The 72,089-nt window shown below is 30.4% G+C and overlaps 6 protein-coding genes and 1 pseudogene across 16 annotated transcripts; 3 read left to right on the top strand and 4 right to left on the bottom strand.

The window, feature by feature from the left end:
• Window positions 1-5,520: 5,520 nt before the first annotated feature.
• Window positions 5,521-7,819, top strand: LOC114174990 (bidirectional sugar transporter SWEET14-like). The gene is made up of 6 exons (XM_028059734.2): window positions 5,521-5,779; window positions 5,956-5,992; window positions 6,098-6,311; window positions 6,408-6,569; window positions 6,681-6,800; window positions 7,205-7,819. Exons 1-6 carry the CDS (start codon window positions 5,734-5,736, stop codon window positions 7,400-7,402), a joined length of 777 nt encoding a protein of 258 aa, XP_027915535.1. The 5' UTR covers window positions 5,521-5,733; the 3' UTR covers window positions 7,403-7,819.
• Window positions 7,820-24,307: 16,488 nt separating this feature from the next.
• Window positions 24,308-27,417, top strand: LOC114178521 (membrane-anchored ubiquitin-fold protein 3-like). 8 transcript variants are annotated; one of them, XR_014994052.1, is made up of 6 exons: window positions 24,308-24,485; window positions 24,600-24,796; window positions 25,223-25,393; window positions 25,492-25,605; window positions 27,028-27,092; window positions 27,264-27,417. XR_014994052.1 is itself a non-coding variant. In XM_085671608.1 (5 exons), the coding sequence occupies exons 2-4, from the start codon at window positions 24,667-24,669 to the stop codon at window positions 25,557-25,559; spliced, it is 357 nt and encodes a 118-aa protein (XP_085527734.1). In that variant the 5' UTR covers window positions 24,308-24,485; window positions 24,600-24,666; the 3' UTR covers window positions 25,560-25,605; window positions 27,028-27,417. The 8 variants fall into 8 exon arrangements, 6 of the variants coding, with proteins under 6 accessions (XP_085527734.1, XP_027920281.1, XP_027920280.1 ...); XR_014994051.1 differs by having other exon boundaries at window positions 25,492-27,092; XM_085671608.1 differs by having other exon boundaries at window positions 25,504-25,605; window positions 27,028-27,417.
• A 3,463-nt stretch (window positions 27,418-30,880) lies between these two features.
• LOC114176773 (membrane-anchored ubiquitin-fold protein 3) lies at window positions 30,881-40,945 on the top strand. Of its 4 annotated transcripts, none has more exons than XM_028061930.1 (4): window positions 30,881-31,090; window positions 31,205-31,395; window positions 33,764-33,934; window positions 39,964-40,023. In XM_028061930.1, the coding sequence occupies exons 2-4, from the start codon at window positions 31,266-31,268 to the stop codon at window positions 40,020-40,022; spliced, it is 360 nt and encodes a 119-aa protein (XP_027917731.1). In that variant the 5' UTR covers window positions 30,881-31,090; window positions 31,205-31,265; the 3' UTR covers window position 40,023. The 4 variants fall into 4 exon arrangements, with proteins under 4 accessions (XP_027917731.1, XP_085527787.1, XP_027917733.1 ...); XM_028061932.2 differs by lacking the exon at window positions 39,964-40,023 and adding an exon at window positions 40,646-40,945 and having other exon boundaries at window positions 30,882-31,090; XM_085671661.1 differs by having other exon boundaries at window positions 33,764-40,023.
• Window positions 40,946-43,811: 2,866 nt separating this feature from the next.
• Window positions 43,812-45,731, bottom strand: ROC2 (rotamase cyclophilin 2). Its single transcript, XM_028061929.2, has 2 exons — window positions 45,593-45,731; window positions 43,812-44,490 (listed from the first exon to the last, which is right to left on the bottom strand). The coding sequence occupies exon 2, from the start codon at window positions 44,445-44,447 to the stop codon at window positions 43,920-43,922; it is 528 nt and encodes a 175-aa protein (XP_027917730.1). The 5' UTR covers window positions 44,448-44,490; window positions 45,593-45,731; the 3' UTR covers window positions 43,812-43,919.
• Window positions 45,732-47,142: 1,411 nt separating this feature from the next.
• Window positions 47,143-47,634, bottom strand: LOC114178343 (TPD1 protein homolog 1 pseudogene; annotated as a pseudogene).
• A 3,833-nt stretch (window positions 47,635-51,467) lies between these two features.
• LOC114178332 (fasciclin-like arabinogalactan protein 21) lies at window positions 51,468-53,110 on the bottom strand. Its single transcript, XM_085670536.1, has 2 exons — window positions 51,818-53,110; window positions 51,468-51,648 (listed from the first exon to the last, which is right to left on the bottom strand). The coding sequence occupies exons 1-2, from the start codon at window positions 53,021-53,023 to the stop codon at window positions 51,580-51,582; spliced, it is 1,275 nt and encodes a 424-aa protein (XP_085526662.1). The 5' UTR covers window positions 53,024-53,110; the 3' UTR covers window positions 51,468-51,579.
• Window positions 53,111-54,471: 1,361 nt separating this feature from the next.
• Window positions 54,472-68,305, bottom strand: LOC114179006 (Histidine kinase-, DNA gyrase B-, and HSP90-like ATPase family protein). Its single transcript, XM_028065187.2, has 20 exons — window positions 67,617-68,305; window positions 65,702-65,776; window positions 65,526-65,560; window positions 65,368-65,446; window positions 63,922-64,014; window positions 63,751-63,835; window positions 62,610-62,685; window positions 61,963-62,091; window positions 61,716-61,814; window positions 61,515-61,616; window positions 60,995-61,159; window positions 60,832-60,927; window positions 60,133-60,184; window positions 59,932-60,043; window positions 59,762-59,835; window positions 59,237-59,646; window positions 58,416-58,510; window positions 58,242-58,326; window positions 55,033-55,155; window positions 54,472-54,815 (listed from the first exon to the last, which is right to left on the bottom strand). Exons 1-20 carry the CDS (start codon window positions 68,041-68,043, stop codon window positions 54,732-54,734), a joined length of 2,496 nt encoding a protein of 831 aa, XP_027920988.1. The 5' UTR covers window positions 68,044-68,305; the 3' UTR covers window positions 54,472-54,731.
• Between the last annotated feature and the right edge of the window lie 3,784 nt (window positions 68,306-72,089).

Here is a 72,089-nt window from a genome sequence, read left to right as displayed (position 1 = left end):
GTATTCCAAGCTTTTTTGCGAAGGTGGAGAATATATAAAATGGGTGATATGGATAAGAGAGTGGAGCTTTTGCAAACAATATAATACTATTTTTTTTATCTATTATGTAAATACAAATAAATAAAATAAAATTCATGAAATGCGTGTGTTATCTATTTTGTAAATTGAATTTTATCTATTGTTTTTACAAGGTTGTAACTATATATAGCGTAAAATATGTATAATATGGATTGAGACAAGTTCAATATAATATAGTCAAAGTAGTTAATCACTTCAAACAATTTAGTAGTTTAGAGCTTAATTAGTATCTAAGGTAATATAATGTGGAAATGCATGTAGATAAGTGTTTGGATATTAAAAATAAAATTATCTTTAAAACTGACAGTGAAAATACAAAAGAAATATTCTGTTTGGCTCAAATTAAAGCTTGGGTCTAGTTATTATTACATGAATTCAACAAGACACATTTTTTGTATCATGAATGACATCTTTGTCTCTTTTCTGTATAAGATCAGTAGGGTAAAAGTTTGTCAATAGTGTACAAGTATGAAAATTGTGATGGGCTGTTCTCTTACAATCTTTAGACAAAGATAAAAATAATACATACGTTGGACGGATGAAAATAATTCGTCGTAGAAAGTCTCACATCACTTAGAACAAGGAAAGTTTTTTTTTTTTATCAGCAAAGTAAGGAAATGTATAGACCCAATTAAAAACACTCGAACTTTGTATTTGACTTTTCTTATACTTTTGTGATAGAGTGTTGTGAGGTTTGAGTTAAATTTTTACTTTAAGGGTGTGAGTGTACTTGAGGTGGACATGGAAGAGTAGTTTATGTGTAGTGCAAATTTTGACGGTGTTATTTCACATTATATTCTTATGTTTCTTTGTATTAATCTTATTTATTTGTTAGTAGAGTGATTCTTAGAAGGTAAAGACAATATGTTTTTCATTGATGGTGTGTTTTTTCCCAACAATAGACCGAAACAAGATGATGATAGATAAAATTGTAGAAGGTATCCTAATTAGAGATGGGTTGACAATGTAGTGTACTACTTTTAGAGGTTTATCCAATTGGGTTGTAACTTATGTATGGGTCAGGAGAGATTCCAAGTGTCCTATTTTATTTATTTAATTATTTTTGGTGTATAAAAAAAGAATTGAGAAAATGAGAAGTAGTAGTGAACATTGGTGGTGATACCTATGTGAAGAATGAAAGAGATTTCTTGTTTAAGTAAGACAGCATATTCTCCATAACGAAGGTGAGGTTATTTATGGACCGTTGAAGTGTGTTCTTTATGTGAAAGGAGTGAAGATCTGAAGTGTGATTACACATCAAAAAGAAGAAGATGCCCTATGGCTGGCTAGTTAGGTAGTGCGCGCGATTCAAGATATTATGCGAATGGGAAGAGTATCTCTCAAACTTCACCAGAATCCTTGAAAAACAAGGGGACATGCAAGTGGCTTCACTCTACATATATAGTGCATACTTTCCTACAGTGCATTACAGTGCACCATCACAATTTTCCATCTCTATCTACCCTCTCAACTAATTCCCCATTTCTATTATTCCTTTAATCTATATATAAAATGTAAAATATTCACCTTCTTTCTGCCATCGAACCTTCAATTTTTAGTTTAGTTATTATTATTATTATTATTATTATCAAAAAGAGAAATTCTTGCAGTGAAACATGATCGTGTAGTTATCTAAATTAGCAAGAGGAAGGCAAAAGAGTTTTGAAAGGGAAGAGAGAGATCGAGATATTTGTTAGAATTACAAAGAAATTCATTCAGAAATTATGTTGGAAGTGCTGAGGAATTTCTTTTTGAAATTGACGTGCCATTATTTAGTAATAGTGTCTTAGTGAGGTCATTGAACTATTAATTACACTATTGTTTTAGTTCATTTGATCCCTAAAAGTCAAATCTTTATGCTAGAAAGTTATGTAATGGTCATCAATTAGATTCATATACAGTGGTGGATCTTGTCTAACAAGTTTGGGGAGTCAAAATAATATACTCAAAATTTATATTTTTAATTATTGTCACTGATATAATAAAAATTAATACATAATTTAGTATAACTATAACTACAAAACACATCAAACATATCTAAAGTATTATTTTTTCAGATTATTGAACTCATCAATAATTAAATCAAAATTAAAATTTTCAGCTGTATTTTTTTCAATATAAATATGAAAACCTTTCTAAAAAATTAAGATTGAGAGTTCCTAAAAAAGATTAAAATTAAAAAATAGTTATCACAATCTAATTAAAAAATGAGAGTTACTAAAGAAAATCTATGATAATGAAAGCACAATTAAAAATCAGTTATGGAAAAACATATCATACATTTCTTTTACTTCTATATTCATAAAAAATAAACATAAGACTCATTAGATAAAAAATAATACTAACTATTAAATAAATATTTCAGAATGAAGAAAATTACCTTTATTTTTCTTCAATATAGTGAAAGAGAATAAATGAAATGAAAGAAAAAATAATAATTAATTTGTGTCTAACTGTTTTCCTTTTTCAAAAAAAAAAAGTGAAAGTAAGAGATGAGTCTAATATGTAAGAACTCAAAAAAAAAACAATACAAATATATATTTTAATAAATATTTTTAATTTTTATTATATTTGATTTTATGTTTTATTATTTATTTTTATTAAATGTTATGTTTTATTAATAATCATCAATTTTTAATATAAATTCTATATAAATTAAAATTGTTGAAAAAAGATTGAAAATTATTAAATTACATATTATATAAAAAAATTAAATGGCCACCCCCTGAAAAACTCCTCCACTGTTCATATAATAAATTCAATAAGAAAAGAAGACCTCGTCTGCAAAAATAAAATTGCTTATATCCATTACAAACATAAAATTGCTATGTCGAAATCTTTAGACAAAATTACTATCTAAACATATTAACCACAAAAAAATATAAACCAAAGTAAGGAAAAAATATAAAAAAAAAAGAAGAAGAGAAGAAGTTATGAATATAAATAAAATAAAATAATAATGTATAAGTGAAAATTTTAATCCAATTTCTCATATATAAAATTGAACATTTGGAATATAGGATTAAGAATAACATGGGGTGACATAAAACTCAATGCCTTGTTAAAATATGTTTTAAATAATTTTGATACTATTTTAAGAAAATAAAATTTAAGTTTAATTTAATCGTAAAAAATCAATAAGGTGAAAATTTTCCAGTCACCTATATACTATATATCTAATTTGAACATATTTTTAGCTGATGTTTTAATGAATAAATAAGATATAACTTAATATGTTCATAGTTTTAGTTTCTTTGAGTTTTTTGTTGGTGTTTCAAAAGATGATCATTAGAGAGATACAACACCAGTAAGATATGAGTTCAATTCACACATAAGGGATTGACATCATCTCTAACCAGACAACAAAACATTGAGTTGATGAGTCTTTATCTTTATATAATGTTCAACTTTCTTATTTTTATTCGATGTGGAACTTATCCTCACATTTAAATTCCGACATTTTTAAATATATTTTCTCACATCTACAACGTTGATAAACAACATTAAACATTAAAACTTATGTTAAAAATTTTATATCAAATAAAAATATAACAAAATTACAATATATAAATAAATGTAAATCTTTTACTTTATTAAATATTATAATAAATTTTATGAAATTAAGTTAAATTTAAATTTAATTAGTTTAATAAGATAAAAAGTAGAAAGACAGCTTAAAATTTGATTGGCATGCATGCCACACCTGTGGGGTCAAATACCATACTCTTTGGTGTGGCACCTCCTTCCAAGCAATTTCTCTTCTTTAGTGTGCACCACACTTGGTGCTGTAGCGTTCTAGTTTCTATTTTCCTTTATTTGCCAGTTTTGCTAATTGTGACGCTTCCCACACCTTGGGTCTCAACTTTATCTTCATCCCAATCTCCATTTCTTCATCATTCAATCTCCAAAGCAAAACCACTCCCACAAATTTACTTTCCTCAAACTATAAATACACAACAAGTAAATTTTCCCAAAACAGAAGAAAAAAATAAAATAAAATTATAATAGCAAAATTATTCATGTAGTTGATGTATGAGATTCTTCCATCTATTACTTTCACTCTTGTTAGTATCTTGGATCTTACTAAATTGTTGTAAAAAATTGAAATATGTTAAACGATACGTGAAGACGCAGAAGAGTGAGGTTTTAGTAACCTTTTTTCAATAAGAAAAATTATAATTCGATGACTGGATATTATACTTAGTAATGAAAGAAATGTTTTTAGTAATAAAAATACATACCGAGTGGATATACTCAACTACTATAAGGAAGGGCAATATTTTAATGATAAAAATATATAATGATGGAATTTCAATGACGAAAAACTACAAAAGTCATTTTCTTTTCAATTAAAAAGTTACAATTCCAAAGTGATTTTACATATAACAATATCTTTAGTCATACTCTCGATTGTTTAATAATTTATTCACAACACTTTTCACGTAATCATTAGCACCAAATTGTTGTTTTACCAATTAAAAAGTATTATTTTTTCGAAAAAGGACCTCAAAAGAAAGAAAATTATAAGGAAGGTGGCGTGGAGGACCAGAAGCAGACCAATTGTGGGATAGTGCTAAGAATTCCAAACTTTTTAAATCAAAGTTAATTAACGAAAATAAATACTAATAGTTGGGTATATATCCTTGTGTGTGATTTCTCATTTACTTCTCCTCCCAAAATTTTCGTTTTGGTTACAACTTTAAATACATATTACATTAAACAACCAAGTATACTAATCATGAGAATCATGAATATTGGTTAATTAATTAATTAATCCACCATTTAAGATACCATTTAATTAAGATAGGTAACGTCGTGGTTAGAGAACATGGAAGAAAATTAAGTGGACGGAAGAAACATAACATAGCATGATAATAATAATAAAAATAATAATAATTGGTATTGATTATTACATCATGTTTGAAGCTTTTTGGTGGCTGGCTGCCCAATAATTGAAAAGAAAAAATAAAGAGAGAGAAGCACGTTTATTATTATTATTATTATTAATATCCGCATAAAAGAGTAGTGCAAATTGAATTGGCTGTCGCTATAAGTATAGTTCACAAGATGGACCCGGCATCATCATGCAAAATACTGCCAAAGACGGTGAAATTCATCACCGTAACATTTTCATGGTAAATTGTATCTGATTCGTAGAGATAAACCCTGCCCTAGGAAGAAGAAGAAGAAGAAGTATATGAACCAAGATTCCAAAGTATGAATGAGTTGTAAGGCTTTAAGCCATTTGGTGGGTGACACATCAGAAAGAGGCATGGTGGGGCAGGGGAATTTCGTGTATGTACCAGTAATAGTACTGTGTTACATGATTTACCTCGTGTGAGGGTTCATGTGTGGGAGGTTTTTAAACAAAAGAGGTTAAGAGAGTGCAATAAGGTAAGAAAGGTGTTTGGATAGTGCTAAAGCAAATACGGTGTTTGGGAGGAGCAACTGGAAAGTATGTTAAAGCTAAATTCATGTTTTGCATTCCCTCTCTGCAAGTTGACCACCTCCTCTTGCTTTTGCTTTCTATAAATACCCACCCTAAATCTTCATACACACAAATACACAGAGAGAACCAAAACTTTTACTTTCAACCCCACACATATCTAGAGAGACAACTATTCCAAAACCTCTGTTAGATTCATTTCAATACACATGGCCATGCATCGCGAATCTTGGGCTTTTGTGTTCGGTCTTCTGGGTATATACACTACATCCCTATTCTCTCTCACTTTATATTATTGCATGCGTATTCAGTGCAGTTAGGAACATGCAAATGTGTTCGTAGGATGAGCTGAACAAAAGTTGTTGTTTTGATATCTATACCAGTTTTTCATCGTACTAATGCCTGTTTTCTTTACCGGTTTGGTTTTATAGGCAACATCATCTCCTTTGGAGTGTTTCTTGCTCCATTGTAAGTGGATCCTGTTTTATTTTTCTCTTTTGGCATGTGTAATCTTTGTGATTAATCTTTAGTCATGCTGTGAAGTAATTTTAATTTCATCAACTTAACTTGCAGGCCAACCTTTTACCAAATCTACAAGAAGAAATCCACTGAAGGGTTTCAGTCACTTCCTTACGTTGTTGCACTGTTCAGTGCAATGCTTTGGATTTACTATGCATTCGTCAAAAGAGAATCTGCTCTTCTCCTCATCACCATTAACACTTTTGGAATTGTTGTGGAATCAATTTACCTTACAATCTTCTTAATTTACGCTCCAAGGAAGCCTAGGGTATTTATCTTATATATAGATATATAGTTTTTTCTTAATTTATTTTCTTTATATATAAACTTTGAACTAAAATTAAATGTTCGGATTTATTTTTAGCTTACGACCATCAAGCTTCTTCTGTTGCTGAATGTGTTTGGGTTCGGAGCCATGCTTCTGTCAACTCTCTACCTGTCGAAGGGAGCAAAGCGTCTTGCCATCATAGGATGGATTTGCCTTGTTTTCAACATCAGTGTCTTTGCTGCACCTCTCTTCATCATTGTGAGCCTTTAATGAAACCTAATCAATGTTTTGTTTTTACAAAATTTCAATCTTTTCAAAAGTAATACACATGAGCAACCATTAATTCAAGTGTTATGATCAATCATGCAGAAGCGAGTGATTAAGACAAGGAGCGTGGAATACATGCCATTTACCTTGTCCATGTTTTTGACCATCAATGCTGTTATGTGGTTCTTCTACGGTCTTCTTCTCAGGGATTATTACGTTGCTGTAAGTTCAATGCTGTAATTAATTAATACTCCTACGTACGACTACGAGGATATATATTCATGTTTTTGAACTATTGCTGCATTATTATTGATACAAAGGTGTCTACGTGTCTTGCTAACTTTGTCCATTAATTCCCTTTTTGGGCAAGCCCCTTTAGTTTTTCGTTTTGCTTTAAAGGTGATAATGTCGAATCAATAATAGTACAAAAAATTACATGTTTGCGTGCTCCATTAACTTGGAGCTCCCATGAATAAATCCAAGTGCAACATGGACACCCCACATTCCAAAGTGCATCATTGTTTAATCAGATAAACCTTTTATGTGTAGGACAGTGCAATTTTATTTGATTCTTTCTCTTCTTTTTGGATAAAGACATCAATGTTTGCATTTTTGTGACGATGCAGCTCCCAAACACACTCGGGTTTCTGTTCGGGATAATTCAGATGGTGATGTATTTGATGTACAGAAACGCCACCCCAGTGGCACTAGATGAGCCGGTGAAGGTTCAAGAAGCGAATGGGCACATAATTGGAGCTGTGAAGATGGGAACAATGGAACCCAACCATGCAGGTGCTGGTCTTGGTGCTGTTGGCAAAGTCTGATTTCACCATTGAAGTTATATGAAACAAGGGAATGACCCCAAAAAAAAAAAAAAAAGTTTAAAAGAGAAAATAACCCAAACTTTCAATTACTTTACCGAGTGAGGTCACATCTAAGATCACTCATATCTACAATGCAAGAATAGTACGTAGCCTTTGGTATAAGTGTTTGGTTTGATTTATGTAAAGGTGTGGTTTAAATTTGCCTGTTCTGGTAGCTGTAACTGTTGGGCACTCATGTAAGAAAAGAAAAAAAAGAAGAAGCTTAATTAGCTCTTTAGCCACTCTTATATATAATATATATTGTACCACCACTACGTGTAACGTAGTGTATCAGTCAAACTCATTTCAATTCTCTTTTCCCATGTATACGTAATTAAATGTTTAATGTTCCAGTAATGAAAATTAATTATTTTAGTAGCTCTTCGTCTCTATATGTGACTTTGCAATATCTTCGTCAATCGTTATCTCCTAACTGTGTCAAATTATTGCTTTGGTAATTGTCAGATATCGCGATTAATTAAATGTTTATCATAAGTTGTATTAAAGCGATGGAGAAGTGGGTTCTCTTTTCTTTTCATGTGTCATGGTAGGGGGCAGATAAGTGTCGTAAAAGTTTATTTTAAAAAAAACATTGTATATCTTGATGACAGCATTGTTCCTAGTTAAGGACAAAAATGCCAGACATTATGCATGATTATAGGATACTAATCTAATCAGGCTCGGTCGATTCCATCTTAAAAGGAAAGTGTTGAAATAAAGCAATTCCAATATTTAGAACATTGCAAAAAAAGTTCGGATTAGAACGCCATAGCTCTATTGACTCTTAATTAATTAAAATTTACTTAGGACCGTTCTCGAAGTATATTAACCTACGATACATAGGACAAAGTCAAACAGAAAACAAAAAGTGCCATGATGAATCGTAAAAGTTAATAAGGCCAAGGAAAAACACCCATATCTATTTTCTTTCATTTATAAGTCAGTTTAATGTTTTTAGTCTAGAATATCTATCAGTTTTGTAGATAATAATTTTTCCATCGAAAATTTAATTAGTTTTATTATTAATTCATTTTCATTTTAAAATCTTCACAAATTACTTTCAATAAAACAAAATTCTCCTTTTAACGTTGTTTTTTTTTTTCATTTATAAGGATTGATGTTTTTTAGTTATTCAATGCGTCGAAAATGATAACTTATAGTAAAGGTGTAACTTTTCTAATTTGTTTTCTCTCTTAATAATTATCTAACAAAATTTGAAACAACATAAGAGTTGGATTATAATTTTTCTGGTTATAATTCGTTTTTTTTCTTTTTTGCTATGTCGCAAATTCTTTTATTAATTTATTGGGTCTAGAGTATGTCACTGACTATATTTTATAATATTGTATTACGTTTCTCTTTGTTTGGGTTGAACCTTCTTCTTTTGCATTCTTTTAAGGAGATAAAAACATTTTGCGTCTTTTTTTTTTCACTGTTGTCTGGTGTTACCGGTTAACTAACTACTTGTTCTCACTGAAATAGTAACTAGTTGGGAAAGTGACTTGAGTTGAGTTGAAGGTTTGAGGAAGTGTACGGATCTTAGGTTAATGAAGTGCATGTGCATGGCATGGGAAATATCATTGTTGCACTTTTTTTAAACAAAAAAACAAAAAAATGTTAAATTTTCGTAGAGAATCTGATATTTTGAATGAAATGATAGAAAACTGGGTGATTTATAATGCCCCACCACCCCATGTTTGGTGGTAACCTCTCTTGCAAGGTAGACACTGGCCGTCTCACAATTAAAGACCATACCTTTTTTCTTCATAGGCAGAGGAAATCATGTTATAGTGACAAGGACAACCTTGTAGCGTAAGATATTCGATCTCAAGATTATAAAGTACTAAAATTATACATATTCAATTTTTAAATAATATCCATGTTTCAAAATATTAAATAATTAATAATATTTAATTAAGTGTCATGGATTAATTAAATTTATAAATAAGTGATATTGTACAATCACATAATACTCTTTTTTTTCTGATAAAATAGGAAAATTTCTTCACCACACCAAACCTTATCAAAAACGATACTCGCCACTACCTAAAAAGCAACAACATTGAAAAAAAAAACTATAATCAAAATAAATGATTAAGAGAATATACTATATAAGAAATTTTTTGAATAATAATTAATTTTAATGACTAAAAATAATTAGTCAAGACTAACTTAGATATGAATTTATAAATTAAAAATTACTAGTAACTAAAATAGTTTTTATTATAAATAAAAAATTATAAATTTTTAAATTGATAAATAAAATAGTTTCTATTATGAATTGATATCTAAATTGGTCACTAATATTAGCTATCAAAATTTTAACTACCACAAAATTGATCTCTAAATTGATCTATAATTAAGAAATTAATCTCTAAATTGATCTCTAATTAAAAAATTGGTCTCTAAACATTTTCTTTGTTATTAAAATTGATCATTAATTAGAATTTTTTATAATTTTATACACACACTTTTCATTCATTATTTTTAATGAACAAAATACTCCTAAAAGTGGGTTATTAATTGGTAGAAATGGTGTCAAAAAACATTTTCCTTTGGTAATTAAGACCTCACTTATATTATTTTATCCATAATTTTAGAAGTAAAAATGTATATTGAGAAGCCAAATCTAGCACACACCAAAAATATTAATGCGTCCATGGTACAATAAAGCACCTAATTCTGTGAGAAGCCTGAGACCAAATCTTAGGATCACAAACTACTAGAAACCAGCATAATTCTTTGTGTAGTAACAAGTCAAAACAAAATCACCATTTTTAACTATGCATCTCTCTACCCCCTCCAATAAATCACCATTTCGAACGCCAAATTTCCTTCTAATGTAGACTTTTACTTGCAAAATCACCCTTAAACCCTTATGTGCCTTTTACCCACCTTTGTTTACTGTTCAACAATTACTTTATTCCACAGATGGTAGCAAAGTTGTGATTTGTATTTTCTTTTTTTCAACTTTGTGTCAGTTTCTCCATAGGAAAAGCTTAAACCTTTTTGAGTATGTGTCGTTAATTGGTGTATGCTTTTAATCAAGTGTCGCGTTCTGATCTGGGGAAGAAAACTACGAAGGATTTGTTTCAAATGATTAATTGAAGTTTGGCAATTTGGAGAGTGGGGGATAAACACAACGCAATTAAAGGGAAACGGTACGTATAGGAAGAGAAAAATGCACTAAGTAAACGTGAAACGAAAAGAATGGGCCAAAGAGTGTGTGTGTGTGTGTGAGAGAGAAAGAGTGAGAGAGAGAGAGAGAGATAACGCACGAAAGGATGTTGATGAGTATGCGTCTGAAGATAAGCATTTGAAGGCTTTACGCAAATAAGTGAGGGAAGGTGTTGCACTAAAAGTAGCCCATGATTGTGTTGAAAGATATAATTGCCATGCACAATACTTGGTTGCCCTATTCCCGAATGCATAGATCGATAAGGGTGTGATGCAATACACCACTTGTTGGGTATCTTTAAAGACCCTCAAACCCCATTACAATATTTGTCAACCATCAAACCCTACCTTCTTCTCTTTCTTTATCTTCCTTTTATTCCTCCTAACCCAATCAAATCATCTCCACCACCCATCTCACCTCATTTTTTACTGCAACCCAAAGTCTCCTAAACCAAGTTTCTCTCGGTCATAAAAATCAGTAAGAAGTAAATTTTAAGTTTAACTTAATTTTACAAAACTAACTTGTATATAAAATAAAAATTACACCCACTTATATCTTATATATTTTAAATATAACTTATTTTGAAACTTTCTACATATTCTTTCACGCTACTGAAACATATACATCTTGTATGTGTTTCTAACTAAACATTAAGAAAATTATGATTGGTTTTGAATTTTCGTTCTATCAGGTGGCTGTAACCTCATGTATTAGCCAATGATTGCCTCATAATGTTGTTGTAGATATATATGTATATAGATTTACATGATGTGTGATTTGGTTTTGGGTGTTTTGATTTATGAGTGACTGGACCTGTACCATGTGTCATGCATAAACTTTGTGGTGGACCTCGCTTAGCTCATACTTTAATTCAATCATATCTCACTCTTCCTACCTTTTCTTCTTTAATTCCTCTTTTCCCTGTTTAAACGTTTCAATCAGTTCAGTTACGGTGGCCGAACATTTATCTCAATGTACGTGTTCCATTCGGCCCTGTCATCGTGTGCCACATGACCCTTTTCAGATTTTATGTCTTCTCTCCAATGAATCTATGCATCTCACACAAACAAGATATATATGTTCTGATTCTGTCACATGCTCCATTGTTTCTGTCTGTCTCGTGCAGTTTTCTCAAATATTGTTTTCTGCTAAACATCTTCTTCTATCGTATCAACTAATTAAACTGTTTTAGATTTGGACGCAGTTCAATCGTGCATGAACTGTACTGATTAACGTTGATGTATATATATCCTTAATGACTCATGCACAACTACACTTTTTTTTTAAAATTATCATCTTTTCTTAATTTGGTCAAGTTTAATAATCAAAAACTTTAACAAACTTCCTTGTTCCAACGCCCCTCTCCCAATAAATAGAAGAAAAAAAATCATGGCAACTTACAAATTTATTATCACTGATATTTTTCTAAATGCGTGAAATAATCAAAAGTAGTTGGTGTTAAAAGAGTTAAAAGAGTGGTTTAAATTTTATTTATTTATTTGGAGAAAAGGTGGCAGAGAGTTACTTTTGCCTTGTCATCGTACGAATCTTTGAAAAACGAAAAAAACTACTTTGTAAATTATAAGGTTAATTAATGATTGATTAACTCTAGTGGTTATCATTGAAGCCGGCAACTTTAAAACACTTTCTGTTCTGACCGTAGAAAGAAACTTTTGCGGGCTAATAATATTATACAATTCAATCATTTTCAATTTTTACAGTTACTGTTAGTGAAAATCAAAAACACAAATAAAAAGCAGTTCTACACGTTGCAGAATTTAAGCCAAACTTTTTATGTAAATAAAGGAGAGATTCTTTGCTTGTGGATTCAGTTCGACCAAAATTCATGGACTCTAATGAGAAAAAGAAAGAAAAAAAAAAGGATGTGTTCTTTGGTCTATATACTTCCTAAAGTGGACCTCACATAAATTCTTTCTCCTTCATTATTCAAAATATAGATCTAAAAATTATTTGGTCCACATCTTTTATATATCTAAACATTTTTTGGGTACACTCCTTTTTGTGTAGATTACATGCACACAAAAAGTTTCTCTAAAAAGAACAGGTCCCTTTCCTTCATGAGAAAAAAAAAAAGCCCAACAGCAACAAAAAAAATCATCTTTTAATACAAATATATATATATATATATATATATATATATATATATATATATATATATATATTTTATATTGTTAACTTTCACGGATTGTTTTCTGAAGTTTTAGTGAAACACAGCACAACCATTTAGAAAGGTTATATATATATATATATATTTCTTTTCAATTTTCACTAAAAAAAATTCATATTTCATGTCAATTTTGTTTTGAAATTTTTTTCGTAAAAAATACTTACAAATTTTGTTGTGAGAAAAAAATTTGTAAGAAATTGTTACCAATTTTCTTGCAAAATATTATGTATAAAACACTTTTCGCAACAAATTTTGTAGGAAATACTTACAAATTTTATAATTTTGTAAGAAATAATTATCCATGAAGAAATTATCTACCAATTAAAATTCTTAAAAGAAAGACAAAAAAAAGTCTTGTAAATTTTAATTTGCAAGAAAAATTTAATGTAATATGATAATTTCTAATAGTGTTTAACTAATTAAAGAAACGTATAAACAATATATGTTTATTATTTTTATTCGAGTAACTTTTATGTCATAGGTTAATGGAAGAAAAAAAAACATGTAAAATATCTATAATATTAAATCGTTTATCTTTGAAGTATGGGTAAGATGAAGGTGAAAATAGACATATTATATATCTGACATATTTGTATGATATAAGTTTATTTTAAATATTTCATGTAACCTTAATAATTTATATAACATGCAGAGTTTTTTTTTTTTTTTCTTTGTTTTTTTTTACTTCGACCTATATCTCTATATCAAGATCTTAGTAAAAGATTGTGGCTAAAACTCCAGCATATTATTAGACATTATGGATTTTAGTAAGAATATTTTAAGTAATTTTACAATAAAGAATTGGTATTTATCTAAGCATCTTGTCATTGATTAAAAAGTATTTCAGACATGAATTTTGAAGTGATTATTACAAAATTCGCATAATTTTATTGTACATATAAATATGTCATTAGATGATGATAATATAAACAATTTATATAATCCTTCATTATGGTTAGTTTTTTATATTTTATTTTTATCTCTTATATTCTCTCCTTGGAATGAGAAAAACTAATAACATGCCAATATTTTTGTATTAAAAATATTTTAATGACTTTCTTAATTTTTATTCGTATTTTAAGATATTTATTTTAAATCCTGAAGTATAACATAAAATTTAATTTTAAATTACTATTTATAATAAATGTAGGTCTAAAATACGATTTTAGGGTCAATTAATTTTTTTGTTGTCAAATACATAGTTGTGTGATTTTAACTTTTTAGGTATTTTAATTACATAATTTTAATTTTAATTATTTTTCTATTAAATATTTTAAATAAATTATTGACGACGAATAACGTGACAACTGACCTGTTTATTTTTGGCATATATGTCACTTATTTACACTTTTAATTTATGAAAAAAGGGATTAAAGATATATGCTATATATGTTAGTAGATATTACGTCAATTCTCATGTCATTGTCTAATGTGATATTAGTAAAATATGGCAAACATTGAATAGAATATTAATATGATCCAAAATCACATATTACTTACATAACTCAATTTGTTTGATTAGAACTTGTTACATTAAAATCACATAATTCTAATATCTATTATAGTCACCCAAACTTTATTTAATACCTAGAAAGGGACAGAGAGTAGAGAAATAAAATAAAAATTTAATATTTTTCTTTTGCTTTTATAATTTTCTACAAATGAATTGTATTTAATATCTGCATGATAAAAATAAACGCAGGTTTGATTTTATTATAGTGTACTAATATTAAAAAAACTTTTTCATCCTATTTTCACCAGAGATGATATATTATATGGTGATTATCTTCTATTAAACATTATTTTAAAATTATGTATAAAATATATATTTTATCAATTGACAGTTGTTCATATTATCAATGTATTACAATTATATTCTTATAGGTTTTCATGGAACACATCCTATAAAATATTTCACAATAAATAATACAATTGTCTTCAAAATGTTAACACAATCAATAAGTAAATTAATTTGGCAAATTTACTTTATTTATGAAATTGTTTGAAAAACTGTACACTGATATCTTTTTACAAATTATATTTTACAAAACATTGTACAATCTTCTCTTATCAAAGAGGTTAAACGTAAAGAAGTATTAAAAAATTTCTTCAATTTTAGAGAACTCTAGAAGATGGTAATTACTCTTTTATAAAATGCATGGAAGGAATGGTTGTGTTAGTGATATTATTATCAGCCAAATTTAATTAATACATATTTGAATTACTATAAATCGAAGATTAACCTGTGATATATTAAAAAATACATAAATCATTTTTTTACCTATTTATCTAACTTAATATTTTAGGCTTTAATTTATTTTTTTTTAAATTTACTTACTTTGCTTTTATCGCATGCATCACCAGCAAAAAGATAGAAACAATAAATACTCAAATAAAAAGAAAGATTAAAGGTGAAAATAGCAACTTTTGTTATTCTTCTCTCCATTCAGATTTTTTATTTTTTTTATGTCCTTCTATTTTTAAAATATATTTAAATAGGTATTTTAAAAATCTTTTTAATATATTTCAAAACATCAAAAAATCAATGTATATTATTAAAGAAATAGTAGAGGAATAGCCCATAAAAATTCACCAAAAAAAAAATCAAAATTTCTATTTTGTTATACATTACTCCATTTTTAGGGCTCTATTGTATAGCATAAAACAAAGTGACATGAAATTGTTACAGAAATATGATTTTTGGTTTTCTTTTGAAGTTTTAAGGATGGTCCCTTAGTGGATGTAGTGAAGACATGTGTGTTGGAAGTAACATTCCTTGTTAAACTTGTCTTCCACCAACATAGTGTCGGCAAATGCAAAGCATTTAACGTTAAATCAGAAGATGAATTTGGTTTGACTGGGAAAAGTGTACGCATATCTATATTTGTTGTATATACAACATGCTATTATATGTATAGAAGTAGTCATCTTCAATTTGAAAACCTATCTTTTCCTCCTTCAAAAAGCAACCCTAAAAACCAAATCAAGAACCCTGAAAACAACACATATTCATTAATTATTCAACATTTGAACACCAGAAATCATTCAACAAATGGAGTTGGTTCAGATGGCATTAATGGATCAAAAGCTGCTTTCAGTTTTCGTTGTGTTGTGCAACTATCATTGCGACATGTCATGGCTACTTAACAAATATCCAACCCCCACAACCAAAATCTTATGTTCTAGACAACCATTTTCAAAACAATCTCTTTCAACACTAATCAAGTAATTATAATATAAATGAAATCATTCTGCTTTTTCTTTTCTATTATTTATATTTCTTATGTATGATTCAACTCTAGTTTTTCTTATTATCTAAACTTTTACATGTAGCATATAGAAAAGCTTTCTACCAGAACTCTTCTTTTTAGACATAACAAATTTCTCTTTTTTATTGGAGTAATATATAGAGATGAGTATGATATCATAACTGCGAATTTATTATGATTAAGAAAGTATTTAAAAATAGTTCAATTGCTATATTCATGTAATATATATATATATATATATATATATATATATATATATATATATATATTATAAATACAGTTTAAATTTAATTTAATCTTATAAAATTGATTGAGTTATAAGATAAAATTTATACTCATTTTTATAAATTATAAATTGGTATTTTTGAAGTATGACTTCCAACCATATGATTAGAAAATATTTAGTTAGAAGAAAGCAAATTCTTTCTTTTTGAACTTCTCTTTTGTATTTTTCTGTATGGGAACAATATTGTTCCTTTTTATATATTTGTTTTTACTCATAAAAAGAAATACAGACAAATTAACTATTTATTTGATTTCTGTGGTAGATTTCTAAATAAAGCTTTGTTTGGAATTTTCGCACACTGAGCATACAATAATATATAATTGTCTAGTTGAAAAGGGAAAGAAAAATGATAATCTTAAAATGGAGCAGTCACTCACAGCAAATACTCAATAGTGATAAAGAGGGGTAAGGTTATTATTTGTTGGGTTTTTTTAGAGATGAGGTTCACTGGGGAATTTAACCCCGAGTATCCCTTACTGTACTGCCGTTTATCTTAACGGGACAGGATTACCTGAAACTCTTACTAAAAAGACTTTCGATACAAGAATATGTTCTCGTCTGAGCCAGTTTTAAACTATCGACTCTGATATTACTTGTTGGGTTTTTTCGAAGGAGGAGGTTCATTGGGAAGACACAGCACCAATGAGACCTGAGTCCAATCACATAAGGCATTGACAACACTCTTAACCCAAAATCTTAAAATAATATGTTTATGAGTCTTCATCCTTATATGATTCTTTAATTTCTCACATTTTGTCAATGTAAAACTTAAACTTACATTTGAATTCTTAATCTTCTCTAAAGTGTAATTGCATATTTGTTCAAGGAATGACACTTTGAGAATACAAGGTGTGTAGATTAGTTTGAATCTGTCCAATTAGATATGGACACTGATAAGTTCAACAGGGTCATGCAATTTTTAAATGCCTTTAGAAAAAAAGATATACTTTGGCCCATTATAAAATTTGGGTAAGTGATGATTGCTGAATGCTCCCTGGCCATAGATTTTTTGCCCTTAATGACTGTCATTACAAAATCAGTAGAAATGAAATTTCATCGATTTCATGATAGAAATATGAGAAAGTTATAGTAGATGATTGCTATTGAAAATGGACAAACCATGTTCTTACTTTTCACAATAACTGGAAAAAAAAAGTATTAATATAAAACTCATAAACTTTAGCAAACTGTCTTGTAATGATCAATCTAGTTCCCCAAAATAATCATTAAATATTTTCTTTTGAAACAAGGTAGCATCAAGAAAGTCGATGTATCCATGCAGACATAGCTTTTTGTAAACATCAACTTCAACACCAAAAACATAAACACTGATACATAGTATTTTTGTTTGTGTGTAGCATTCAATCATTTATATATATGATCCTTCTCTCCTTTTCTTTCTCGACTTATGATGTTGTGGTACATGTATTATCTGACAATCAAACTTTATATGATGTTCTTGCTACTACAGACATCAAAGGCCAAGAACATAACTAAAAGGGACTCTTGCAAAGGGAAAAAGGAAAAAAGAAGCCATGTTTCCATCACTATATTAACGTTGTAAAATTAGAAACAGATACTTCAATGGCTTGTACAAAAGCTCTGAGAGCTAATTTTTAACACCAGTTTTCATCACTTAGAACTTTTGCATGAAAACATATATATAATGTCAGATCCTGATTTGACAGTAGATGTGCCTGCAACTGACCCTATGTTAGGTCCATCAATGTACCACATGTGATTGCACCAGAATGAAGTCTTCATCAACATTGTAGATAACAATATGAGTAAAAGCCAAAAAAAACTCTGCATATGATGGCATTTGGCTTTGTACTTAATTCGAGATTTTCATTTGCATGTGTGGTTCTTATGGCATTTCCTTTATTTACATCTCTTTCGTGAGTTTTATAAACAGGACTGTGACAACTAAATGATTTCCTACAATATACTTAGTTACGTGTCTATAGAATACACAGCATGGCTAGTATGTGGCCTGCATCAAAAGGTAAGGACCCATTACTACTGACTCAGATGCGTATGTGGCACTGAGTTATCCATACCATATTTGCATATATAATGACAACAGTTCTTAAGATAATTGCAATATGATGCACTAATGTACACTAAATTCACAGCTCTAACAGTTAGCACATATATATTTCAAACTAATCACCGAGAAAAATTCCTTAGGTGATAACTATCGAGTAGATAACCAGTGCCGAACCTTTTAAGATTTCTTTCGGTAGAAGTAGTTGTTAGATCGAACATTTATTATTGTATCAACTATAATTGTATCTAAGATATGATTATTTCTATCGTAATAGTTTAAGTGTCACGATTTGACTCTGACTCATTTCGATAAACATCCATCAATCTAGGCATTAACATCTTTAATTAATTTTCACCAAACTCTTATAAGCATATGTCAGGAATAATAATTTCAGTCTTGTATGTGAGACATATTTTAATTACATTTTATCAAAACTCTTGTTCTTTTCTACTTTACATATTTTTTGCTTACCTGAATATCTCAGACATATATTACTCAGATGTAAAAAGAAAAAAATTACATCATGTTAGTTAAGAAAAATACGAAATACTATTTATTTTATTGATCTCATTTTGAATATATTTTTCCTAAACTGTCTTTTTCATGAGAACTTGATATAAAAAATAAATAAAATAAAATATTAACTAAATGAAAGATATTCGCTAAATGATAACATTAAATATGTTAAAATGAATTAACATTATTAATATTTTATATTAGTTGACTCATCCGTAAAAGTAATGCAAGGAATTATTAGCAATATTGCTAACCAGGTCTTGTACTGGGCTGTTTGTTTCTTCCTGCACTTCCACAATTTCATCCTCATCTTCTTACACGAGAAAATTTCAATCTTACCTTTTAATTTGGGGTTTTTCATTTTGAGTTTCGAAATGCATAATCTAAAAGCTTTCTGAATATATAATTTGGAATACAAAATTTATATTTTAAAATATATAATTTAAAATACAAAATTTTTTATTTTAAATTATATATTTTAAAGTATAAAATGAAAAGTATATTTTAGAATAAATATATTTCAGAATACATATTTTATATTCTGAAATACATAATCTTAAATAAGGATTTTATATTTAGAATGAACAGTTCAAAATATATTTTAGATTTTAGATTTGACGAAGGAAAAAAGAAAAGAATAAATCAATCATTTAACAAGTTTATAGAAATGCTGAATGAAAGGTATGGGCTGCTCAGGATTCCTTGTATTCGTAAACCCAATTCAGGTGAAGAAAAGCTTACTATTGGGCCAGAATAAACCCAAATCCACATTTATCACTAGAATTCATAAAAAGAAACACGCCTAGTATGTCTAGATTTGAACGGAGTTTTAAACCTTGTACATTTGAACGGGTTAGGATATTAAGCAATTCAACTATTAATAGTTTTATAAATTTATTATCTAAACTTTCTTTATATTTTTCATTATCATATTTAAAAAAAAAAACTTAACAAAGTTTTGAGTTTCTCATAAATTTAAAAACATTTAATTGAGTATTTATGAAAGAATATAAAAAACAACTTATAAAGCAGTAATGATTTTAAAATAATTCTACTATGATATTTTAATATTAAAAGGTTCAAATTATAAAATAGACTTCTAATAATTTGAGTTGAATATTATAAAACCATTATCTCTTTAAAAACTAAAATGTGCATGTAGCTCAAGAGAGTTATTGATGAATCTTTGTTGCTCTACGATCTAGATATACGTATTTAATTGGGGCTTGATGTCAAATTAGGTCTGCCTTTGTGAATTGAGCTCTAGAGAATCCCTTTGAGAGTAAAGACTATTTAATCAAGATAAGGGAAATTTATTTTAATTTCTTGAAATACGAATTGTGTTTTGACTGCTCGGTATTATGTAAATTGATTTTGATTGTTAAATCACTTTGGTGTAATTGGCTTGGTGTATGTAATATGTTTAAATATGAATTCTTGGATAGGTGTAGAACTTGGTGGTGGGATGCACAATATTGATTAATCTGTGAAATTGGTATATCAATTTGATATTGAGTTGAATGGATTAAATTTGGTATGTTGGTGTGTTGAATGAAGCATGAGATGAATTATATGAGTGTTTAACACTGTTTGAAATGCATATCTATGTGTCTGCATTATGTCAAGTCATTGGGTGAGTCATTTTCTCGTTGAGTAATGGTCAAAATCGAGTTTGACAAAGAGTTAGGGGAGATTTGCTAGTCAGGCGAGCATACTCTCGCTAAGCGACAACCAAATTTGAGATTGGCATAGTCATGACATAAGGCCTCGTTGGGCGAGTCTACTATCGTTGGACGAATATCTTTGTATTTTGGTTCTAGTGCTCCACTCATTGAGCGAGGGTTCTTTCAAAGGAACTCATTAAGCGAGTGTCAATTTTTCTAGGGTAATTTTGGTCATCTTGAAATATAAGAATCTTATAGAAAAGTTGGTTTATGAAATAGAGAGTGAATTTGTGAGCATGAAAGAGATACGATGGAATAGAGATTGTGCAATGTTTGAATGGTATGTATTGGGGTCTTGGCTTTTAAGGAAGAAGTTTAATTCCTCACTAGTTTAGTGTTATACAGTAACTAGGGATATGCGTTAGTTAGAAGTTATCCTTTACTCTACAAGACTACAAATTCACATAGAATGTCATAGTTTAGGTGGTGAAAAGTTGAAAGAGGCTCCATAGTGGGAACTAATGTGAGATTCCTTTTTAGGCGAAGCCATAAGTTAACTTACCCTAATCATGAGAGGTTGAGTCCATGCAGTTTGATATGGCTAATGCACAAATTCAGATATTGAGTTTATATTTAGTATATCTTATATGAAGATTGATTGAGTTATGATTATATAATGCATGGTTTTATAAAGTGATTAGTATTGTAGTATGTTGTAGTTTTAAAATTTATAATATGTTTAATTTTAAATTAGCTTATCGTTTTTCTTGTTTGTGTCTTTCTTTTTTTAGTGATCACTATGATGGTGTAAGTAGAGGAGTTTACATGTGGTGATGAAGTTAGATTGTAGAAGTATGGTTGGTAGTTGAGTCTTTTGGCTAAATAGGATAATGCATGGAAACTTTTATATTGTGTGGTTAGTTCCATTATTAATAGTACTTTATATCATAACCACACCTTTTGGTAAACATTTTGATGGATTGTAATTTATACATTATGAAGGTGTTTTGTCTATTGTATTCATATGGTCAAGTATGCTAAATAATGTGGATTGTAGGAAATCTATTAATGGATTAACTCTATTTTTAAGATTATTATATTTATGGCATCAAAGACTATCTGGTGAGGCAGAACACTAGAACAGAAAAGAAAGGGGAACCCATTATAAAATTATAAAATTATAGAACTATAGATCTATAGTATAAAGCTATAGAACTATAAATCTATAGTTCTATAGAATTATAGAGTTAAAGAATTATAAAGTTAGAGAGTTACAAAGTTACATAGTTACAAAATTAGAGAATTATAGAATTATTTATTAGATTATCAAACTATAAGATCATATAAGATTATAAAATTATAAATTTATAAAATTACATAGGCGAAAATTAAGCAATATTATAAGAGAAGATAAATGTCACATCAGTATCACTTAACATTCACATGATTTAGTTAACATAAAATTTTACACATAAGGATTCAATTGAAAAATTTTATATTTTTTAAGTTTTAACAGACCTTAAGTCAAGTGAAATTTTCAAACAAAAATTTATGATGGATTCAAAATTTAGTTAAGCCCTTTTAAAAAGAATTATTGTTCTTATTTTTCAAAGTGAATTTATGTTTTTTTTTATTATGATGTCCACATGAAAAATATAGCATAAAAGTGTTGAAATTCAAGCAAGACATATATGTGTGTGAATATGTGCCATGTTGTATGTGACAAATGCCTCACACGTAGTTCATTAAATTATTAGACCATGTCTGGTATATATGTGATGGTTAAAATTATTGTTCTGTTGTCTCAATAGTCGACTAGAATACTAATCTAGTCGATTAGATGTGTTCTGGAACATGAATTTGAGTTTTGTTATAACCTAGTCGACTAGCCAAACAATCTAGTCATCTAGGTACTTCCAAATAACAGCTGATCCATATAACCAGATCACTGCACCCATTGAAAGAAGACATTTTTCAAACAAAAGAAAGAAGAAAGTGGGTTGAATATTTTCTTGGAGCAGTCTTTGAAGATCTTTTTGAAGTTCATCAAGATATATCAAGATTGGTCTCTACTACATGGATCTTGGCTTGGCAAGTTGAAGGAAACTCAAAATTGGACAAAAGTGTATTCAATTTGATTTCTAAGCTGCATTTTTGTATTCTGTTATAGTTTGAAATTTACTGTATAACTGATTGTGTTTGAAGCAAGTGTGTGGTATATAGCCTTGCTTGTATGATTTTCTTGTCTTAGAGTTAAGATTTGCTAAGTGTCTTTATAAATCTTGTAAATCTTTGAGATATAGTGAAAGAATTTCTCTAATTGTGGTTTGCTAGAAGAATTTGGATGTAGATTCTAACGAATCGAACCAGTATAAATTTCTTGTGTTGGCTTTATCTCTTCTCTTTATTTTTTACATGGTGTAAATAATCAAAACTTTAAGCATCGAATCACATTGTTTCAATTGTTTTAACAAGCCAAGGTTTTTCAAAACAATTTTGAAATTGCTAAAATTGGGTAAAGATTGTCGAAGCCAATTCATCCCCTTATTGGTTGTGAAATATTGGTGCATCAAAACTAACAATTTTGACAAATGTAGTTGATATATAAAAATATACAAGATGTCCTTAACATTGTGTTTGAATGTGTGGATATATTATTATTTGGAATTAATGACAATGTCCAGAATACTATGTTTGAATGTGTGGATGTACTATTATTAGAAATTAATGACAATGATTAGGGGTGGCAAAACGGGCCAGCCCAACCCGTTTTGGCCTGGCCCGTCTATGACCCATAAAAAACGGGTTGAGTCGGGCTGACCCGTCAAATAGAAACGGGCCAACAATCACAACTCGTCTCATATAGGACGGGCTAACGGGCTGGGCCGAGCTAGTCCGTCCACTTTTTTTTCTTTTTCTTTTTAATTTTTTTAAAACTTTTTTAATTTGTTTTTAATTTTTTAATTTTTAAAATTTGTTTATATTTACATATAAATTATTATTATTATTAAAGATATATTTAATCAAATAAAATATTTTTAAAATTTTTAATTGATTAGGTGAGGTTTTTAATTACATAAATTAAAATGATTATTAAATTTACATATTAAATTATTCAATTATAACCGATAATTGAAACTTAATTTGTAGGTGTTAATGATTTAAATTATAATACTATTATATATTTACATATTTAAAAAATATAATATAAAAAAATAATCTTTTTAATTACTTTTATTTTATTTTAAATTTTTTTAAATGGCCAACGGACCAGGACGAGTTGACCCGTACTTTAACTCGTCAAGTTGACGGGCTGGATAGAATGGACCAAAACGGACTGACGGATTGAAATTTTCAACCCAACTTGTCCATTTTAACACGGGCTGGCGAACTGGCCCGTTGGACTCAACCCGTTTTGCTATTCCTAACAATGACATGTCATGTAACATTACAAATATCACCTAACACGATGATAACCTAACATGTAATGGCAAAAAAATATATAAAAAATTGAAAATATTACACAAATGACTCATAACATGTTTTACTAAGATGAATCTATTAATAAGATCTAATTAGATATTTTTCAACACCGGAGGATTAATTTCACAAAAATAAGAATATAAATTTTTTAAAATTTCCAAATAAATTAGAAGACAATAGTAAAATACGTGAAAAAAATTTGATGTTAAAGTTAGAAAAAGAAACTTTGAACAGTAAGATGCAGGAGTACGGATTCATTTAACCTCTTCCCCATAATTGTTTTTCTAATTTAATGGTTGAGTTGTTGTTTAGTGAGTTCAGCGTTCACCAACAGAAGCACAGAAGCAAAAGATTACTGCACGGATAAAGTCAAAAGTCGGAATGGTTTTTCCTCTGATCAATCTGTGAAGGTAGTGTTCAATTTCTCTTTCATCGCTATAGATAATTCAATTGCAGATCTCGAAAGATTCGATTTTGTGTGTGATAACGGAATCAGATAGAATCAATCTTCATTGAAATTTTAGGAATCGAGGAAGGAAGGGTGAGGGTTAGGGTAAGGGTAAGGGCTGAGCATAGAAAAAGTCAATTCAAATGCCGGAAGAGGATTTGGTTGACATCAAGTTTAGGTTGTACGATGGCTCCGATATCGGACCCTTCAGGTACTCATCCGCCGCTACTGTCGATATGCTTAAGCAGAGGATTGTCTCGGATTGGCCCAAAGGTCTCTGTCTTTCTCTCTCTTCACTTGCTTCCACTGTAATCTTAAGATCATTCCAGATTCTTATTTTATTTACCAGTTTGCTTGATATAATTGAGTATCATTGACAAAGTTACTATTCTTTTGTAAAGTACTCATTATAGAAGCATTACAGTAGGAAGTTACAAGGAAAATGTGGGCTCTTTCTGTTCAATTCAAATTGAAGTTTGGTGACATTTCTTAACTAAAAAGCGGTGTTTAAACATTATAAGTGTAATTTAGATAGGGGCTTTTACAAATGTTAGCCCTGTGAATTTTGTTTTGTTATTTATAAAATTTCAGTCAACTTGTTATAGTGATTATTCACGGATTTGGGTCCCTTTTTTTACAACTTATGACAGATTCTCTCTTGTTCTTTCATTTTATCTGTTGTACTTCCCTCTTGTGTAGGTAAAACGATCGTGCCAAAGTCAGCTAATGAAGTGAAATTGATTAATTCTGGTCAAATCTTGGAAAACAACAAGACTGTTGGTCAATGTAAAGTACTATTTGGTGAGATTGCAGGAAATATTATAATAATGCATGTTGTTGTACAGCCATCTCTAGCAAAAACTAAAGCTGGTAAGTTCCGTGAACTTCTTATTTTAGGGAAGAAATATAATTTTTAGTTAGATTTTCTTAAGCTGTTTCAATATGTTACTTGGTATGAAAATTAATAGAGCACGTATCAGAACCAATTTCCACGAGTTTGCAGCTGGATCTGCATGATGATGACATGGCTTACTAATACTCTTATGCTCAGTGGAACTGTGGGACACTAATAGATTAATAAGGTTAGCCAGCACTCTGTGGAGGTTTCATTGTAGGTTTGATTGTCAATCCATGTGTCTTATCATTACTCCATTGCTTCGTATTGGGAAGCTAACCCTTAAGCAGGACTTGTTTTGAATAATAACACCTCATACCCCCTAAGACATGTACAACACATGTTTAGTATTGTTCTGTTGCGGGGTGCATCAATTGTCTCGGAGACTGGTGAGTTAAGTTACAATCGAATTGTAACATTTGGGTTGCTATGCTCTTAAGTAGAAAGAGTTGTATCTTGATTATTGACTATTACTTTTGATCTAGTGATAAGTGTTCAATCCAATAATTGGTATAATATATAGGTTGATTCCTAGTGGCACAATTATTTAGGGAAAAATTGTTTCGAGTTGCACAATTATAATATGACATAAGCAAGTAGGTTGACTCACAATCTAACCGTTTAATTTCTAATAGGACAATTGTTGAAGGAGAGATCGTTTCAAGTTGTATCAATTATCCAATGCCAAAAGTGGGTCAAGTCACCGTACAATTAGCTATATAGCGGCCAAGTCATAACATGTTCTGCCATTACGTGTTCAATTTAAATAATTTTTTCTTCTTTTTAGCTTGAACATCGAAGTGAATATTTCCATCGAGCAAGATAATGTTTTCTAATGAAAATTAATTATTTTTAACATTTAGAAAAGTCAGCTTAAACATAATGTAAAATATTAAAAATAGTTTCTTAGTACTGTTTTCCCTTGGTCGTTATCATTACAAGATGGCAAGTTTAATAAATTGTTTTAAAAAAGATGAATATTATTTTCTTGATGATACAGTTCTTTGCTTTTGGGTAAAGACGTGGTGCTTACCGTGTAAAATAGTGAACAATTTTACTTTATTGTGAAGCTTATTATTAGAAAAAGGTGAACGTACAAATCTTGATTACTATAGATTTTGTCATTTTACTTGTGTGTGGTTGGTGTCGGTGGTCTTGTATTTCAGAGATTCTTTAGATTGCAAGACACTTGGGATTCAAACATAAGGATCCCTCTTTCTTCACCTCCACAATTTTCTTGTATTATCTCTCATTCATTCGGAAATATAGGTTTTTTGGAATACAATTTCTGCACTCAGTAATAGGCTTTTGGAATGTATGTTTTACACTCCATAAAGTATATTCCAGAATTAGAGGGAAGTGTCACAAAACCGTGGAGGAAGAAATATCCGAAACACAAAGTGGAGGGTATTATGATACAGTAATAGTAATGATTGTTTAAGGAGATACCTAGGTTAGACAGCAGGTGAAGAGTCTACCCACAGACATTGAAGCATATTTCCAGCTTTGAAGACTAAGTTTTTTTTGCACCAGTTATTCTGTACCTTTTATCTGAAAGTTGAATAAACAATACAGTTTGATATTTCCATTTCTGCTCCTATTTTAACAGAAAAGAAGGTGGATGATTCACCCAAGAAGCCTGTCTGTTCTTGTTCTATATTATGAAGACAGTTTGTAAGTTGGAGATCAAGAGTTTCCTATCCTTGAAAGTGTTATTTTAATATAGATTCCCAAACATGATTTTCTTAAAATTGAAAATACTTGTTTATATAAGAAACTTTTTATAATTTAAAGGAATCCATGTTTCTGGAATACATATTAAAATAATACTTTTGTTAATATAAGGTACTTTGGTGAAAGCTGTCATTGTATATACCCTTATCGATCATCAATGGCTTGAATCGTAGAAATCATCTCTGCCGGAACAAACTCCTTTTTCAGCTTCCTTTGTGTAAATTACACATATATATATATATTAAGGTTGCGTTTGGAATGTGTATTTTAGAATTGTAAAGAAATTTAGATTTTAAGAGAGTCTCAATTGCTTCAAGTGAAATTTCTGTATTTTTAAATTTTCTTGCTTATATGAACAAATTATTTTGTTTTCCATAATAAAGTTGTGTTTGGACAAGTCATTTAAATGTCTTCATTTCTCGAGAAAATATATTTGAATAAAAAATATATTTCTCTTTTATAAAATATTTAACTCATGATAAAATAATTAAGTTTCCTTTTTTAACACATTATATTATTCGAATGAGGGTTTTTTTTTTTCATGATCTTTTTTTGTCTGATATTTATTTCTCTAATTGTATTTTCTATTCACAACATAGGGTTTATGTCTTTCATGTTAAAATTACCTAGATGTAGAGGTAGAAGTCCAAGTCCTACAAAACCAAAACTTCCAAGTATTCGAGGAAACAAAGTATATCATATAATCATATAGACTTTTAACTAAGCTTCTAACAATCCCAAAATTGTATAAAACTGCTACAAAGTACATCATATAATCAAATAGACTTTTGACTTGACGCCCATTTCCTATTTCTCTTGTGAATTTCTTCTTCTGTGTGCGACTGTTGTGCAGCATATTTCACTACATCCACAAAAGAAACTAAATAGTTCCAAAATAAATTATGAATATTTTTTAACTGTCCTAATCATGTCTTAAGTTTGGTTAGATATAGATATTTGTGCATGCTACAAGTTTCTCAATTGCCAATCTTGTTAAAATAACCTGAGTTTAGTACAAGGTCAATTATATCCAACATTTTGAAGAAAGAGCTAGTTTCAAATGACACCTCAGTCCTGGAAGAATTTCAAGAATTTTATAAGGTCTCTGTTTAATCTCTCTCACTCAAGCATTATCCTTACTAGTTTGTTGCACAATTATGACGAAATTTCTAACTTAAACACTGTTTTGTCAATATACAAAGCATGCCTTATGTGGCAAAATCAGGTATAGAAAATGACTTTCATGACAGTCTTTTTTATGTTCAAGTAAACTTTTTTTCGGAAGTTTTATGTGTATTAGAAATAAGGTTAATTTAAAGTATATAAGTAAGTTCAAATTTTATCTTATAAATTTATTTTGTAAAATTGAATTAGACTCTATTTTTTAACACTTTTTATGACAAGTCCATGGCGTAAAAAAATATGTAAGAAACTTAGTTTCAATAAAATCTTTTACTAATAATAATTAATGGTACATTACAAATTTTCTTGAAAATTTTTAATGATCAGCAAAAGATTTATTCTATTATTAACAAGGTATATAACAGTACAAAACAACCTAAACCTAATGAATACTTCTATTTCTTTATATCTTATTCTACTTTTAGTAAAAACGTGATGTAAAGGGTTACATTAGTTTTAAATTGTTTAATATATTAGATCTTCATAAATATATTTTCCTAATTAAATAGATACGACTTCAATAAATTAATGACCCATCAATATTTTTTTTTCAAAAGAATAAATTAAGTTACATGATTTGATTTTATCCTGTGGTTCGGTAAAAAAATATTTTCTAAAGTATGACCCGAACAGAAACTAAAAATCACATATATGATTAAATATATATATATATATATATATATATATATATATATATATATATATATATATATATATATATATATATATATATATATATATATATATAAAGCTTTCCTTCGTTTTTAAATCAAATATGTATGTATTGGAAAAATATATTATTTATCAGTAAGTGGCTTTCATCATTTGGTTATAGATGAACTTATTATAATTTAAAGAAGTTGGTATTAAGGTGTCTGTATACTGCAATAATCTATGCAGCTACAACTACCAAAAGAATATTGAGAAGTTGTTAAGTACAACGTTTACTATAATAATTTTACCAAATAATCTTAGTCACCCAACATGATTAACATGGATGCTGGTAGAACTACATTAAAGATACACTAAATTAATTTGGTTTAAATACAATTTTGATCTCTCTATTTTGCTTAATTTTCATTTTTTTTTATATCCCGATTTATCTAGGAAAAATTATAGTTTTGTCTAGATAGTCAATTTCTTAGTCATTACATTTTAGTTATTTAGATAAAAAAAAACATCGTATCTTAAATAAGTATGTAGGATAATTAGAGCATTTATTTTGCCTTAAATAGCTCAAGTAGCAACCGCAACATACAACCTACAATATGGTGGATATTTTGAAGATTTTGGTAAAAAATTGAAACAATTTTAGATTATGGATGAAAGTATTTTTGTTAGTGATGTTTGAGTATTATGATGGTTAAGGATTTGTATGTCTTAATGTAAATAGATAATTTGTATATGGGTATTTATGCAGTTTGTATATGCTTTAAAGTATAAGTTAAAATACACATGGTGATAATGAAATAATTAAGTATTCACGTGTGTCAAAAATATAATATCATGATGCATAAAAAGGAAAAACCCTAATTTCGAAGTAGTCATCATTAAATCCAAATTTGGGCAAACACGCCTCATATCCTAGACATAAAAATTTATACATAATTCTAAAATGTTTAGCTAGGTGTGAAACTTCTTAAATGGTGTGGCATCAGAATAACAAAATTTATACATAGTTTAACTTTTTTGTCATAGACCCAAAAAATTTGTTTGTTAAGTTTGCCAAGTTGTCCATGTGTTAGTTTATAACAATTTAGTGTGACACCTTCTAACACCATACAATCATATGATCATCATCAAAATAGAAAGTGTATTTTGACACTATTATTTCTAATACTCTTTTAATAAAATATTATACTCAATCAAATATTAATTTATAGAATTATAAGATGAGTGTAAAAAGGAGGATGTAATAAGTCAGTTCTCTCCAAATTTCAATTACCATAATCCATATCAAATAACATAAGTTTTTGACATATTGTATAAATTTCTATTTCACATTATTATATAGTGATCTCTCATCAGTTATCATATGTTATAGCTAATACTTTTTAACATTGTTTGTCTAAAAATATTTAACTGCATATGTGAGTTTAAATAATTAATATTATTTAAAAAAATATAAAAAGTATTTTTAAAAGATTTGACTCCTATAAAGAGAGAATAGTATACTTTAGAGAATAAACCATCGATTATAAAATCAACTAACTATTAATTAGTATTATAATTAGTTTTAGATTTCGTGAAATGTATATACTTAATCGTATCGTATTTTTAAATTGTGAATTTTATTTGACATCAGTGATTATTATTATACTTTATTGGCTGAAGTACATTTTTTTTTTCATTTCTAATTTTATAGCCTAAGTAAAAAAAAAAAAAAAAACTTATTCATTATATTTCTAAACTATCACCCCAAAAAGCCATATCAGTCATTTTAACATGGGTTCTTTTTAAGATTAAATAAACGACGTCGTTTATCCTAACGTTAACGGGTTTGAAGTTGAAGCCGCGTCGATTTTAACGGGTTCAGCCGTTAAGAGCGAATGCGGCTTTCTGTTAATTTAATTCACCAATTCCATTTTTATTTTTTATTTTGGTATTTTGGGTTGTAATTTAATTTTTGCCTTATTGTTGTTGAGTTCGTTCAGTGTTCACCAACAGAAGCAGCTGAAGAAAAAGGTGACTGCACAGCAAAGGTACCGAATAAAGTCAAAAGGCGGAATGGTTTTCACTCTGATCAAACTGTGAAGGTAGTGCTCAATTTCTCTTTCATCGCTGTAGATAATTCAATTGCAGATCTCTGAAGATTCGATTTAGTGTGTGATAACGGAATCAAATAGAATCAATCTTCATTGGAATTTTAGGAATCGAGGAAGGAAGGGTTAGGGTAAGGGTTGAGAAGACATATAGAAGAAGTCAATTCAAATGCCGGAAGAGGATTTGGTTGACATCAAGTTTAGGTTGTACGATGGCTCCGACATCGGACCCTTTAGGTATTCATCCGCCGCCACCGTCGATATGCTTAAGCAGAGGATTGTCTCCGATTGGCCCAGAGGTCTCTCTCTCTCTCTCTTCACTTGCCTTCAAATCAATTTCAATTATTGTTCATCATAATTTTTACTTTTGTTTACTGATTCCTTTAGTTTTGATTGTTAATTTCTTAATCAGTCTTTGAGAACTCAAATTTTAATCGGATAGTCTGGTTTAAAGAGTTCAATCTATGCATGCATCTTTGGGTGTTCAAAATTCCGGGTTCCATCCGAGTGTGAACATATGTGACTGATTGTTGAAGTTTCAAAGGATGATTTATGGCTATGGATTGTTTGATTTTTGGCGTTCCGGGAAAAGTGTTAATTTATTTTATCTTAGAAATTGGCGAGTCCAGAATTTGTAGCTTTCTTTGAGAACTTTATGTGTTCATATATTTGGAAGACTGTGATTGGGTGTGTCAATTAAAATTTGAATTGTATTTCCCAAGTAAAGTAAAGGTTCATAACCTGTGTTTAAAAGTCCATAGATTGGACTGTCACTGTCATAGGTTCGTAACTTATGGTTATTTTATTATTATTATTATTGAAGTTGCAGAATTGGTTACTTTTTCTGTTGTCATATCTGTGCTAGTTTCATGAATTTGAAAGTGGGCTTATTGGGGTGTGAAGTCTGAAGAATGAGGACAAAATATTTTCACCCAATTTTTTTCATACAAGCATGCAGCACTTGGTTTTGCTAACTAGAGTAAAATATTATTGAACTGCTATGGTTATTCTATATGATGAAGCATACCCATTTTTTACCTTCCTCAATCACTTATTAAGTTAAGGATTTGGTTACCAATTCACATGTCAATATTGGTGAATGGTATTGCACAATTTTTTATGAAGGAATCTCTTGCACTGCTGAAATCAGTTATACCTCTGGAAGTTGCAAGTTATGTTGAAATATGGAATAAGTTTATTCTTGCAAAAGAATAAGTATCAAATTAAGAGGACCAAACCTGAACAAAGACCGGAGTATGGTTTTCCATGATGTAATAACCAGGTCCAAATACAGATTGGATCTGTAACTCTTGGATGAATCAGGCCAGAAGAGCATGGCTACCTGTGTAAGGAGTGGCTAAAACCAGGGTCCAAGGCTAGCAACTTCCAGAAAAGTATGTTGTAAGGAAATCTGAACTGGTCAGCTGTGAATGTGGTGGGATGCACTGTCATCCAGTAGGACATGAGACCGAGGGCACTGTATATAGCTAGTACATGTGGGTGTGCCGTTGGGAGGTTTTGCACAATTTCTGATGAAAACCGTCTGATTAGAACGGTGCCATTAGTCTGTTGAAAGGAGGCCATGATGGTGAACTAGAAATTGCATTAGTGACAGAGAGGAAAAGCACACACGAAAAGTGAACAGAACCACTAATGTTGATTGGAAAACACTATGGAAGCCTAAGTAGGAGGTAAAACTAGATTGTGGTTGTTGTAGTTGGTGCTCAACTTAACAGAAGTTTGTAGTTACTGGACAAAGTTCATATGGGAGAGTAGGACCAAACAAATTGAGCTCCTGATATATTGGAACTCAGATTCAGCAATTGAAACTGTGATGGAATTGGTCATGAAGGATGACATTGGTGTGATTCATTGTTGAAAATATTTGAAAAAGGTGTTAAAGAGAGAAATAGTTTATATCACATATGGTGAAAATGTTATGATTCAAAATTCTCACACTCCTATTTATTTATATTGATAATCAGGAACTTCAAGGATTAAAACATAAGAGTTTTGGAAGTAGTAAAAGTCCAACCCAACCTGATTTCTAACATATTAAGTCTCTTAGAAGAACCCCTATATTCCAACAAGTTGCATATAGGTCTTTGACTCCTTCTGGCTTTTGAGAGCAAATGCATTACGAGCTTTTCACCTTATTTCTGTATCATCCTGATTGTGAAAATATAAAATGATTGGGAGATGCTTAGATGAACTAAAGATTGCCAACATGAGTTTAGTCTTTAGCTCATTTTAATATCTTATTTAACTTTCTAGTTTGTTTGATATCATTTAATGTCATCGACCAAATCACAATATTTTTTGTAAAATACCAATCACAACATTAAGTTAAGAAGCACTACATTACAAAGTTGTAGTCAAACTCTTTGCAAGAAAAATTTTGGCTCTTCACTTGTTCAATTTAAAAGGAAGTTTGGTGACGTTTCCTGACTAAAACTAGGTGATTAATCATGAACATAATCGAGGCATGGACTTTTATATATGACAGCCTTTGTGGTGAATGTTATTATTTTATTTCTTGAACTATTCAGTCAACTTGTTATGATTATGCATTTGGGTTTGGGCCCTTTTCTACAACTTAATGAAGGTAGGTTATGACACATGTTCTCTCTTTTCTTTTCTTTATCTTTTGCTTTTCCCATTGTGTAGGTAAAACGGTTGTGCCAAAGTCAGCTAATGAAGTGAAATTGATTAATTCTGGTAAAATCTTGGAAAACAACAAGACTGTTGGTCAATGTAAAGTACCTTTTGGTGAAATTGCTGGGAGTGTTATAATAATGCATGTTGTTGTACAGCCATCTCTAGCTAAAACTAAAGCTGGTAAGTTCCGTGGACTTCTTGCTATAGAAAATATAAATATTTTTTGGTTAGTTTACTTTAAGTTGTTGCGATTCTTTACTTGGTATGAAAATTAAGTAGATCTCAATCAGAACCAATTTCCACGAGTTTGAGCTAGATCTGCATAATGACATTTTGGATTGGAACATCTCATTCTCATGTAACTGAAATAAATGAGTAAGAACTGAGGGACATTTGTTGCTTAATTAGGTTGACCAGTTTTTCCCATTAGAGATTAGTATTTGAAAATTATATTGATGATTGAACTGGTGAAAGAAAGCACTTCTTAATGATTTGTTGGATCAGCAGTAACAAAAATGTGATCAAATATGTGGGAGTTATATATTTTTAATTTTATTCATTCAGAATTATTTTAATTAAATAAATGCCAAATCAAAATGCATATAAGTTCACTACACACACACACACACAACTGGTTCTTCATTACTGGCTTTTTCAATAATTTTGATACAAACTATAGGATTTAATTGCTTTGAGTAGCTAAATAAGCTGTATAATTATTTTTGGAAACTAAAAACCAGTGGGTATAGGCTTGTGGATGGTCAGCTTTTGATATTTTTGCTGACATATTTAACTTTTTCTTTCATGTATTGAGCACTGGTTTTAGGTCCGATTAGCTAGCACCATTTAATGTAGAGAGATTCTTGCCTTCAAATTGGCACATTTGTAGACTAGACCAATAGGTAGTTTGGCATATATTCGTTTCAAATGTAAAGTCATTCATTGTTATAGTTATTTGGAAAAGAATGCGTTTCTAGACTTAATACTTTCAGTCCAGTGTTATATTTGTACTTTCATTATGATGAATTTAGTCTTCAGACTCAAAAAATGTGAATTTAATGTCTCCTAACTTAAAAAAAAAAAAAAAACATGATGGATTCTTAGAAAGGAAGTACTAAATCCGCATTTTTTTTTTAAGTTTGAGAATCAAATGAATTGATATGAAAGTACAAGAACCAAACATATTTTGGAGAATAGATGTTTTCCTTTCCTCATGTAATTCTTACAAAATTTGGACCCCATAATTGGATAGTGAGAATATATGCAGTCGACCTTGTGAAGGTACATACGGAATACAAATCAAACTGCTCCCCAGCTTTTCTTAAAAAAAAATGTCTATCATGTCAATTTGTTTTGTTCCATCGTGCTGAATAGAATTATGAGCTATGTTGATTGTTCACTTGTTATCACAATAGAGCAGCTTCACAAGTCCATTCGATTTAATTTTCATGTCTTCTAAGATAATTTTCGGCCAAAGCTATTCAAAAATATCTCATGTCATAGCTCAAAATTTGGATTTAATACTAAGATCAAGCTACAACGTTTTGTTTTTCTTACTTCTATACAATTTACTAAGTTTCCTCTCAGAAAGGTGCATTATCCAGTAGTGGATCTCCTATCACTTAATGACTCAATAAAGTCAGCATCAGTATAGGCTTCAACAATTGTATGTCGATTTATTTTTTATAAAATTCCTCTTCATAGTATCATGTTAAGGTTTTGCAAAATTCTGTAAGTAGACTTCTCTTGGACAATGTATAAACTAACTAACCAAACTAACAACAAATGCAATCTTTGGCCTTGTACAAGGCAAGTATACTAATTTTCCTTATCAACCTCTACACCATCATCTGCATAACACAATTTGAAGTTCGAATCCATGGGAGTACTTATATGTTTACAGGCTTCCCTACCTGTCTCCGTAAGAAAATTGGTGACATATTTTTGTTCAGATATGATAACACCTTTGGAGCTGTCCACTTCAGTCTCGAAAAAGTATTTCCACTTCTCTATGTTTTTATCTTAAACTCCTTTGCTAGATGTTGACTAAAGTTATTGTTCCTTCCAATCATTACCAGTAACAATAAAGTCATCTACATACACTAACAAGACAATCACTCCCCTTGAATGAGTGTCCATGAAGAAAGTGTGATCCCTATGGTTTTGTTTTGTTCCAGAGACTACCATGGCTTTAGTAAATCTCCTAAACCATATCCGAGGAGATTTTTTATACCCATATACAAAATTGGCAGGAGCTTCACATTCTAGGGGGACCTTTATATAGATTTCTTCCTTGAGCTTCCCATATAAGAAACCATAATTTGTAGCAGGAGGTAGTATTATTTGAGTGAAATCTTAGCAACCAATCTTGATTCATCTCTCTTGGTCAATCCATTTGCGTTATACTTTACTGTACACACTCATTCACAACCAACTGACTGCTTTCCTTCTGGCAAAGACCAATTCCATTCCTTTTTTGTCTCCGATGCCTCCATCTCTATATCCATTGCCAACGTCCATTTTTTGTCTGCTATTTCCTCAAAAACATTAGTGAGAATTGAGTGAGTTTGAGTTTGCAATAAATGTTTTATGGGTGGGAGATAAATTATGAAATGAGACTTAATTTGAGAGAGGATAGAGTGGCTTCTTAGTGCTTTTTTTGGTTCCTTTCTGCAGGGAAATGGAAAATAAAGATCATCTTCTACCAATTGAATTTCTGTTGAAAGTTTGAATGATTCTTTTTTTTTTTGTAAAATAGGAAGGTTGGAATTTGTTACCTCATGTGAAGGAGTTGTTTTGGGCTCTAATTTGTTGAACTAGGAGTGACCTTCAGTCTTCTTTCATATGCAATTTGTTTTTCAAATATTTTATCAACTTTAGGATCATTTTCAGTTGATGGGGAAGGAAGAGATGTTTGTTTTTACTTAGGCACCAAAATTGTAAACTCAAGGCTAGGAAGGACAAGAGCTTTAAATGAGTTTTCTTATCATCTTGCAAATTCCCCTCGAGAAAAGGTTGTTTGAAAAAACCTTGATCTTCGAGAAGGTTTCATTTTGAGACAAAAGAAATTTGAAGGAGGATGTTAACATTTACATCCCTTATGACTGGAGGAGTGGACAACAAAGACATTATAGGACTCTAGGATCATGTCTTCCCGTACCTTGACTATGAATGTGAACAAAAGAGGAACTCGTAGACCTTTGGTGTAAGATTATTAGTAGTGGGTAAATTAGGATAGAAAAAAGGAATTTACATATGACTCTTGAATTCAGAGATTATGGAGTGTAATCTGTTAATGAAATCTGTTGTCGCGAGATTACCTTTTTTCTCCCCAAACAATTTTGAAACAGTTTTTGGAGCAATAGTACTCTATTTTGAACAAACAGATGCCCATTTTTTTCATTCAGCAGTTCCATTTCGTTGAGACATTTTAACACAAATTCATGAATTATACTCTCTTTTGACAAAATTTTGTAATGACATCATTAATATTCTTTTCCATTATCACACCAATATGGAAAAACCAAACTGATTTTGATTGTGGAGAAATTGGAAAATAGTTACTTGGGACTTGTGTTTAAGAAGAAAAGTCCAAGTAACTCAAGTGAAATCATCAATAAAGATTATGAGTTATGGATAAAAACGGACAAACTTATTGCAAGACTGGCTATCAAACACAAGCTCAAAACTCTATCAGAAAAGAGATTGCAAACAAACCCTTAGAAGATAAACAAAGGATGAAACAAGATTGGAATCAACACGCAAAAGCAACATGGTTCAACTAACGTGTTAACAAAGTTCAATTTACGTCCTCGACAGAATTCAATATCATAGGGATTACACCTTAAAATTTCTCTCTTACAATGACCTCTAGGTCAAATCACTTTACACAATGAAAACATTTGAACAACAACTCTTAGTTTTAATTATCATTACAGGTCCCTCCCTATACATAGTACATAACTCCCATAACTAACTTCCCCAAAATATAACTAAACAAGTCGAGAAGACACGTGAACCGTGCTTCCCGCTTCTCAGCTGAAATGCCACTTTTAGGCAATTGTTCTTGATGATATTAGTCTCAGTAGAAGCTAAAAGACTTGTTAAGAAAATGGACTTTAAGACTAATTCAACTTTATAAATTTGAGTTAGGAAGGTAAAGTTTGCATCATCTTATATACTATAATTTAGTCTTATCTGTAGGGAATGAAAACCCTTCAACACACCCCTTCACACTTAGGATTGGACATCTCGAGTGTGAGATTAGGGGGAACCCGATAGCAGGTGACATGAGACCTAATAAACTTGACTAGGATAGGCTATGAATGACTGTGATATCATGTTAAGAAAGTGAATTTTAAGTCTAACTCAACCTTAGAAAACTAATGTAAGATATTATATATTATAATTTGGCCTCACCTCTAGTCAATATGGGTTTTTCAACATATTAGGAAGTATAATTTAAACTTAACTTAATCTCACAAAATTTGTTTGTAAGGTGAGATTTGCACCCCACTTATATGTTATGATTTATCTATATCTCTAATCGATGTAGGATCTTCAATACATTCTCTCATGCCAAGGAATGAACATCTTGAGTGTGGGATTAGATATTTGCATGTAGTTTAACAAGTGTTCAAGAGTTGGTATCAAAGTCATTGAGATTCTATCCTAGTGAAATTCATTGGGTTATTGTTTCACCTCTATTAGGCTCTTGTTGGACCATCCGCAAATTCTAATCCCACGTTTCAAGATGTTCATTCTTCGGCATGAGGGGTAATGTTAGAGATCTCACATCAACTAGAGATATCATCAAATCGTGATATATAAGTGGAGTGCAAACCATACTTTACAAACCTATTTTGTGAGATTGAATTAAGCTTAAAGTCCACTTTCTAAGATGTTTAAATGTTTTACTTATACTTGCTGTCAAATATATTGGAAGACACATCTTCTACTAGACAATCTGATGAACTTAGACAACCTAGAAACCTTGACAAATTTTACTAAACTAATCTCTGGATAAAAAACATTAAGCCCTCACACATTTGGAATAGGAGACTGATTTAAAACATCACTTTACACACTCTGCTTTTAGATAAAATAGAAAGGAGATGTACTTTCCTTGTTACTTAATGGAAATGGTATGCGCTTATGCTTTACAATTTCACTCACATCGCATTAACAACTTTCAACGTTTAACTCTAAAAGCAAATATGGAAACATGTCCTTGATGGTTTCAAGAAAGGGTGTCCTAATCGAGAATGAAAAGGGAAAATTTTCTCCATTTCAACAATTTAGACTCTGCAATGGGCTATTCCTTTCTCTAGTGAGTCCAATTGTTCTCTCTAAACCCTTGTTCTGAAAAAGACAACAATGATTATGAAATATGACCGTACAAGATAGGTCTTATCTAAATTTTTGTGTGGAAACAAGGTTCTGTGGCATGAAAAACCTTTTTCATAAAGTTTTGAAAGAAATTATTTAATATTTCTTATACATCTGGTGTTACAAGAGTGTCATCTGTAGTTGCAATTAGTTTATTTCTAGGACAAGGAGAGAATATGTTTAGGGAGTCATATGATCTGTGATTCAGGAATCAAGTATCCAAAAAGACGGAAAAATGTTTGAGACATTTTACCAAATGAAAGTGGAAACATACTTGAATATACCAAACACAAGTAGTTTAATTTTTCATACTTAATCAAAGAAGACTTGGAGCAATAAACCCCTAAACAGAATCGCATGAAAGTTGTCAGGAAGAAGGTTGCTGGAAAAGTAGTCAGAAAATTAATACAGATACTTATCAGACAGTAACTGGAAAGTTGCCTGCAAGTCACAGAAAAAGTGACATTGTCAGAAAAGCTGACAGTCACCGGAAAATTCTGACAGCTTCGAGAGCCCAATCGAACTTGCTGAACAACTTGTTGCGGAAGCTAAACCCCCCTTAGATCAGGACTTGCAGATTGACTCATTAAGAGAATAAATAACTATTACTATTCTGAATAGAACAACTAAAACATCACAACTTATTGTACATTAAATTATGCTAAGCATAACTGAATTTCTTGAAAAAATAATGAACATTAAATGCTTTTATTTCCCACAAATACCATTACTGCATTGCTCGCATCAATTAATATAGTTTACAATTACTGCATGTATCCATCAATGTAGCTTACTATTACTGCATGTATCCATCAATGTAGCTTACCATTACTGCATTGATTCACATGGGGAAGGTAACTGCACGAACAATCCCGTTTGAGGCATGTTTTCCCTAACTCCTGTACAAAATATGCTTGAACGATTGAGTATAGTTGCTTACAGCTATTAGGACACTGGTATTATGATTTTTTTTAATAAAATTTATTTTTTGAACATTTAAAAAAGTCAACATAAGATATAACGTAGAATATTAAAAATAACGTCTTAGTAATATCATAAAAAAGTTGTAAAGATCAGTAAGTTTTAGAAAGATGAATACATTTTTCTTGAAATCTTCGTTATTCTGAAGAGACAGAAGTACTTATATTGTGAAATAATGAACTTTTGTTTTATTGTTTTGTGAAGCTTGATATTATAAGATGGTGGATATACAAATCATAATTATGAAATTAGATCTTATTATTTTACGTGTTCGTGCGTGGTGGCTATTTAGTTGTCTTGTATTTCTGAGATTAGTCAAGTCAATTATTTCTTTTAGATCCCAAGAGCTGTAATTTTATTTTTTTCTGGTAGATGTTAATAATACGACATAGTAATAATTGCCAAAGGAGACCCAGCTTCGAAGATTGTGTTTTTTGTTTGCACCAATTATTCTTTAGCTTTGATTTGAAAGTTGAATAAACGTAACAGTTTGATTGTTGCATTTCTCTTTTTCCTTAACAGAAAAGAAGGTTGATGATTCGCCCAAGAAGGTTGTCTGTTCTTGTTCCATATTATGAAGACAGTCTGTGTCCTTATACATCATCAATGACTCGTGAATTGTAGAAATCGTGTGCCTGAACAAACCTATTTCAGCATTCCTGTGTAAAGTACGTATACGGGCAACTATATATCCATAGAAAAGTTTGTGTTAATGACGACTTCCGAAGATGCTGTCATTCTTTTATTACAAATTCTACAGCCTTGACATTGTAACCATTGATTGGTACTGTTGTGCATCAAGTTGTTGTTTTCAATTTCCAATGACCTGCGTGATATCTTATGTATCCCAGAGTGCCTAAGCACTTGTGCAGTCTTTACATTCTCATTCTATTTCTCTTCACATCACATGGATAATTCACTCACACCTCTGTTTCCAGGTTTAAAGTATTTCAATTAACTAAAACCTGGGAATGAATCTCTCTATAAACCTCCCTATCGTACTATAGTGATAAAAATAACTTAAATTCTTATATTTTAGAATATGTTTTTCGAAATGTATTATATAAAGTTTTTGGTTTATACGTGTTCTAGAAGTGTTTTAGACAATCTTTTAGATAAGGATTTTGGATATTATTTGGAGTTGGCTTTTAAATATTTTAAATTGAGTATTTCAGAACACCTCAAAATTATGCATTTCATTATGAAAATTTTTTTTAGTATAATTCAAAATACACTTCACGATTAGTGTTCCGGAACACAACTTTGAAACATTTCATAATGGTATTTTGGAGAGTAGACATGTCAAAGTGAGTCAACCCGGCTCACACGGGTTGGTTCACCACGAGTCAGGTTGAAAATGAGTGAACCTAATCCTGCTCACTTTTTAGTGAGCTAGAAATTTTGTAACCCGGCTCAACCCACCACGGGTTGGTGGGTTAAGTGGATTGGCTCACCAACCCACCTAAAATTTTTTTTTTTTAGTATTCAACTATTTAAATAAATTTTTAAGTAACCCTTGAAATAACAATCATAGTAAAATAAAAAATCAATGTTTTGATCATGTTTATCACCAATATATGAAGAATTATTTTCAACAAAGTATCCATTAGTCTAAGAAAGCATGACTAATATTACAAATTTTCTGTCATGCTATTCAACAAAATATAAATAAAAAAACTATACATTTTTTTCATGCTAATTTAGAAAAAATTGTTTATAAGACGGTTACTTGTACCGCTTGTGGAACCTCAATATCCACGGGCTTATTAGCTAAATGGCAATTGGCACAGACAATACGACCGGTTGCTTCTCGGGGATTTTCATAACCCTGCTGTGCAAAAATTGGATATGCATTTGAAAAGGGTGCTCGAATTATTATATATATCATGACCGATATAGAAATGGATCGGGTAATCCCTTCCTTTATACAAGAAAAAGCATTTCTAGTTTGCATGGTCTAATCATTGATCCTGAAAATTTCTACAATAAGATTAGGTAGGTCACTCGCATAGTTCCCTATCCCAGGTGGGAACCCCTTTTTTATTTAACTTTTTTTTAAAGAGGGGAAAATGAAAAATTATCTTTTTTAGATAAAAACTTGAAATTCATTGAAGTAAATCGGTTCATTGGCTTATCAAATTCTCTATCGAGCTATGAAAAAGATTCAACAAAAGACAGAAACAAATCCACTATCTGTTTTACGTCAAGCAATACGTGGAGTAACTCCCGATATAGCAGTAAAAGCAAGACGCGTAGGCGGATCAACTCATCAAGTTCCCGTTGAAATAGGATCCGCATAAGGAAAAGCACTTGCCATTCGTTGGTTATTGGGGGCATCCCGAAAACGTCCGGGTCGAAATATGGCTTTCAAATTAAGTTCGAGTAATTTACTATAAAAATTATAGTTAAAGATTAAAGTATCAACATATATATATAACTTGACAATCAAATTAATTAAACATTCAAACTATTCAAATATAATTAAGCAACATTCTAGCATTTTAAAAATATTAAATTGTGAACAAATATAATAGGAGTAGTAAATAAATATTAAAAAAATTAAAAAGAAATTAAAAAAATTGTAAGAAAATGTTGGTGGGTTAAGTGGGTCAACCCACCTTCAACCCGGCTCACTTAACCCACGGTGAGCCGGTTGGCTCACGGATTGAAACCCATTTTGACATCTCTATTGGAGAGTTATAGTAAAAGCTTTCGGAATGGAATTCAAAAATAAACATATATTGGATTGTGACTTGGTCCACTGGCAGAGGATAATTATGTAATCTACAATAATTTTCCTTTTAATGATCTTAATAATTGTTCACTAAGAATTGAACTTGTGACCTTGAATTCGATATCAACATTAAGATCAAACGCCTATTACTAGGGCAAAAACTATAGCTATTAGTTAGGGTACAACCTTTCTTACTTAACAATATAACAGTCCAAATACCACGATTCAATTATAACTCAATTTTCGTCGCGTACAACAAGTTTCAAGGCTTACTTTTTTTAAGAATTCTAAACCCGCGCAACAAGTTTTGAGGCCTATTTTTTTTAGGAATTCTAAACCCTCCCGTTAATCCCAGTTGGGATCTCTTATTCAAGACACATATGTTATAAGTATTCTTTTAGGTTATGCATTACTCAATTATTAATAAAATAATTCTAGTCATTAAATGGAGATAAGTATATTTCATTCCTATTATTTATTATTTATCATTACTGACATTTATGATTAACTTGGAATGTTTGTGTATTAGTTAAACCTGTATTAATAAACAAAATAGTATAGTTCAATGCTTTAAATTTCCTTACCAAATGAAATAATATTATCGAAACGTATTTTTAATTTGTACAATAACAAATATTTAGATTTCTCCGTAACAAATAATATTATCAAAACTTTTATTTAATTAATTTAGTTCAATTTTCAATACTTAAATTTGAAATAATTCTAATTTTTTTTCTTTAAAGTTTAGGCAAAGTAATTTAATCCCATAAAATTTTAAAAATATTATCTCGTTTTTATCAGTTAATTTTAGTCTCCATTCATCGGATAGGCAAATAAACATTTTCATTTTAGACTCTGCTAATGAACTAAAGTCCCGGGTGAACCAAAAAACAATGGTTAGGAAACAAAGGTAGCTGGAACTGACATATTCAAAGGCATCTATAACACCCCTGCTTTATACGAGTAACAACACAATTTTATTAAGACTTGTTCAACATTTCAGAATTGATGAGACCGGCAAAACTGAAGATTAGTTTAGAAGAGAAAGGTGAAACATATGTATCAGTTCTCCACTATCTGGCCACAATCTTCTATTACTACTGTTTCCGATGTCCTGCCACTTCCCGAACCCACCTTCTCCATCTCCTTCACCACGCTGTATCCATCAACAACTTTTCCAAACACGACATGTTTTCCATCAAGCCACGGGGTCTTTGTAGTACATATGAAGAACTGAGAACCGTTTGTATGGGGTCCAGCATTAGCCATAGATAGAATACCAGGAGCAGTGTGCTTCAACTTAAAATTCTCATCTTGAAATTTTGAACCGTAAATTGACTCTCCTCCTGTTCCATTCCCTCTGGTAAAATCACCTCCCTGACACATAAATTCTGGTATAATACGATGAAATGTTGACCCCTTGTAGTGCAAAGGTTTCCCAGATTGTCCAATCCCCTTTTCCCCAGTGCACAGAGCCCTGAAGTTTTCAGCTGTTTTTGGGGTTGTATCGGCAAACAACTCCATCACTACACGCCCAGCTTTCATCTTTCCAATTAGAATATCAAAGAAAACTTTTGGATTTTTAGACATGTTGATCACCACTTCCTCTGGCCGCAATGTAATTTCTTAGTTCCTACAAAGATAAAGTTGTAACGCGTCATGACTAAGTTTTTCTTTGCTAAGAAATAATAGTAATGATACTCAAACAAAAAATGCTGTTAATTCAAAAATACTAAAAACGGGTTGGATTTTCTGTTTGGTTTGAGATACCAGAAAGAATTACACTGTTGTTATAATATTTGCCACAATGCGTAAATGCTATTCCATACAAATTGAAAAACAGCATGTGACATTCACGGCGGCATGTTAGATGTAGCTTAGGTTTATGTTTTGTGCTGACGGCATAACTAATCAGCACAAGACCGTCCATAAGCACAGCAACTAAAAAACATCATCAAAAGGGAACAAGTTTTCACTACCAAATGTGGTTCCTCAAAAGGAAACAAATCAAAAAGCGATTAAAGCTCTAATCAATGAAAACAAATAGTAACTGGGCTAATTAGAGAATGTTCATCATCCTGAACAAAATCCTCAAGACATGAACAGCAAGAGGATTTGAATTAAAAAAAGGATGACATGCGATTTAGCACATGCTTTGAACTCACAGACTATAATAGTGGCTGCAAATCTTCGAAATGTGCAATGGCAAACTATGGTCGAGGTTAAAGTTAAGTACGAACAATGAAAGGGCACGACAATGGCAAAAATATAGAACATACCGGCACACGAGATTCAAGACAACTACACAACGAACATGCAGTCATGTCAATATTTACCAAGTCACTATAATGTTTTAAAAAGAAAAGCTTGCATATCTATTCATCAGTATAAAAAACATTCTTAAGCCGAAAACACCAACTTTAAGCAGATCTGAATCCATGGATTTGAATATAACAATCACACAAATCCGCAAAATCAAATCAGTAATCAATAGTTCATGCAAAAACACAAGAGAAAAGAAACTTCTTTCAAAAACATCTTATCCTTTATAACCAACAACTTGAACGATAATCGAAAGAATAAGAATGATATAGAATACAAAAAATAATCTATAGAACATTGATAAATTGAAGAGAGAACAAACCACGGACAAATAAAAGCATAAGCTCCAGGAAACACAATCCGATAGAATACACAATAATATAAGAATTAAAAGTAAGAACAGAGGAAGAAACCTTGTAAGAAGCTGCGGCTAAAACCCTAGCCGCAAGTCGAAGGATTGAATAGAGTGAAGAGAAGTGAGGCAAAGAGGGTTTATTTACAGCTACAATTTTTTCTATCAGTTCACGAAAATACCCTTTCTATTTTATGTAATTCCCTTTGTCACATAATTTATCTATATTAAACAAATATGAAAATAGTGTTCTACACTTATTAGGTTACTTCATTTTTATTTTGTTATTGTCTCTTTCCTTCACCATTTTTAAAATTAAATTAATTTGATTAACTCTTAATTCTGAATATATTGTATCAATTTTAAAATAGTTTTGCTTTTTAGATAAACAAAATTGTAAAATTAATTTGGAATATAAAAGCGGGATGGGAACAAGCAGTTTATTCGAGTAAAATGTGTCAAAAATCTTGTTTCGTCAATTTTTTTAATTTTTTAAATTTAGTCTTATAAATATCTTTTAAAATTTTAATTAATATTTTTAATCATATAAACTAAAATAATTATTACTTTTATATGTATTAATTTATTATAATCAATAATTATAACTTATAAATATTAATAATTTAAATTATAATATTATTACATATCTATATCATTAAAATAATATATTAAAGACAAGATATTTTTAAATTATTTTTTGTTTTATTTTTTATTTTTTGGCCTACTAGTTTAGTGAATTCGACAATCAAAATAAATTGACAACTAAAACCAGGAACCTGACTCCGTAATTTCTAACATTTATATTAAAAAATTTAGTTTGGGAAGTTTTTAATCTTTCATAAATTTATGTTTAAAAATATATTCCTAGAAAAAAATAATGAATAGTATTTTGTCTGGTATCTCAAAAAGAAATTTAAATGGTGAAAATCTATTTTTTTATTTGAAACAAAAATTTATCAAAATATATGATATTATTTTTACTAAATTATTTTTTGAAAAGTTTATATAAATATTTGTGATAATATTTTATCAGTCAAAAATAATTTAATAACTTCTTAAGAATATAATTAACGGGATTCAAGATTTTAAAAAGCCATAGCTTCTAATGAAAAATTTTTACCCATACATGAAACATCCTTTAAGCCTAATTATTCTAAACTTCAAATTAACTTTCGATTTTTTAAAATTGACACACTATCATATAATATTTTTCCTACTTTTAATAGTTTATTTCTGTAATATTATTCCTCTTCAAATCTTATATGTTTCAAAAAATAAGAAAAACAAAATTGTAAAACTATACCGTTAAGTAAAAAAAAAATACATGAATATTTATTTGAATAAATATGATACATTGATATATTATAAATATATACTAGGCAAATTTCCTAGCAAAAAAGCATGTGGAACATGTTTAGAAAAAATTATCTCAAACTAAACACTATTCTTGAAAATTATCACCAAAAATTACTCTTGTTACTTCCATGTTCATAATACTGCACCACAAAATCCACAAAATTAAAAGAAAGAAAAAACTATAAACGAAGGAGAATCCAAATTTTCTGTTTGAGAGTAACAGAAAAAATGTAAGAAAGAATCGAAATTCCAGAATCAATCACAACGCAGATAGGAAACAGAGAGAGGATAAGGAAAGGAAGAAGCATATTTGAAGGAAAGAATGACACCGCTGCTTAAGGGATTGCCATCGTTAACGAGACAGTCATTGTAGCGAAGGCGTTTGAAGATTTTAGGGTTTATGAGAGTTGCAGAAGTGAACATGCCACACTTTAGATGAATGTGAGAAACGCTGCAGTTACTTCTGCTGCACGTGTTCGCCATCTCAACCGTATATTGTGGAATTCCACTCGGAAGTGGAACCGTCGGACTTTGGCTTACTTCCATGCTACTCTTGCTGCACTTCTCATTCATCACCGCTCCCATTGCACAACCTGCATGCATCATCCAATACTCTTCACTGTGTTACCAAACCAGAACCACGCAAGAACAACAACATGAATATGAGGAAAACGCACCTGCAACAAAAGCAGCGAAGACTCCGAGGATGAACAAGGATGAGGTTGCCGTCGAACGTAGTACTGCCATTGAATTATTATCGTCTGCCTAAGAAAATGCAAACAAATCCATCTTATCTCATTCTCTGAGAGAAGAGTGCAGAAATAAAGATAAAGAAGAAGGTAGAAGGAGAATGTGGGAACTATAGGAAGGCACAAAAACGGTAAAATATGACAAATAGGTAATAAACCCTACAAAACAATACGTGAATGTGTTTTTTCATAATTCATAAGTATATAGTTGTTGCAAACATTAGATCTCAGTTTAAAGATTGTGAATGAAAAACATGTAATTACTAAAAAAGGAGATTTCATTCACATTCTTGAACAAAAAGTAACAACAGTAAACAATGAAGAAAACAATGCTTCATAGTTCATACCAAATAAGAACCTTTGACAGTATTGAAGGTAGCGAGGATTTTTCTGGTCTGCTGTGCTGTGTTTTGTCCTGAACAAAATATATATATAAAAGGACACAAATACATTAGAATAGGATAAATAGGGAATGTAGTACGAAAAAATATCAATATAAATATAATAGAATCGACTATTTATACAATAAATTATAAACAAAATATATTAATTCATATTAATTAGTTGCCATATATGTTGTTGTTTTTAAAATTATCGAGTTACTAATTATTTTATAATTTTTCCTAATTTCTTCTTTCTTTAACTCTTAATAAACATTATTTGGTAAAGTTTATGTTGTTTGCAATTTTTCTATATTTTGGAAAGGATAAATATATTTTATTAGACATTTTTCTTTCATTTCGTAACCGGAAATGACTAAATGTAAATTGTATCGTAGAGAATCGAGCATATATACACTAAACATTCACTTAAGTTCATATTTTAATCTTGAGAATTTGATGCAGATTCAATTGAAATGCAAACTTATAAAATTTTAAAAGTCATATTAAAATATGAAATATTATATGAGTCATAGTTGCAATATAAAATATTGTGAATGTTGAAAAATTTTAAAAATTGTGAAAATATGAGAAATAATATACATATGACAGATATAAGAGATATATTATAACTTAATGAACTTATTATTTTATTTTATTTATATTTTTTTTTATATATATATATAAAATAGAATATAAAGTCAAATGAATTTTTACATAAATAAAGTTACAAAATTACAAAATTATTGATCTAAGAATTTTTCCTTTACAAATACAAATTTAAATAGGATACAGACTTAGATGAGTATAGACTTAAAGAAACAATTACTTTGTATCTTTAGTGATAAGAGGTGCAATTATGATGCGTTTATTTATGACCTTAAAAGGGCTCAATTTTTTTTTTATTTTTTAAAGATATATATATTATTTTAGTCTCACTCATTCAATTAACATATTATAAATTGTAATTTCAAATCTTTATAAAATAAATACTATATTTTCATTATTAAGTATATCAAGATGAATATTATACGTATTAAAAATTAATATATGTTCTAAAAAAATTATATTTATTTTAATATCATATTTTAAATCTTCACTATTTATTGGAGAACATATTTTTTACAATAATTATTAATTGATATTTAATTAATGAATATGGATTAAGAAATAATATTAGTTTATTAATTATGTAACTGGTAATGTATTAATGTCTAAGATGTATTATAATGAAACATTAAGTAGACAATATTAAAATAATAAAATTTAAAAATATTTAATTTTTACTAATTAATAATACTTTTAAATTCATCCATTTGTTAAAATATTTTATGTAAATAATTATTTAATCGTAAATAAAGTATTAAATGGATGTAGGTTGAGAAACTATTGTAATATTTAAATTAATTATTATTTACATTAAATAATTTTTTATATCATCTATTAAAAGTCAAAGTGATTTATTTAATTAATTTTTTAAAAATAATTATTTATCACATTTACATATTTATATATTTCATGTAAATAATAACTATTTTAAAGTTTAATTTGAAACTATATATATATATATATATATATATATATTCATGAAAAAATTAAAATTATTAAATTTAGTATAAAATTATTATATTTTACATATATTAATCATTAGTTTATATTTAGTTAATAATTATTAGTTAACAAGAATATTAACTTATTTATTATTTAATTAGTAAGGTATAAATAATAATATAGGTGAATGTATCTCACTAAAGTGATAAAATTTCACCCTTAACCCCTTTTAAAATGATATTTTTATATCATACATGTTATATATATATATATATATATATATATATATATATATATATATATATATATATATATATATATATATATATATTAATCAAACTATCTTAGTAAGTTTTATAAACATTTGTTGTCATATCACTCTTAAATTTGACTTTTCTAATTCACGCACTTTTTTTTTCAGTTTATTATTAATTATCATTTTTTTAAGATTTTTTGTATAATACACATCATAATATTTAGGTTCAAATGAGCCTTTAAGTGCGACAAAGACTTCAAAGGAATTTGTTGAATGAAATCACAATGCATCAAATAATGATACATATACTTTGTATATATATCGTTAATGGATACAAATTTCACATTGATGCATAAAAAAAATTGATAAATATATAATGGGATTTAAGTTAAAGGTCTAACGAAATTCACTGATAATATATATATATATATATATATATATATATATATATATAAAAGGTAAAGTATATATATATATATATATATATATATATATATATATATATATATATATATATAAAAGGTAAAGTATAATACTTCAAATTATCCCAAAAAATGGAAAATTCTAACTGAAAATGGTTTGATCTATGGAAAACATCCTATATATATATATATATATATATATATATTCTCTATTTTATGAATAATGTCTAACTGATATTGATGAAAACATCATCTTTATTCTATTATCAATCATTTTTAAACTACATTTTTACAAACTATATAACATTGCATCCAGTGTTGAAAAATCATATTCTAGTAAGGAGATTATCAAATTTCAATAATGGATTGTAACAACTAGAAGCAAAAATAAGAGAAAACTAATACATCAAACATAAACGTTTACTTGTTCAATTGATTGAGGACAATGTTTTTCTACAAGGGTGAAATTCACCGAATAAGAAGGAAATCTATTGAACACAGAATAATAATGAGTGGTTAAATTAGGAATTTCAATCCTTTGTTTGTACAACACATTTCCTATCACTAATGTTCAAACCCTTTATTCAATGACAACATCAAATTCAATAATATTAAAAAAGATGAATCCGCAACAATATTCTTTTAAATACTCAAATTATTAGAAACAAACACCCTTAAAATACTTTTAGTATTTTTAAAATGTTAGAAATAAATAACTTAGTATCATATTTTTATAATTTTTTTAACTTATTTTATATTTAAGCTTCATATCATTAAAATACAAAAAAAAAATTATATTATTTTAAGTTTTATAATATTTGAATGATTTGACTTAATTTATTATAATTGTTGACCATATTTGATTGATTTACATTGAGTAGATTCACATTTTTTCATGATATTAACTAAAAAAATTTCTCCAACTGATAAAAAATATGGTTTCTCATCAACTTAAGAAAAAAAAAGTCTTACTAACTTTAAAAACAATGCCAAAAAATAATTATTCACTTAGTCATCAATTTATTATTTTGTACTCTCCAGGATTTTTATTATCAATAACATGTAGATGTGAAATCATACAAACAATTAACAATATAAATGATCAAACCAGCACAACAATCAACGTACAAACTCTTGGATAGTTTTTTTTTTTTTGCCTTTTACAAAAAAACAAATACTATACCTATTTTGGATTAAAAGAAAAAGACCATTATCACCCTTTTATTTTTATTCCATTTATATATTCAGGAAATAAAGAGGGAGAGGGATTAAAGCATATTAGGTAATTGTAAAACCTGAAGCTTCTCAAGTTTTTTATTTTTTCAGTCTCGTATCTATCCCTCTTCAGAGAATACGCCTTGATCACTGTTCATCTCTTCAATATCTTTTTCTGCATCATCGAACTGGTGAAGAAAAGAAATAACAAACTTACAACTAAATTTAAAGAAGGACACTAAATTCAGAAACTATGTTATTCAATATCCTAAATTTTTGGATCAATTCATGGATATACAGTAGCAAAAAAATAAGAATTTAGATCAAAATGAAATAAAGATGGTGATGTTACTGTACCTTGAACTTGGATCCCCGAATGTAATAGCGCAAGGTTTTTGGACTAGATCCAGTATCTTGAAAATATTCGTTCTCCTTTTTGGTTGACTTTTCAGCGGTAAAAATGTTTTGAGTTTTCCTCTTATGCAAGAAGCTATCGCTGACATCATCGTTTTCATCGGAGAATGAGTATTCAGTCATTTCAAAAGCTTTAGAAATCCCATGAACCACGAAGTTCTCGGAAGTGATCATGTCGGGTGCCACAATCTCAACACCGTTAACGAACATGCCAGGCGCGAAATCCAAAACCCCGTCAATTTCAAGAAGCTCATCAGGCACGAGCGTCTTCAAGAGAGTCCTAACCGGCAGAGAAGCGAGTTCTTCGTAGCGAAACCTCTGAGGAAGAATATGAAGCCTCACAGCTCTGTGAAGCAAAGGGTTGGGGCCAAGCAACATGAAATCAGGAGGAGCAAAGATGGTGGCAAAACCCAAACTACCCGAGTGATCTTTCTTAATCCCTTCAAGAACCGAACGCAGTGCAACGGAGAACGAAGCGTAGCCCTTGGCACGGAGCAAGTGAACGACGCGGTTCCAGTGAACAGCGTTCTTGGAGAGGGAGTGGTTGGAAGAACAAGAGGGGGGTCGAATGAAGAAATCCAAACCCCGTTGAAGAAGGTCGTGCGGGTGCAAGGGGGAGAAGGGGGCAAGAACGCCATGCACGGCTAGTTGGTCGGCGAGGAAGATGTTAGGGTTTGATATGAGGACGTTGTTGATCTCGACGGAGTTTGTTGCGGGGTGGACCTTAGTGAGGGAGATGTTTTTGTGGCGGAGGAGGGTGGTGAGGCAGGTTCCTTGGGACATGTTGAGGAGGTGGTGGAAGGAGAAGGTGGAGGTGGCGGTGGTGGTGTGGTAGAGGAGGAGGGTTTTGAGGAACCAGAGAGGGTGTGAGGTGTTTCTGATGGCGGAGTCTCTGATGGCGAAGATGGTTGAGTTTTGGGGCGGTTTGAAGAAGGAAGGGGAGTGGTGGAGAAGGTCTGCCATGAGAAAGAAGCCTGCTCTTCGGAGAGCGTTGGAAGCATTGCGAGAGAGTTCATGGGGTATGGGTGTGCCTTCTTGGATTGAGTTCTTGGAATCAGAGGAACGAATTGCAGAGGATATGGCGATGATTCCAAGACCTATTGCGGCTGCAACGTACAGTGGGAACCAACACCAACGAGAATAAGCCATGCACACCACTGTTATCCCCAATCACCAAACTTCAACTTTAATGCATTACCATTGCCTTCTCGTGCCTATGGCAGGAAAGTCTGAAACTCCTCCTAATGCTAACATTGCTTTCAATTGTTATGATTTGTATGAGAAAGTAATGAATGCAACACTGTGAAGAAATTAATGCTAAGAACTTATTGAACATCACTTGCATATTATTTATTACAAAGGTGATTAAAATTCAAATTAATGATAAGATTCAGACCACGTATTCTCCGTCATCAGACTCACAGTTAAGGTTGAGAAAAAAAAAATCTAAATTATGAAATTTAGTCCATAATCATTAAAATTTATATTACTTTAAATTTATTTAAATAAATCTATCTCAAATTTAAATCTATATTTCTATTTTAAATTTAATTCATTGATTTGAATAAGAATTAGATAAGATAATTTAATTTTTTAGATTTTGAAAATTTAAAATCAAAATGCATTAAGTTTGAGTTAAAATAAGTCAATTTTGATAAAGAATCAACCGAATTAAAAATAAGTCAAGTCAAAACAAAGACATAACCAAATCAATTCAAGTCGAATAAAACCAAAAATCAACTCGAGTGAAGTCAAGATTATGTCTAGTCAAATTAATATAACTCAATCAAAATTTTGTTAAGTCAATCACACTAGATTTAATTTAATTAACAAAAAACTTCTATCTAAATTTATACAAATTTAAATTAAATTGAAAACATCCAAATCTAATTAATTAAATTAAAATAAATTTGAATTATAAACTCGATTTATTTTATTATATTTAAATTAAATTTGGACTAAATTCTGAAATATTTAATCATGATGCCTACTCACGGTCTATTTCGCCTCCCTCAAATAATTCTCTCCTATCAACATTTATAATTTTAAAAAATGAAGAACCATTTAATGAATTAAAGGACATAAGAGTTTATTATTTCAGAAGAATATGGGACTTAAAAGATATTCAATTATTCTATATTCATAACAGATTATTATAAGTACATTAAAATTTAGCATAATTAATAACGGATTACCATAACACATTTCAATGTGAAATCTTAGAGTGAAAATAATATAAAAACAACTAAACTAAACTATATATGTTCTGCAGTTTTCAATCTTAGTTATACTAAAATCAATTTTACTCAATTTTAAAACAAGTAGAACCAACTGTTCCACATCACACATCAATGTTTAACAACAACCTTCGTATAATAATCAACTTCCTCTAACCGCCGATCAACTTCACCCCAAGAATCTCACCTAGTACGGAGTTCTTTAGCCCTGTACGACACTCATGCTGTGAACGGTGAGAGTTAATAACTAAACAAAGGGAACCAATTTCAATAATGTAGACAAGGTCAAATTTAGCAAAAATGCAGCAACTAGCAAGTGCCTCAATTAAAAATCCAACTAGTATTTGAGAACAACGATACTAAAAAGAAACTTAAATAGATACACAAAATTGCTTCAAATGCCATGGTAAAGAACATCGTCAAGTTAGTCTCCAATTAATTCATCCATACTGGACAGAAAGTGTTAGACGTGAAACTATACAATCAATTTACAGTATCACCCTACACCCTAAGTTAGAAGATTCCTATAAATGATAAAAGCAAGCATCACAAAAAACCATTGGCTTCCCAGTGGCAAGTAGATACAACACTCAAAACAAAATGCAATAACAAGGCCATCATTATCGTTCTAGTTTACCACTTGTAGACTTCTTTTCAAGTACCCGTATCTTGTCAAGCAGCTCTTGGATAGTATTTGATGCCTCCTACAGGACCAAAAAACAGGTACTGTAATTGCAACTTGTTTTGGATTAAAATAAAAGAAAAAGAAAAACGTAGCACCCATTCTTTCATTTATATATATATATATATATATATATATATATATATATATATATATATATATATATATATATATATATATATATATATATATATATATTCAAGGAGGGGGATTAGCAGAGCATGAGATAAGAATAAAACCTGAAGCTTCTTTCTTAGATTTTTCTCTTCAGCATCACGTCTATCCCTCTCTTCAGAGAATACATCAATGAGAGTTTCTTGATCACGGTTCAACTCTTCAATCTTTTTTTCTGACTCGTTTAGCTGACAGAAATTAAATAAGAATTTTTCAACTGAGTTCAGAAAAGGACAAAAGAAGTTTTATGGGTTGTACAAATTCATCAACTATCATAATCCGCGACTTTTCTTTTTTTAATTCGTTTCAGCATGACATGTGCGAATAAGATAACCCCTAGGGGTTGAGAAATGTCATAAATTGTAAAAGTAAACTAGATTTGCATGGGGATAGACTTCAAAAATGCAAGTTCGACAACATAACTAACATTATATTAAATTGTAAATTCACTACGGGGACACTTCACTTTCTCTTGGGTTAACCTCACCAGTCAACCTTCCCTAGGTAGTCTTGTTCAACATATATCCACAACCAGCTCTGTTACTAATTAACAAGTATCCAAGCACTATAAACTACACCCTCAAAGTTTAGCCAAAAACTTAAATACTCTATCAAATATCTCATATTGTACAATGTGGAACTTCAGTTTCCAATAACACTCAATCATAAGCAAATCAAAAGACTATATTAAACAATCCTAGGACTCAAAAGTTGAGCTTAAGTATAAATATTTCCTTATAGGGAAGTCCTTGGTATCACTTTTAAAGCTTCTCCCAATAGTAGTTACTCCATTATAAAGGTATAGTATAGCCAAGAAAGAAGCCACTTGAACACGTTTTCCCAAGCCTTTCGCAGTTTATTTTCTTTTTGTGAACCGAGTATCCCCTAGTTAGGAGTCGAAGAATAATTTTTCAAAATAATTTCATACATACATACCTAAAGTTCAAACCCCTGATCATATAACTTGACAGTTGTTTATATACATTTTCAAAGTTGACGAAAAAAAACCATATCAATATCTTCCTTTGGTTTAGTACCTTTCAATCAAATCCCATGTAATATATGAAGTTTTTCTTGTAGACCTTCATGACATAAATCTGAGTTATCCTCAATAATTGCAATCTCATCTCTTAATCTTTCTTGTTCCATCAATGCCAATAAGTATTAGGGAATCCTCCATCTCGTCTCCTCCCCACAGTCAATTTCAAACCAAACCAAATCAAGGACTTGGGTTCACTAAGGTACTTCCTCAACATTGAAGTTTCCCAATCATCCATTAACATTATCACTTCCTAGAAAACGTATACCTTAAACTAAATCCAGTGTGTGCTTGATTGATGGCCACAGGACACTTTGATGGGCCATAATGTAAAGCTTCATTAAAGTCAAGGGGAGCCACTAAAGACCCCTGAAGATAACATCATCTAGTGAGGAGACTTAATTACCTCCCTATCACCAGGCCAAACATCAACTTTGCAGTTAGCGAAGTTAGTCAATTCTTGTTGGATCCTTGGGATAGTCATTCGAAATTCGTCATGTGTCACTTTCGTACCTCAAATGCACCAAGTCACTAATTAATATATGAGGATAAAGACAAATCCAAATGTCTATTACTTTGATGCTAATTGGGTAGGATTACCGATAAAAAATACGTGCACTTCTTGATTTGCATTCTCATTGGTGGAAACCTGATGTCCTAGAGGAGCAAGAAGCATAAAACAGTTTCTAAATCCAATGTTGAAGTTGAGTGTCGAGTCATAGGTATACCAATTTACATATGAGATTACACGGCTAAGGAAACTCTTCCAACAATAAAAATTTGGAGACACTCGAGGTACCAAACTCGTGCGATACCCAAGTTTGTAGTGTTCTAAAGTAGACTCTTCAACTTTCCCTAAAGCAAATATTCTACACCAATGAGACATGTGTTGGGGATTAGGACCGGACCTGATTGTTGTACACCAAATATACTAAACACTTTTATGACTTTTGTCAAAATTTCTTGAGTATCATCACACACAATACATCAACTTCTATATATAGAGAACTCAGACCCTAAAATAATAATTATATGAGATCTCTAGACCCTTCTAACAACTTCTAGTAATACATTTAATATCTTACTAACAACTTTCAGTATTGCATTTAATATCCAACTAACAACAATCATGTTTCCGGTTATAATAGAAAATGTTTGTGCATCTTGTACGTGAAGAAATGGGGTGTTATCCTTAGCAGTTTTGATGCATAGCAAGGTGCTCTTACTCCCCAAATAAACCTACAGTACTCCACGGCAAAGAGTTTCTCTAACTCAACGATGACTCCTGGAGATGTTGTTTGAGTTTACGGAATTTACAATAAAAGTCTATATAGGATCTGTTTAGACAAGTTTCTATGTAAGCACTCCTAGGATAGAAATACCAAGAAAAAATAAAATGAATTTCTCCATAAACTAATTTGTAAAATTTATCATAATTTTTCTAAATTCTTAAAGTTAACTTGTGAAGAAGATCATTTCTTTTTTTTTTCTTCTTTTTTTTTCAGTCTGAAAGTGCTTATAGAAAAACTTATCCTAGCAGACTCTTCTTAGTATAGAATCTCAATAAAACAACTAACTGAATCCAAACAGCAATCAACCAAAAGCACGAAAATAGTTCTTTTCTAATTAAACAATTCAAATAGGGTTAAATATATTTTTGATCCCTTAACTTTCAATGGATTTTGGAATTAGTCTATTTCGAAACTTTGAACCAATTTAGTTTTTCATCTTTCGAAATACGTGGATTTAATTTTTTTAATCAAATTTTGTTAAGTTTATTTGACATTTCAAACGCGTTTCATAATAGTATTTGACTTAACATGAAAGCAAAAATGTGTTAAATAGTATAAACAAATCAAATACAATCCTGAAATGCATACGAAACATCAAATAAACCTAACAAAAATTGATTAAAAGAATTAAATCCAAAATCCACGTATTTCGAAAGATGAAGGACTAAATTGGTCCAAAATTTCGAAATGGACTAATTCCAAAATTCACTAAAAGTTAAGGGACCAAAAACATATTTATCCCATTCAAATAAAGATAAAATCCCGAACAAGATAAATTCTCCGAGAGAAAAAAATGGTTAACACAAATAATCCAAGATATCAAATAAAATAAGTACTTAAAAGGGTAAAAGTGCTAAACAAATAATAGAAACTAGTAAACCAATCTACATCATTCAATGACACCAAATATTAAGCTGTAAAGTGCAAAGATCATGATCCAAACCTGAGTTTCGAGAGATTTACACTTGTCTTGGTCATGCAGCAAAGCTTGAGACACTTCTAAAATTTCCTCTTCCTTCCTCTGTAATCTATAACAAAAAAGAAGGATAAGGCCCAATGAATAAAGTTCACAAAAGAAAGCAATATATGCAGTGAATGTTCTAAAATTAAAATATACCTTTCCTTCAACTCACGGTTCTCTTTTTTCAATTGCTCAAGTGTCAGTAAACCATTGTCAGATAGTGGTTGCTCGCCATTATTTACATCTTTTCCCTGCACTCAAACATCAACTCTTCTTGAAGAGACATCTTAAGACCAAAAACAAGAATTTCTAGTTAAAAAGCACTTTAGACTCTTAGTCATCTTCACCGTAACTCAGATTTTATAGGAACTTTTTCTCAATTAAATTATAAAAAAAAAAAAAACCCATTTTGGAATATTGATAGTATTGAACATAGTAAAATAAGAAATTGAAATATTTCATCTGCAATAGTATATTACGATTACGTTAGCCGCTTAGAGGTTAGAAACAAAACACTATAATGATCAGCAGATTGCATGATGTGTCATGATTACTGTTTAAAGAATTCTTGCAGAACGGTAACAAAATATCAGCTTATCGGTACCATAGTAATCTGGCTAATTGGCACAAGTTAAAGACCAATTATACAATATTTTTAATCTGCTAAAAACTATTAAACACCGTGTCTTTTACCAGATAGTTGGCACCTATGACCTCCATGCTCCCTCAAAAATAAGACAAGCTTTGTCGCATTGGACACTCACATATTCCATTTTTTTCTATTTTTCTTCATTTTTTTCATTCCTAAATACCGATAAAAGGTTTTACAGCACACTCAGTGTAGAAGCAATAAATTTCCAATTCCACTTTTTTCTAGGCCTTACATGTTAATAATTCAAGTTCTAATGCCTGCACATATTCTAGCTTAAAAAAGGAGAATGAAAACAAAGTGAAATAAAGGTGATGATATTCACTACCTTTATCTTGGATGCGGATGCCCGTGTGTACTGTGAGGCTTTTCTATTTGATGTAGTGCCTCCATTCTCATTTTCAAATGACTTCTCAGCGGCAGATGTCTTCTTTGTTCTTTTAGGCAAGAGATCCTCACTGAGATCATCATCAGAGGATGATTCCTCGGATGAACTTTGTATTATATGTTTAGGAGGAGAAACAGGAGATCGGCCATTAATAAATGCACTATCTTTTTCTGTTTGTTTTTGCATCCGTTTATTATTAAATGCACTCTCTCTTTCTGTTTCTTTTTGCATCCGTTTCTGATTTGGTTGTGAATGCAATTTGTCTGATGTCGATGGCGTTACCTTGCCATCCATGGTAGAATATTTCCTTTTTGATTGTGATGGTTCTGGAACATATTCAGGAGTTGTGTCTACAAAAGAAAAGATCCATTTGTAGAATACCATATGGTCATCCACAACATAATTTCAATCACCGAACGAGCAGAGCATAGCATCAAACAACAACAGCATGGCCTCAAATCATACCTTTATCACCAGAATCTCTTATTTGTATTTTATTTCGATTGGAAGCATAACCAATTTTGTGGCAGTTAGTGCCCCTAAATAAAATAGACAATAATAAATAAGTATACATAATTCATATTACTCACAAGCCATTATCATGAACAATAGTCCAATAAAGAATAAACAATTACCAGTATTTTTTCTGCATTTGTATCAATTTAGACTCCAGTCTTGATAAAACTAATGTGCGCTCAAAGCCTTGTTTATCATGAGCGGGTTCCACAAAATTGGCTTCCAGGACACCTGCAAATAGAAATGAACCTTATGTTAAATGAATACAATAGACTTGATAAAGGGAACTCAGAACTCAATGAACATAGAAAAGGTTCAACCAATGACCCCACGTCCTCCACTTCCAGCTGGATTCCAGATCCTCCAGAAAGGCTGACAATCAAGAAAACAACACGTAAAAATGGTGACAATGATTTTGGATACTGCAAACAAATAGAACAACTCCACCAAGTGGCAAAGTCCATATTGATTGTTTTATCATCATGGAAACCCTTATGACTGTTAGAAAGGACGGACATCTAGAGTGCTTCACTTGATATGAAAGTTCCACAGACAATAATTTAATTTAATTCAAAAGAAACTCCTTACAACAAGGTCAATTTCAGCACAGATAAAGCAAGATTATTTTCAGAACAATACCCAATAAACGCATCAAATTATTAAACCTCAATAGCCAGGGGATAAATTGCATACTTTCTCCTTTCTGTTAGAGGATACCATTTCTTAGCTACTGTTGCTATTCATAGCTTACTGTTGGCTATTCCCTTACTGGTTATTAAATTAGCAAGGAGTTATAAATATCTCCTTTTAGCTTGCACAGAAGCTATGCATAGCAGATGTAAAAAAACACAGATCGCTGTGTACGTTTATATCAGAATCCACACGTTCTAATCTCTCTGAAATTCTCTAATAACTTCTAAGAATTTCTAAGAATGAAACAAGCAAGACTAAGGGTGACATTAGGCAAATAAATAATAACAATTATGACTTTCTGATTTGTTCATCATAACAAACCCTACCTTAATGAGACGATTCTTATGATAGACATTAAAACCCGAGACATCAACATGGTGAACTGCATCCTTGACAAATCCAATAGTAACAACAGCAACCATCTGTCACAAGATCTAGATGAAATCAGATTTCTGTACAAGTTGGGAATACAAAACACAAAGACATTACATATGAGTCCTTTGGAAGAAGCCCATCAACTCCAGCTTGAGGCTTGTAGGTCACCTCCTGAGACATCATCATATCATTCACTATGTTGTGATGCAAAATATCTTCCCCGCGAAGAATAATTCGGAAGCCAGAAGGAAGCCTCAGATATAAAATTGAAGCATAACTCTGGATACACAACAAAATGCAATATAATTGGCTGAGCAAGTGGCCTTGCAGAATATACATGATCAATTATTATATGAAAAAGTTGATTATGTGGCAATCTTTTATTTTATTTCTTATTTCTCTCATACCTTTTACTCTTAAACCAAACACTTCATTTCCACTTCATTTCACAGTTATTCACATTCACTATTTCAAACTAATTTCTTTCCTTTCTACCAAATACACCCTAAATTCTATATAAAATATTACACTACGTATTAAATACACAGTGGAGCCGCAATACCATGCAGAAAGCAGCCAAATCTGCTTTTTTTCTACACAAATATTAGTAGTAATAATAATCATCTTCATTTACCCTTAGTGAATGCCGATAGGTCAAAAAATGTCGAGAATTGGGAAACTCTTTAGCCATCTGTATGTTTTTCTCATCTCGATTAACACCTCTAATTTGGATATCCTGACACAAAACCATAAACGTATCAAAATTTCTATGATATTTGCTCATACAAAGAATTTTTGATGAGGGAGGATGACAATCTTCAGTTATCAAGCATACATGTGGATCAGCATCGAAATCAAGTTCCAGTTGACCTTGGTCATCTTCCCAAAGATTGTATATAATTACTCGTGTACCATGATCTTTCACCAAGTTGAACTAAAAATTAAGACAATAACAGTTTATCAACAATATAGACATGAAACCATGATTCATAGAATTAAGATATTAGCACCAAGAAGAGCAGACGCTATGTAAGAAAAGTAAAATATCAGATTAATACTCTTTTCAAACAATAAGGGATTACCTGACGAAGAAGATCAGCCTCATCAGAAAATGGTGACCACTGTACCATTGTTTCAACATTTTTATTCCAATCATCCAGAGTAGTTCGTATTATCTTATTCCATTGCCGTCCTCTTCTTTCATAGTCCAACTTTAGTTTCAGTAATCAATAGTTAGATGCATAATTAGAAGAACATATTTAAACAATCAAATTAAATAATTCATCCAGTCCACAAACATATCAACCATATCCCATACTGTGCAGTCCACGAATTATGTTTTCAAACCCCAATTCATCCCAAAATGTCTAATTTCAGTCCACAAACATCCTGACCCATCCCATGCTTTCCAATCCATGAATATAGTGGTCCTCACAGCAGAAAATTCAGATAATCATTGCAAGATTGAGACAATAATGAAGGTTAAAGATGCAATGTATATTGAGACCACGGGAATTCATCAATCTTCAAGCACACAAATTATATCACTATCAGAGAATTCCAATATACAGTATAAACTCCTGTTATACAACACCACGAAAGAGGCTTTTGTGTCTCATAGGAGAATATGTAAGACAAAAAATCAATATAAATATTTTAGTTTCACTCGTAATAATAATATATACTCAAAAAAAAAAACTAAAATCTACAAGTAAAGAAAACAAATTACCATGGGTACTACAATGTCTTCCTTTCCCGTACTCCTCAAAAATGTGTAAGACAGCAAACCTATGCTTTGAGTAGAGCTAATAAAACATCCAAATCACCCCATTAGATATATAAGCAAGTCACGAAAAACAATAAATTTATAAGAACAATAATTATTGTAGTTTTATTATTATCATTTAGTTAACTCTATTATGTTATGTATGTCTTACATAAACAAAAAAAAAAAAGTTGTTGGACTAAAACTGAAGCACAACATTCTGAAGTGTCAAGAGGAGAAAAAAGACAAAAACCCTAATATGACCCAACCTACAATGTATGAAATAGACAATAGAAAGCATATGGGAGAGTAGTTGAGGTCGCAAAGGCTGTCCAGGACAAAACAAATGAGAACATCGCTACATAACAGAGCTGGGAAAACATCAACAAAGATATGTTCATGTGATACGACAACATGACGTCAACCCAAACAGAATTATCACCTGGATGCATTGTGCATAAACCATGACGCGGAAACAAACACATCAAATGTCATTTTTGACTTCCTTTTTTTTCTAATGTCAACCTGAGCAGAATTTTATGGTTTTCGTGTGATTTTGAAAACCATGATAGCAGGCAGTAGACATGGTGACAGTAGTAGACCAGGTAATGCTAAATATATATTTATTCCTCCGGAACAAAATCATTGAACTCCAACAAACAAGGAACACTTCATATGGGTATGTTTTAGGCTGCATCAAGACGTCATACAGAAACCTCATCAACTAAAATTCACAAATGATACAAGATAAGATTGTTTAGCTTTTCAATGTGATAAAAGAAAATAATATCACTCAACTGCAATAGCAAGATAACCTTACATTGAATAGTTCTTTTTTAATGTGATAAATGAAGAACTACCTCACATAATTTTTTATAAGGAAAATATTATTACATATATACAATAGCAAGATAACCTTACATTCAACAGCTATTATAAATTTGGTAAAAAGTAATAATACATAATTGTGCATGAAAACAAGCATTATAAATCCAACAAATCCTTAATCATAACCAGATTGCCTCACAGCAAGTTCCCCTTATATGCAAACATATCTCAAACTAGGAAAGAAATTTGAATGAAGCAACAAGAGAGCTAAACAAACCTTGTCCCATCTTTCCCTGGAAAACGGGAGAAAACAATTACATCAGCCCCTAGCCTCATGGTACTTGTTTTAAAGCCATTTCCATCTATCACATGAACACAATAGATAAGCATACTCTTTTTGACAAGTTTATTCAACAAGATGTACATTCTACCCTGAGTAAAGGTTTACATTGTCCAATTGTGTTCGCTATTTTGCTTTTCACAGAATACCCCAGTGACATACATTGACGCATTTTATCAGGGTCCATCCCACCACCATTATCTGAAATAAAAATTAAAGATCAAACATTTTAGATTTTTGATAACAAAAAGAAAACAAGAGTGCTAAAAAGAGAGAGCGTATAGCACTTCTATTGTGATTCTACTAATAAGACAAAATCAAATTTCTAAACCTTTTTCATGTATTCCTCTTATGTCAAATAATAAATTTTACTTTTCAGTGGAGATGGCAAATCGGGTTATGTTACTTCTAACAGCTGAACACGTTTGGTAGCATCAAATTAACTTATTTTCATTATCTCTTGTATATACAGTAACCCATCAGGACTCGTTTTTTTGGTTGTGAACTTGTTGATGTAAATGCCCAATGGACCAGTTTGGAGTGGTTTATGGTTGAAAGTTTAAAAATTTTAAAGAACTACTCATCAGGACTCTTTTTTTTCAAATTTTGAAATAAACTCACTTTGAAAACTACTTATCATGTCAATTAGTTGAAGGGTGTTTGTGTGTGGTGGTGGTAAAGGCTGTCAAACTCAAGTTAACTCTTTAAACTCTAACGTGCTCACTATCATAGGTAGTGGAAACGATTTAAATCTCTATCAAACTCTTTAAACTCATGTAAACTTTCAAGTCAAGTAGTGAGTCAATGTGTTTGAAATCATATAAAACCAGTATATAAGACAAGGTTTTTACTTTATTTTTGCTATATCTAAAGACAATATGCTATCACTCACAAATGTTACCACAATAGGCTCTTATAAGATCTTAAAAAGTGGATTAAATCCTAATTCAACACTACAACCTCGCTTGTAATATAAGGGTTGCTACTTTTCCTTATTATGAAGTTGAAAAGGGTTTTCTTCTATTTTTTTTATTTGGTTGGTCAACCTTTGAGTCACCCTTTCATAACCTTTTTTTTTTTAAGTTAGTCAATTACACCCAACCTAGACATACCTAGGGTTGCTTGAATTTTTTGAAAATGGGTTGAACTCATTTTGTCACAATGTAAAAAGGTGCAGTGGTATTTGTACCTGGGATATCAACTTAAAGAAATAAAGAGACTATTGATGAAATAGTGGTAAGCTTAAATATTTAAAGGAATAACAATAATAATGTATTATCTAAATAACCAATCCAATTTTAGCATACACTTGTTTAAGACAAGTGGGGTAAAGTTGTATGCAAGAATTTCAGAACAGAACAAAACAGAAATATAAGTTAAGACTTGCTTTCTTCATGGAGGAATAAAAGCCACATATTCTACGAAATTTTACAGGATACTCTTTCACACCCTACGTCCTTCTGTTTTACTACCAAAATCAATCATCGTAGCTAAGAATATGCTCCATTTTTCCTTTCATATATCTTTTGAGTAAACATTTTATGGATGAAATACCTTCGATCAGCAACATCCTGGAGCCATCTTTCTTATTTATAAGCATATCTACATTAACATATGTCGCCCCATTACAAACCTGAACTCAAATTCAAGAAGTAAGGCAGGGCAATAATCACAAGCGTTGCTTTATTAAAAGGATGACAAGAAACACATACCTCATCCAATGAATTGTCCAAAAGCTCAGCAAAAGCTACAGAAACGTAAGATAGCTAATATAAGTATGCTACATAACAATAAACCTCCAAGGATTAGGGGAAGGAAAACAAAACTATATCTAATATCACAAATAATGATTAACCAATAATACAAATTTGCCCATTTCCCACTTTACCTCCAAGAGCCCACTTGTGGCTTGTGGCATTAGAGTGTAAAAACTTGGGGTGAACTCTGACATGATCCATACCAACTGCAGATTTTAGAAGAAATATCAGGTTCCGATTGCATTGTCAACAACACAGGCTGCTCTAGAGAACTTCAGTTTTGTGTCAGCTAGACACAAAAAAGAAAACAAAAAAAAGGGCAAAAAAACATCTATAACAATGAATTTTGTTGTTGCACAACAAAGGTGGTTCAAAAAAGGTTGCTTGTTGAACCTTGATTAAACCATCGTGTCCAAATCAATGAATGACTATCAAAACTTAACAAGCTTGCTAGAATGATCCCTGATCAATTAAGTCCCAACATATTAATCAAGAGAATCATATTACATACTTAATACTTATGGCTACACATATTTCAACCTCAAAAGCATGTAGAAGTGGATAGTATGATGACTACTAGACAAAGATTATGCGTACAAAATAAATATTTTCAAATACAAGTGCAAAACTAAAGACTAAATCATCATTAATAACACTTGAAAGAATTAATAAGAAAGAAAATTTTATTCAATTGATTCATTTGAAACAGTACATCAACTTCTATATATAGAGAACTCAAACCCTAAAGTAATAATTACATGAGATCTCTAGCACCTTCTAATAACTTTTAACAACTCCTAACAACTTCTAGTAATACATTTAATATCCTACCAACAACTTTCAGTATTGCATTTAATATCCAGTTAACAACACTCTCTCTCAAGCTGGTGAATGGATATCTATCATTCTCAGCTTGCATGTGAGATCATGAAATCGCTCAGTGGGAAGACCTTTTGTAAATAGATCTACTAACTGAAGTCCAGATGGGATGTAGGAGTAATAAGGCCACTATCCAGTTTCTCTTTAATAAAGTGTCAATCTATCTCTATATGTTTGATCCGATCATGCTGAAATGGATTGTGAGCAATGCTAATAGCTTACTTCTTATCACAATAAAGAATCATTGGTTCTTTACATGCCACTTTAAAATCATTTACAATAATTCTCATCCATAACAATTCACATACCCCTTGTGTCATAGTTCATAATTCAGCCTTTGCACTCACTAGACCTTGCAAAAACATTTTGTTTCTTAAATTAAGCTTAAAGTTCGACTTTGACTTTATAAGATATACATCTTTTAGTCATTAACTATTTAATTTAGTATTGGATATACTGACATTCAAAGATTCATCCCCAATTGCATTTTTTTTGTGGACGGTATAGTTTTGATGTCAGATGAAAAGATTAACTCTAAACTTGAATTTTGGCAAATGGTTTTCATCACTAGAGTAAGAGTAGGCAAAAACAATAAGTTAAATAAGAGTCAGTTTTACGCCAAAAGTTTCTAAATTTGTATATTTGGGTTCGACAGAAATTTATGAAATAGTATACCTTGCCTGACATCTAAAAGGCATTCTAAGAATCTGTTAATCATTTTAATTCTAAACCTTTCGTGTTGGAAACATCAAGTATGTGGTCAATTGCTTACAGTTTGGAGTAACCATAATTAGAAACTAGTGGAGAAACAGGTATTGTGTATAGCCATTGTTTTTCTTTACATAGTTGGTGTGATTTTCTATTCAATAACTGGCAGGAGTTGTGGTAGAATATCAATGGAATGGCTCGCACCGGAAGTTAAAGAATAAAGAATTGAAAATAAGAAAAACAAATAAAAACATTATTTTTTTACCGCGGTTAGTTACAGATTAAAGGCCAGAAAACAAGAAAATAAAACATAAAATAACCTGAAACACAACAATTCCCAGAATAAGCAATAAGTAACCGTTCCATATAAGATATACAAACACAAAAAGCAGTTACCTATAAGATAGACAAAGATAAAAAAAAACAGTTCCATATAAGATAGACAAAAATAAAAAACACCTGTTGAAGATCCAGAACCACCGCAGACAGCTCCATCGTAATCCCCAGCCTTCCAGAACTGCTTGCAGCTATTCACTCCCGGTCCCGAATAGTCCTTGGACAGCGACGCCGAAATAGAAGCCCACTCCGGCGCCGGCAATGCCAGTAGAGATGCCGGTGGAGAGGCTGGTGCCGGAGGGAGAGGGCTGAGGAATCCAACCGGCAAAACCGCTCCGGAGTCAGTCTTTGGCTTCTTAGAAGGACTTCCTCCGTCCTGCAGTGCACTGGCGACTACATCGTCCAAATCAATGTCGCTTTCGGAATCGCTATCGCTACTGCTGAGTTCGATGACCGAGTCCGGAGGAGGCACTGAAACAGCACCGGTTCGCGGTTTCCTCTGAGTTACAGTTGGAGTCTCCGAGACTTCCTCCTTCACGCAAACATCCATTCCGCGCTTAAACGGAGGAAGAAGAAACAGAAGTTTCAAAAGATTTAGTAATAAGAAAAAATATATGAACTATAACAAGAAAGAAAAATGAGAGAAAATTATTGGACAGATTTGAAAATTGGAGATTATGGTGCAAAAAGGGTTGAGGAAAATCTTTGAGTAAAAAGATGATTTGTCTCTCTCTTGTAGAGGTTAAAGAGGAGGAGAAAAATAGGGAACTAGGTGCTTGATCCTTGGGAGGAAATTCTGGTGCACCAACTCCCCAGTTTCTTTTTTTAAAATACATGTTACCAAGTCACCAAGCCCCAACACTATTTTCTTTATTTATTTATTTTTAAAAGATTAAAAAGATATAATTTTTAAAATAGATTAAATTAGATTTGCACAAAACTTTTTAATCAAACCTATCTATATACTGAATAATTCATATACTACGAGAAACATACAGTGGATTTGTGTTCATAATTTTTATAATAAAAAATTGTAAAATTATTGTTATAATTATAAAAACAAATTAAAAAGTTTTATAATTTTTTATTATAAAATAAATACATATAAATAACTTCTATAATTTTATTGTTTATATTTTTTTATTTAACAAATAAATTTGATAAAATAGTTATTTTAATTAAAAAAAAGTTACTTAAAGGTGAATTAAGAAAATATTTATAACAAAAGAAATAATTCTTATAATATAAAAATTAAAATTAACGACATATTTTATAAATAATTATAAAGATATAATGCTTTCTTTTTATGAAGGATTTAAAATATTTTATTGTAAAATATATTTTTTCCTTGAGGAAAAACTTTAAAATTTAAAAGATTATTTAAATTATTTAAATTCTATCTTCAAAAAGGTAAACTTTTGAAATAATTCTGTATATTTTTAATTGATTTTTGCTGGAGTCTAGTATGATTAAGTTTTTAGGATAACTATTCATGCATTGACAGGAATTATATTTTTTTTATATTGATAAAGTTATTTTGTAATTGAAATTGTAAAAAATAACTTCTTTTACCATTATTACTTTTTGTCTAGTATTAGTTATAATTTTCTGGACTAATATATTAAAAAGAAGATGAGATTTTTATTGATATTTGAATTTTTTTTATCATCAAAATAAATCTTATATTTTTATCAAGTTCTTTTAATGTTAAATGATAAAAATTATTAGCCATATTAACTTACATTTGTTATCAATATAAATTTTTAAAAAATTAATTTATATCAAGATAAGAAAAAACTTTTGATCATTAATATTAACAAATAATAATCATGATTAACGCTTAATCAAATAGTAAATATAGAACAAGTTTATATTAAAGCTTTCCTCGTATATTTTAATAAAAAGGGACATATTAAAGAAGAAGGAAAAAAAGTTTAAAAGTTTAAGTTTGAATGAGTTGAAGAAAGAAGGGAAAAGTAAGAGGTAAGATGCCAAAACAAGTTGGACAGTCTTAACCTAAATAGTTTCTGGTCCATCGAAATTGGGTTGGGTTCAGTTAACCCACAATATGGAAGCAGGATAAAACATATAACTTGTCCCGCAATACGACAGGTTAGCCCGCCATGATTTATTTTTTACTAATGTGGCCCAATTTGAGTTTTTTTTTTTGTAAATGCAGCTCAGTTTGTCACATGCTTGCTTTTTAAACTTATAAGTTGACAAATACCAATTGATAAACACATTGAGTAAAGTAACCTTGACAAAAAAAAAGGTAACATAATCAACAATATGGAAATGAATCAAAACAAAATTGCAAATCAACAATGTGGAAATGGATCAAAACAAAATTGCAAATCAACAAAAACACCAAATGACTCAACATAATTAGTCCCAAAACAATCACTACAAAAATAGGGGACATTGTAACGCAAGATAGGACAACATCCCAAAATTAAGGTTTACAGAATAACAAAATCAAATGGAACTATTCGTGGTGGTCGTCGCTCTCCCTCATCTGACCGTGGTGTCGCATTGGTGACTTGCGTCGTGTTGTTGACTCGAGTCGCGCTCACCCTTCACTTTAATTGGTGGTTGTGTGAGTGAACGAGTTCATGGTAGTAGGAGGGAATGAAGAGCCTTGTTTTCTTTTACTGAGGTGATGGTGGCATCAGATGAGAGATACATAAAGAGTAAAGAGTCTAAGAAGATAATAAATGAGAGTGTGTTGTACTGTATAGCAAAGCACAAGTTTATTTTTTTTTAACAAAACGGGCCATGGGCTGCCCTAACAGGTTGACAGGTTAGGGCGGACCGAGTTGATACAAGTTTGCGACTTGATTTTTCTATCTTGGTCTGACTTTTTTGGGCGGGAGGATCCGCTGGTCTGACCTATTTTGCCATGCCTAGTAAGAGGTAGGGGGCTTTTTTTCTTTCTTTTTCTTGTCTTTTTGTTTGTATGTGTGTATAATGAGTTGAGTTAAATTGTGGTTATTTTTTATTTGATTATTATCTTTTGAAGTCTAAAGGAATATTTTTATCATGATTTTATGAGTTTCATGGGTACGAGATAATTGTTGACATGTTTGTGTGTGTTGTGACTCGACGAAAGGTAATGAAGTGTAATCATCTCTACTTGTATGAAGGGTGAACTTTGTCAGGACTCTTTAGGAGAGTGATCTAAAGTGACATTTATGTACTTTGTCGAGAATCTCTCAAGGTAAGCTGTGTGCAAGAGTTATAACTTAATTTCCTGATGCTGAGATCACTAGTGATTGTGTTGTTGTATGAGACACTAGGTTTAGGTGTTGTGTGTATTTGTATGATATGTTGTTTAAATTTTATGTTTTTTATTGAAAAATTAAACTTATAATGCGATGAAAACTATTGTTATTGTTTATGTTAGCTCACCCTTCTACTTTTTACAATTGTGGGTTTCCACCTGCGTATAAACCTTGAGTTTCCACCTATGTATAAACGTTGAGGAAGATGCATAATACTGGAGAGATTGTGGTTGATATAAGAAGATATTTGTAACGATCTATTAGTCTTATGTTTTTTTCTTCTCAATAATAAAGTTAATTTGTAAAATGTTTGTAAAAAGAAAAATTGTTTGTTAGATTTTCAATAAAATATGAATAAATTCTTATTTTAAATTATGTAATTTATGTTAATGATAGGTTTTAGGAAGAAAAACTACGGGTTTTACTTTTAACAATCACACTTCCCCTTTCTTTCTTTTATTAACACCGTCTTTTATTATTTCTCTCCATCCACACTTTATCCATTTAATTCTTTTACCCATCATTTTAAGTTATTTTTCCCCCATTCACTTTCTCTACCTATCACTTTTAATTATTTTTTTCCTCTGGCATTTCTCATTTAATTTTTTTTCACCAATATTTTTAATTATCTTTCTTCACCGATAATTTTTAATTATTTATTCTCCTCCCACTTTCTCCATCTAATTTTTTTTTCATCCATTATTTTTTATTATTTTTGTCCACTCACTCTCTTCGTCTAATTTCTCCACCCTCATTTTTAATTGTTTTTCTCCACACATCCATCCAATTTCTCTACCATCTTTTTTAATTAACTTTATCCACCCACTCTCTGTATTTAATTCCACCACCCACCAATTTTAATTTTCTCCACCCTCCATCTAATTTCTTCAGTCAATATTTTTCTCAATCCACTTTTTGGTTTATTTTAATTTGGTCCTAATATTTTTTGTTGGTTCAATTTAATATTCCAATTATTTTAAAGGATTCACTTTGGTCATTTTCGTTAAGTTGGAATTAACACAGTGTCCGTACAGGACACATGTTAAGTCACGGAATTTTTAAATTTTTAATTTTTTTTTTTAAATTTATAATCTGTCACGTGTCAGTTTACTGTCATGTTACGTAGCAGTTTACAGTCATGACACGTTACAATGGTAAAAATTGTTTTCAATTTAGTCCTCTATTATAATTTTTAGTTCAATTTAGTACCTCAATTCTTTAAAATGATTTAATTTTGTCTTTTCCAATTTGATACCAAATTAGTAAATAAGTTTAATTATAATTTATATACACATATTAACATAATTATTTTGAA

This window comes from Vigna unguiculata, chromosome 3 (assembly GCF_037176805.1).
Source record: "Vigna unguiculata cultivar grain cowpea cultivar isolate G323 ecotype 2 chromosome 3, ASM3717680v1, whole genome shotgun sequence".
NCBI lineage: Eukaryota > Viridiplantae > Streptophyta > Magnoliopsida > Fabales > Fabaceae > Vigna > Vigna unguiculata.
This window is presented reverse-complemented; position numbering and strand designations above follow the sequence as displayed.

Excerpts from the sequence above, each read along its gene's own strand:
- LOC114179006 (XM_028065187.2), bottom strand. The coding sequence starts at position 68,043 with ATGGATGTTTGCGTGAAGGAGGAAGTCTCGGAGACTCCAACTGTAACT. Across the intron at positions 65,447-65,525 it reads TGGACAATTCATTGGATGAG|GTTTGTAATGGGGCGACATA; the intron begins GTATGTGTTTCT and ends ATTTGAGTTCAG. Across the intron at positions 63,836-63,921 it reads AGCGAACACAATTGGACAAT|ATGGAAATGGCTTTAAAACA; the intron begins GTAAACCTTTAC and ends TTCATGTGATAG.
- LOC114178521 (XM_028064480.2), top strand. The coding sequence starts at position 24,667 with ATGCCGGAAGAGGATTTGGTTGACATCAAGTTTAGGTTGTACGATGGC. Across the intron at positions 24,797-25,222 it reads TGTCTCGGATTGGCCCAAAG|GTAAAACGATCGTGCCAAAG; the intron begins GTCTCTGTCTTT and ends CCTCTTGTGTAG. Across the intron at positions 25,394-25,491 it reads TCTAGCAAAAACTAAAGCTG|AGCACGTATCAGAACCAATT; the intron begins GTAAGTTCCGTG and ends GAAAATTAATAG.
- LOC114176773 (XM_085671661.1), top strand. The coding sequence starts at position 31,266 with ATGCCGGAAGAGGATTTGGTTGACATCAAGTTTAGGTTGTACGATGGC. Across the intron at positions 31,396-33,763 it reads TGTCTCCGATTGGCCCAGAG|GTAAAACGGTTGTGCCAAAG; the intron begins GTCTCTCTCTCT and ends CCCATTGTGTAG.
- LOC114178332 (XM_085670536.1), bottom strand. The coding sequence starts at position 53,023 with ATGGCTTATTCTCGTTGGTGTTGGTTCCCACTGTACGTTGCAGCCGCA. Across the intron at positions 51,649-51,817 it reads TTCGGGGATCCAAGTTCAAG|TTCGATGATGCAGAAAAAGA; the intron begins GTACAGTAACAT and ends TTTCTTCACCAG.
- LOC114174990 (XM_028059734.2), top strand. The coding sequence starts at position 5,734 with ATGGCCATGCATCGCGAATCTTGGGCTTTTGTGTTCGGTCTTCTGG. Across the intron at positions 5,780-5,955 it reads TTTTGTGTTCGGTCTTCTGG|GCAACATCATCTCCTTTGGA; the intron begins GTATATACACTA and ends TTGGTTTTATAG. Across the intron at positions 6,570-6,680 it reads CTGCACCTCTCTTCATCATT|AAGCGAGTGATTAAGACAAG; the intron begins GTGAGCCTTTAA and ends TCAATCATGCAG.
- ROC2 (XM_028061929.2), bottom strand. The coding sequence starts at position 44,447 with ATGTCTAAAAATCCAAAAGTTTTCTTTGATATTCTAATTGGAAAGATG.